Below are 67076 nucleotides of genomic sequence, written 5' to 3' on the forward strand. Positions count from 1 at the left end.
GATCAATATGGCTCATCATGATAAAAGGGCTGAGTTTAAGCGGGCTCTCATCTCGTGTCCCAGAGTGAAGAACAAAGGGTACCGGGATTGATGTCTGATCTGCAATGTATCGCATCACGGCAATTTCATTCTTCGTCTTTTCCTCGGGAAAAAGGATAGCCCCTGGTTGCGAAAAGCGTATATCGGTCGACTTATGCGTGTACTTCATCCGCAATATAATGTTGAACGAGCCCTTGCCGATAAGTCTCAATCTGGGGTCGTCGCCGGAATCATGTCTCAGAACGAAATACCCTACAGCTTTCTTCACCCCAATGTTATGAAATTGCTCCACCCAAGAATCCGAGATGTCATCCGACAGCTCCCATGCCACATCGTCATAGCACATTTCGGCCTGCATATCTGTGAAGGCAAGCGACGCAGTCGCTACTTGGGGACACTGTTGATATAGAAGTAGGGTATGAGTATGGGTCAGGAGTATTTGCTTATAGTACCATGTGTGGTGCAATAAATCGTGGGTGAACCTTATATACCATCTGCATAATTGAGGGTTAGAGCGACAAATCAAGGGAAATGCCGTCAAATAAGCCACAAGAGACAAAGCTGGCAGCGGGATCAGCCGTGGTCGATCTCTCATAATATGACAACTATGCAGTTTGGAGAATGTTGTTGAAACCATCAGTAAGTCTCGGACCATGGTATCATGCACAGTGTACGAGTAATAATGCCCAGCGTCGGCAGAAGTCCTCGGCTGACTATGCACTGAGCAAAGAGTATACCCCCGGTCAGCCTGTTGTAAAGAACAGTATCCTTGTACTCATTAATGTAGTTGTCTGTCGGCAAATTCCGGGTTGACATTTTCTGATAAGGATATATGCATTGGGTGATGTCTTGTGTATCCAGGAATCCCATGGGTTCCTTTGTCGAGAAGGACCACTGATAGCGGGTATGTCTCTATCATTCCAACTGCAGTTGGAGTTACATCTCGCCAAAATTCGCTAATACAAACAATGAAAGCTGTTTTCTTCCACCTTTGGGGCTAATAGAGTTTAAGTGGTCTACTTTTTACAGCAAAGTACCCAGGGCTAGGATGGGATACATTGTTAAATTTCACTGGAGATTGCTTCATCCCTCTAATTTCATTAACAACTTCCTTTAGCCGGAAAGAACAAGGCGATGAATATTATTAATGACAGCCCGTGACAATAAAGATGCGTCACATGGCCAGCGATCCAATAGCCCTTCTGAGGATCAAGAATGATGGTGTTGGTGACAGTTAAAGTCATCAGAAGCAAGGTCTTCACTTGTCAAGCTCACTCAGCATACATTGCTGATGGCTACTATCTCGGCTTAAGATTCCATTGAACAGACTGGTTTGAACTGTTGGCAGTATTTAGGCTTTTTTCCCGCCCTCTTTAGGCGCCTCAACATTGGGGGGAAGTTCTACTCCAGGTGTCTTTGCCCCGAAGTCGGACTTGCTTGTCAAAATAGGCTTTAACGGGTTTATCGCACTCAGTAAGATGGGTTTCTCGAGGCCCTGTGAAGACGGTGTTTGCGGGGTTTCTGGACAAATTAGCTAGGTCCTCTGCTGGGATCATAATGTCCTACTTGTAAAATTAAAGAGGCCCGGGGTTACAGCTCCGTCAAAAGGCTTCGTAGCCGGTGATTTATAAGTCTTCGCTTCAGGCAGACTTGAAAAGAAGGACGGCTGGGCCGTCGATTTTAACCCTGTGAGTGGCATAGGATTGTCCAGAATGCTGGTTGATGGTTTCTCCAGCTTTTCAATTGAGGGCGGCCCACTCATTGAAGGCTTTTGGATGTTGAATGTCTTGAGAGTGCGGAGACCAGCCTGCAGTTTTTCGACCTCACTGGCCAGACGGCCTCTCTCGTCGCTGATGAAGGAGGGCTCAGAGGCTAATTCTCGCACCTGATCATCATCCATATTGTTAATCACCTGGCTAGTCAGGATCCGCTGCAAAGGGTCAAGAAGACAGTTTTCAATGCCCAGGGTTGCAACGTTGTCGACGAAGGTCACGATGGCAGTCTGTGAACGGTCAATTAGAACACGTCGCTTTGCCCTTATGAGCTGGATATTAGGCTCTTTCGTTCTTACATCGTAATACGCTTGCATTTGGTCGATGATTTCGGCCGCCGCATATTCATCACGGGACAGTTCCAAGCTGGAAGTTGCCTCTTCGATTGCTTTCATCGAGAATAGGGCTTCCCCGTCAGGCTTGTGAAAATGGGTGGACTTGAGTTTTGTCTTCAACGAAGACACCTGACGTTCGCTTCGCGCCTTCTGTATCTGCGTGAGGAAGCTCTTGCCCACGGGCAATGGGTGGCCCCGTTTCGTGTATGCCGTCAGCTCATCGAGCTTGTCCAGCAAATTTTGCCTCAATCTGTCCAGCGCAGGCTCAATAATGGATCCAGCCAGCAAGGAGAAGGTATGATCATCGGTTGTGTGTTGCATAACAAGTAACGCAAAATACCGCACTGATTCCCAGGCCTTCATGAGATGCTCTCTTGCGAGGCCTTCCCATGGAAGGGACTGATCGCGAAACAGGCTACCCACGAGGAGCTGATTGGCGCTGCCTGGCAGCTCAATCCCTCTGTTCTTCCGAGCCTGTTCGGCGACCTCCTCTTCCAGGTTCTTCCGAAGTACATAATGTGGAAGCCTTCCTGGTAAGTAAGGGTTTTTCAAGTCATGTTGCATCGAATCCTGGACGAACCCCGGAAGGCGATCCACGATTATTCGACGAGACCCTCGAGCGGCCATGGCGTCGGCGAAATACTCATTCAATTGCCTGATGACGGCCCTGAGTCGCCGGAAATCGTGGTTATCACTTATAGTTTCGAACGCACCAAAGAACCCGTCCGCATATAGACCGTGCAACGCTTGCCCTGTGATGCGCTCAAAGCTGCTGCTGATGTTGAGCAGATATCCCCGTTGCTGTTGCCGGGTGGCACGTGGGGAACCCAACTTCGAGAGCTCCTTCTCCCGGTCGGAAGCCTTCCCTTTAATGTCGGCTATTAGCCCAGGGAGATTACGACGGATTTGAATAAATAAGATGTTGCTAAGGCGTCGTCGTAGGCTCTCGATTCCGACACTATCCCTGGACAAAGATGACCATCGGCCTTGACTGAAGAAGTCCTTCTCTCTCTCATCGCGGGCGTCGTCCGGTATATCCCGTGTCTCAAAGGAGCGATTGCGCAAGACGTGCCAGCCGAGCTGCAACCGAATCGTCTGGTTAGAGATAAACTGCAGGTACGTCCCCTCCTCCTCTGAATTTGGCTCCAGCGTATCCGGCTGAGTGATAATTCCAAGCGTACGCTCGCGTCTCGGATCAAAACGTTCGGCGATGTTGAGAACCTCCTGGAGGTGGTAGTCGGTTTTTGCGCTGATGACCGCAAGGATGATGCTTCTTGCATTCTTCATATACTTCTCTGTCAAGGTTCGGACAACCTTGATTCCTTGCAGGCCTTGATCCTGGCTCACGGAGTAGTAGAGGCCGGGCAGATCCACCAAGGTCAATTCTGGCTTATCGGGTCCTAGAATCTCGACCTTGAGAACATCATCGCTGAATCCAGGATGGGCTGTTTCATTCACCCCCATGTGGTCTTTTGCTTTATCAATGACAGCCGGCAGATCGTTATCGTGTGGGGACAGCTCCTGCGCAAATGCCTGAAGGATCGCTCGTTCTCTGGCGTCCTTACGCGACGGCCCCGGTTCGATGGAAATCTTGATCTTGGGTGTTGGACTCCGGCGCAGGATGACTTCGGTCGCGAATCTCGTACAGACGTTGCCCTTCGCTGGAAATCTCACTCGGGAGATAGCTTCAAGGACGGAACTCTTCCCACTTGACTGGGCACCGCAGACCACCAGCTGAGGAAGTTCCACGAGGCTGCCGACGCCAATCGTTCGTAACTCGTCGATGCCGTCCAGTAGCTTGGACTGTTCTCGTTGCAGCTGACGCAACGCCTCTTCCTCGGGAGTGGTAGACATGATGTAGTAGCTTTGATGAACTCCCGTAGTAGGGCGTCGAGGAATTCTGTAGAAAGCAAGGTCTTGTTTCTGTTGCGACAGGGAGATCTGAGTTAAGAATGGAGGCTGCCTTGAGCAACATCGTCCATGCAGCCTCAACGCCCACGTTCTTTGGTACCGAACACTAAGGTGGCACAGCGACCTTGCATTAGCTTCTGGGACTTCATGAACATCCTGGCAATCTGTCTGGTCGGCTAGTCGAACGTCTCGGCGCTAAGGAGGGTTCGGTGATTCAGGCGTGGCCGACTACCATTTTTTCAGAGCATAGCCGCTGTCTGCAAATATCTGAGGCAGAAAGAGCAATTGTTGCGGACTGGATGCCAATACATTATAAGCACTTAGGACTCTTTATTGATGTCTATTTCAATGTCACCCACACCAGCCCCGCAAAGATTATGACACTTGTTCCGTAGCTATATCATACCCCTGCATGAACAAAAGGGAGGCTGATCCCGAGTCAGGACCTCCATTAGCTTTCCCCACTTGGCGCCTTGATCGGCTGAACCGACCTATCACGGGTTCAACGCTGCCCGTTAAATCCCACGGAGGTTTTGCGGGAATCTTTATTGTTATCCCCAACGCGTTGTGCGATTAGCAAACTGGACTGTTTCTTGCTGGGGGATATCTATCCTTCTGCCTGTTCTCCAGTTAGGCGCAAATCAGCGTGATTGGTCTGCTGGTTGATGCGTTGACATCCCCTACTAGATATACTGTCCCAGAATATGGGTATCTGAGTCACGAATCAGCCAACTGCACTTTTTGGCAACTTAACCTATTTCCAGCTGCTACCGCGCAATATCAAGTCACAGATACATCGCGGTTAGGGACATCGATAATGCTATCGGCGGGTGGCGGCGGATGTCCGCTCCTCCTTCCCGGGCGCGCGGACCTCCGCATCGATCCGTTGCTGCCTGGGTGCATATTCTGGGGAGCGGTCATCCCCAGAGCACTGTAACTGCGTGAATGCTGTGATGAGAAGTCTGGGTTGGAGTTCTATATCTTACTTGCTCTAGCTGAAGCCTGCTGGTCTTTAGTCAGTCATTCTATCAGTAATTGACCTGAGTCGGGACGACCGGAGGGATAATGTAGAGGTGCTGCAAAACCTCGTTCCTGCTCAGGATTGATGGCTCGTTCCGGCTAATCCCAATTTTCCATTTACTTGGGAAAGTAATACTTAGCATCCAGAGAGGAACCGAATAATGTAGTGAATATTGGTCGTCATACTAATACATCCAAACTGAAGATGGAAGACAGGGATTCACTTGGCTGTTTATATATATTCTCACTCCGTCACACCTTGCCGAATCATGTGACCAACATACTAGTAGTACCCGATTGGGCCTCTGATAGTCATGTTTAAATTCACATAGTAGTACTAACAGTCTACATAAAAAACAAAATGCAATCACGGTGTCTACAACAATACACCTCGTTGCCACCTTTGTCCAGATACTCACTGTGGAATGCAGTGTTGGGGAAGCGGAAGATGACGGCGGAGTGGATCCGCGTCTGGTTGGGGAGACGCGACGATCATCAACACCCAGAAAGAATCCAAGAATGTTCGGTGGAGCCCACCAGCCGCAGTCGAAGGCAGCAGAAGTCGCAGATACTCTTGCATTGCTTGCGCGGCGAGGCAAGCGATGGGTCCGTCCGCCTTCATGACTATTATTGACACGACTAATGCATCCCTGCCGACCAGCGGCCCGCGTCGGAGCCTGCGCGATGAGGCAGAAGGTCTAGAGCATCCCTTCCAAGGCCTAGAATCGCTTCGTCTATGGCAACCTCGTGAAGGGGATAGATTGTAGTCATTACCAACCCATCAATTATACGTTATCGTGTTTTTAGGGTCTTGATGGGAGGTTGACTGAAGAATGACCGCCTCGCAGGGAGATCGATCGGACATACCGGAGTTACGCCGATTTCCCGGGTGAACTGGTGGACTGGTCTCTCTACGACTTCTTTGCCCTTCTTCATGATCGGGATGAAGAGCGGGTTCGTCGGCGCCGCAGATAGGATGCGATCGGATGACATCTACGGAGGATAACGCGGGTTAGTCGGCGACTTTTATACTCTAAAGCTGTCGGCCAGTCCGACGATGCCGGATCCTGCGAGGATATTGCCGAAGTTCTTTGCATGCGTCTCCGAACTTGTCGAGGTCATCTCTAAGTGTTAGCTTGCAGTAGGAAGTGTTTTCCGAATACCAAAGTCTTTGCGGCTGATCCAGTCTCCATTCACTTCCAATCTATAATGTCGGAATACATGGCTGGCGAGAGTTGTCTCTCTCGCCCTCTATTCCGCAGTTAAGCGCGGCGTACGGTCCATCGACCTCCTTGAGGATCCATGAAAGATGTGTGCACAATCCATTTCGATAAATGAAGCTGGCTGGGAGGCATTTTCATCCAAGTCATCACAAGGCGACATGGTTGTCCTGGCAGTGTGTGGCGATTGTGAACCGGCCACTGCCTTGGCGTTGTCGGTGTGACGCGGTTTGCTCCGTGTCCATCCATCCCCATCTTCTACCGATTACCTGCGATGTGACGTGATGTGATGGAATAAGATACAAGTTGTTGAGGTTGCACTGCTGACTGCTGGGCGTGATTGTTTCTGGGCTTGAGATGGTCCAACATGTCCACCTCATCACCCCAGTGATAATCTTCGCCTGCATCGTGCCCCTCAGCCCTGCCACTGTTCTATTCTTATCGATATCCTGCATTCCAGCTATTCTTAGCACAGTGCATTCCGCTGAGGTTGTTGACAGGTCGCTGAGTGCATCGGCAACGAGTGGTGACAGATGCTGATGCGGTGTTCAGCTGCACCAGCCAGCACATCCCGACTGATCGGTGCTCGGAATAGAAGCACTGTCGAACTGTCTTTTCAACACTTCACTCCGGTCGCATCTGAGAAATATTCACAACAACACAACAGCCTCCCTCGTGTTTCCAATAGAAAAGCTAGGAGGCTTTCATTGCTGATGAATTGCCTGTCCCTTGATTATCCGATTCGATCCGATGATCCGGCTCGTCCGCCTGCCGCGAAGGATGAACAGGATTCACAATGGCCACTCAATCCCACTGTGGCTCCATGATCGCCAACCCCACCCGCCTGGAAACCCCAAATGGTGGACGTGGCGCATCCGAGACATGCATGCAGTGAGCCGTCTTCCTGTCTTCCCAGCCTCCCTTCAGCCCCCCAAAACTCCCAGCCTCAAGCGTCCAGCCCCCGCCTTCGGTTGATTGTAACCTGGACCGGCAGTGGACTTTTGCTCAACGGCGAGAAACCGAGGCAGAAAGAGGAAGAGTGAGTGAATTCCATAGTAGAGATAATCATAGTGAATGGTCCTTGTAGATACTTTCCAAAAAAGAGCAAAAATAGAGAGCTTAGAAAGACGGTGAGAGGATTCGCCGCTCTTAAGGTTGCAATGGCATCATGGGAGGGTCCAACTCGGCTGACGGACGGCATCACTTTTCCTCCTTCACGGCAGGGATCGTCGAGGCAAGGCGCCGATCTTTGCCCCCGCGGATGCGCGAAATCCCCAATTGATCAAGTCCAGGCCAGAACCAACAGCCGGTTGTTGCGGGGAGACCGATGACTGCGCCAATTCACGCTGACTGACAGTCTGTGGTCTATAAAAGAGGACATGTACCTGCTACTTTTCACTCAGTAAATCAACAACCTCACTCTCCTAAATCTTATAATTCTTATAATCCTAGAAACCTTCCAACTCTTACCACCCTACCACCCACCGAAAAGAGATCTCTTCATCTCGAATCCCACCTCAACCGTCACCATGCAATCCACTCTGCTCCTCTCTGCCCTGATCGCAATGGTCATCTCGGTCGTGGCCCTTCCCACCGGTGATACTCGTCTCGCTCAACTCCGCCTGTTCGGCGAACCCGGCTGCTACAACGAGAACATGGGCGAACTGGGTATTTACCGATCGGCTCTCAACCAGTGCAAAACCTTCCCCGGAAACCAAACCATTGAGTCTGTTAGCTTTGAATACAATGTCGCCGGCTGTGGTGGTAAGCTTATCTCTTCTGCAAAAAGTATATTATCACGTGCCTTGCTAATTCTATAAATAGTGCAAATCTTCACCGAAGACAACTGCTCCGCTGGCCAGCACAACGTGACCCTGGGACAATGCCTCCAAGGCGATGCCGAATATGTCAGCTACAAGTTGGTGTGCAACTAGGGAAATTGACTTAATGACACTTCTACGATAATGGCGATGCGATTCAGATCGATGGTGGATAATGAACGACTTAATGTATAGAGAGGATGCATGGATGGCCATTGTCCCATGCAGTCTCGGGAAACTAATAATTTTGTGTGTATATGGCAGATGCTGATGATGGATGATGGGTTTCATGACATGTTACGGTCGCAAACGTGTACCTAATATCGAACTCTACGGATATAATAGAATTTTGCTCTAATTCAAGATTTCAATGCATACCATTAGCATTAGCATACATTAGGGGAGACCGAAACCTTCATCGCAATTCCTACAACTCCCCGAACCCGGCGTCCTGCACAGAACAAACAAAGCTACGTACAGCCGTTCCAAACGCATCAACACAATCTTAACGCAATAGATGGGAAGATAAGGGTGTTTCTGGGTACTGCGAGAATTTCTGCCCCGTTTTCAAAAGCCTCTCAGCCAATGCGGAGGCCTTTTCGTCGCTCATCACGTTGCTTGAAGTCAGCACCTGTACTTCCCAAGTTCCCTCACCCACGATCGAGCGAACAAGCAGCTGATCTGTCAGATCGATTCGAGAATCCATTGAAAAGTCCACCACTTCTGCGTCTTTCAATGAGAACGAAGGGGTACGATTCGGAGGGAAATGATTTATCAGGCAGCCAAAGTCACTGTCCCTTGGCCAGTCGGTGCAGTTGGCAACAATATCCGGCAATTCGACGTATCCGTGACGAGAAACCGCGGTGTAACTGTCATGTAAGTTGTGGCAGAGATCGCTGACTGTCCAAGCCTGCTGCGATTGCACTCGCACGGGACTGATGTTGATACACGGTCCAAGGATGGCTTCCACGCCGTTGATGGGTAGGTCACGAAGGTTCAGAACCAGCCCGAATGTGACATCTTGGCTGCACACCATCTCCGCCAGCGTGAAAGCGAATGCTGCATTGGCAAGAGTGGGGAACGTGATGCCAGGCAACGATGGGGGAAGTTCACCAGTCACGATCGCTTTGACATCTATAGACTTGTCATCTGCAGAAAGGGTTGGATCGGATAAGGTGGTCAGACGAGCCCCCCGCAAATAGTCATTCCAGAAGCTCAGCGAATCTGGTGATTGGTGGTATGCACATCCATATACGTAGTCCGAGAAGGGGACTGCTACTGGTGGCGAGAGCAGGTTACCATTGTAAGCTGCAACCAAATCGGAAAAGAGGAGCGGGAGTGAAAACCCGTCGTATTGTGCATGAGACAACCGAACAATGAACGAGTGACTTGTCGGAGACTGAGAAACTAGTTCAAATCTCGTATATAGCTTCGTGGAGACCGGAGAAAGCCCAGAATGAGCCTCATCGGAAACCGTATCACTGGTCAACTTGTGGGTAAATGGAACGTTGACTGCTCGCAGGATGACCTGGACGAATCTCCCTTCGAGTCTAGTAAACAAAGTGCGTAGAGTACTGTGCTTTTGTGCCACAGCGTGACAAGCCGTTCTCCACTGATTGATATCGATCCTGCCGTGGAGATTAAGGCGCATGGAGACTGGGGCCCATCGGGTAAGGAACCAGGCCTGTGTGTTTGTCACAGGAACGATATCAGCAACTTCAGTGGGACTCAGTCCAATTTTGGCGAGCTCGCCTGAAGTGGCAGGTGAGAGATTGCCCCCAACAAGGGAAAACGTTGAGGCGACAGGTCTCGTTATCGATCCCGGCCAGGATCGAATCCTTGCGGCGAGACCGGCAACAGTAGGACACTCGAAGATGTCACTCGCCCTGGCACGAGTATGGAGCTGTTCATTGATCCCATTGACCAGCTTTATCGCAGTCAGCGAGTGGCCCCCATGATCAAACAAGCTTTCGAGAACGCCGATATCTTGCCCGAGCGCCTTCGTAAACTGATGAAGCAACGCTCGTTCCAGATCATCACGCGGATCGACTCTAGCTGACACAGTGTTTTGGGATACAGTGCCAGCAACCATGCTTGCCAGAGCCTTGCGGTCGATCTTCCCATTGCTGTTGATAGGCATTCGCTCCAAAACCCTGACCAGTCTGGGGACCATATACGGTGGCAATGACTTTTGCAAGGCCTTCCGCACCCACTTCTCCATGTCTCGATTGGATGACAGTTGTAGTGGGTTGTTACTCAATTGACCAGGTGCTCGTCCCTGGTGGTCTGTTGGGAACCGAAATAGCACCCTTGCGCCCTTCTGGGCAGGCTCAATGCGGTGGAAGACGGCGTCCAGCCCACCACGTTGTGAGTGCTGGCGAGCCCAGCTGATCTCGACTTGAAAACCCGTCTTCTCCGCCAGGTCTATCAAATCAATGGCTGCAAGAGATGGGAACTTCTTGGCGGTTTCACGGAGTGGCGCGAGCCAGCCAGGTCCTCCAACCCTATCAACCAAGCGGTCCTTCAACTGGTCTACTATAAGCCGTTCCAGGTTAATCTTGCTGTAGGGGATATTGCTGATTGCCACCACTGATGAATCGGGGACCCGTTGCTGCAAATTTTGCAACAGAGACTCGCGATTCATCTTCCTTGCGGAAAAATCAACCCATTGGCTCTCTTCAACGTCGTGGATGCGCAGCCCCAAGTTCGGCTGCTGCTTGGCGTACAGAACAGCGGCATAGCGGTAACAGCTGAGCTCGTTGGTTGCTACCATACGCTTGGGCAGAATTTCCACATGCTCGACAAGATGCGGAAAACGGCTTGGTAGGGAAGTGAAAAAGGCCGGGTCTACCAGTAGCTCCTCTTCCATGTGAACCGTTTCCGCCATCTGTGATCGAATATCGGCCACAGTGGGTAGTCCCTGGGTACGACTGTATAGTGCCCGGCTCACTTGAAATTCCTCGTAGAGTGCATATGACCGTATATCACCAAGGAAAATTCGCTTGGCACCTTGCAGACACATTAGATCCTCAACAACCTTGAGCAGATAGTCAGGAGTTGGGAAGTACTGCGCTACCGAGTTGATGACGGCGACATCCACAGGGTTGAATCTGTCAAGTCGATTCATATCGTCTGCTGTCCCTGTCAGCAACCGCACCTTCCCTTTTAATCCGGGAATATTGGGAACAGCTGCCTGGACAAAGTCAAGTGCCGTAGTCGAGGGCTCAAGCCCGACGTAGCTCTGCAGCCCTTTGACGAGATTAAACAGCATCATGCCAGTGCCAGTTCCGACTTCAAACACATGACCGGGCGAGCTTCCATTAAGGAGTGCGCTAATGGTGTCGCCTAGCCATTCGTTCATCTCTTTTCTCTCAATCGGTGCGCCAGTATACATTGACTTCCAACCAGTGAAGTCTCTCCCAAGCTCGCCAGGACGTAAATCAGAGGGATTATAAACATTTGTTTCGAACAGTTCTTTCCAGTCTTCGACTTGCCCAGTCGTGTCCTGCCTGACTCCTCCCATGATTGCGTGCGAATCCTGACCGTTATCGGCTGTAACGAAGCTAACCAAATCAGGTCCCCGGGCTTCCTCTTTACGGCAGATTGATACAGCCTCCTTGATGAAGCTGAAAGCGAGCAAAGATTGGTCGATCTCAGTAAGTTCCACCCGATGGCCACGGATTTTCACCTGTTGATCGATGCGCCCAAAGTACTCCAACTGGCGGTCACCAGGCCGATATCGAACAATATCGCCGGTGCGATACCCTCGCACTGTTTTCGGGCCGACCGGCAGAGTTATAAATCTCCCCTGGTCCAATTTTGGCTGTGTATAGCCTCGGGCCAGACCGTCTCCCGTAACAATGAGCTCGCCAATTGTACCAACAGGCACAACCCGGAGGTCGCGATCCACTACACAGGCTCCAGAGTTGAAGATTGGTTGACCAATTGGAACCCCGTTAACACATGCATCATCCCCGGTGGTATGCAATACATTGTGCTGAATACCGTGTTTTCGGTTGGCCCATATCCATTAATAACACGAGGCTGCTTCGGTAGTCGCTTCACCTTGACCACATCGTCTGGATCAAGTACGTCGCCTCCTGTGACCAGGGTGTCTAGCATACTCACCGTCGCAGGAGACACAGTTAGGCATTGCTTGAGTAGTGCCGGTGTAAAGAATGCCATGCGGACACTCTCATGCTGAAACACTTCACCAAGCGCAGAATAATCTGCCACTGTCATCGGATCGATGCACACCACGGTGCCGCCATTCAGCAGCGCAATATATATTTCCCATGTGGAGGCATCGAAGGCCAGATTCGACATGTGAGCGACAGAGCAGGCCTCGCTCGCCACGTCGCTACCCTTCACCAATCGGATAATCCCACGATGTTCCACCATGACACCCTTTGGCTGTCCCGTCGATCCGGAAGTAAACATGATGTACGCAAGGCTGGTGGCCGACGGTCGGGAAAGAAGGTGGTTAAATTCCATGCTAGCCTCGGTGATCGGCTTTGCTGTGATCCCTTCCAGTTTGGCTACAGGATTCCGAAGACCAGATCCTAGCAGAAGCAGTTTGCAGTTGGGTACGAGTGAGAGAACAGTTTCGATGCGGCCTGCGGGGGCTCGAACATCTAGTGGAAGATATGCCAAGGTTGCTTTGAGGATCCCAAGAAGAGCAACAGTAGCTTCACATGATCGATGTGCGAGCACCGCCACCGGCATTTCCACGGGAAGCGAGAGCGCCGACAGCCAGGATGCAACCCGGTCTGACCGGCTATCCAGCTCGGAATACGTCAGTCGCGCTGACTGATCTGTGACTGCTATGCGACTTGGGAAACTCGCCACCTGCCGCTGAAAAGCTTCAATGACGTTCATATCTCGTGGATAGTCTGTGCAATGACCGTAGACCTGTTTCATAGTATCTGCGTCCGGGCTGGTGTAGTCGTCCACCAGCGGAAATGCGTCAGGCGTGGTAGAGGGTAGCAGGAGACCGTGCTGGAGGACCTTATCAAATGTTCGCTGTATAATCTCAATCGTTTCTGCGTTGAATAACGATTCGGCGTAGAGGATGTAGCCTTCAAGCGCATTGTGTCTTTGGTACAGGTGGAACTCCATATCAAACCGCGAAGTCGGTACGAGATCGACCGGCTTAGTTTCAATCCCCTCGAGACGGAATGCAGCCATGTTTACTTCAGAGTGAAGAACAAAAACTACCTGAACTAAGGGATTCCGGGAAAGATCACGGTCAGTTTGCATAGTACTTACAATGTGCTCGAACGGCACATCTTGATTGGCAGATGCTGCAGACGTAGTTGAACGGACTTGTTGGACTAGCTCAAGAAACGACATCTCCTCGACTGGAATTCGAATACATTGGAGGTTAACGAAAAACCCAACCAGGTCTTCGAGTTCTTCACGATTTCGATTGGCAACAGGTGTACCAATTGTTGCATCCGTTGATCCTGTCAGCCTGTAGTGCGTGATGCGAAATGTCGTTAACAAGACAACAAAGGGGGTAACCTGATTTGTCTGGCAGAACTGCTGCAATTGCGTATATGTCGTGTCTTTAACTTGGATTAGGCGAACACCAGCAGCTCCCGCGAAGGACGCTGGTCGTGGTTTGTCGCAAAGAAACTCGGCAGGATGGCTCCCCTCCAGCTGGGTTACCCAATAATCCAGCTGTCGTCGATGCTCATGACCCTGACTGACCTCATGTTGCCAGGCCGCAAAGTCGCGGTACTGGATCGGAAGCGGAGCAAGACATGACGAGGGCACCTCGCCCCGAACAGCCGAAGCATAAAATATAGCTAGTTCCTTCTGAATGATGCCAACTGACCAACCATCGCAAAGGATATGGTGTATGACCACGGAAAGCACGTGGGTCTCTGGTCCCAAGCGAATAATCGCCACTCGCCATGCTGGCTCTGTAGAGAGGTCGAATGTAGTCGTCTGTTCGTGGTGAAGGATAGTCATGAAGTCCATATTCAGGCTGGTGGTTGCATCAATAACCTTCAAGGGCCGAGGCTTGGACGGATGGGGATGGACAACTTGTATTGGAAGTGCCCCCTGGTTTTCAAACGTCGTTCGAAGACTTTCATGACGCTCCGCAAGGGTGAAAAAAGCCTTCTCTAAGGCTTCAAGCTGTAGAGAGCCGTGCAGCCGCACCGCAAATGGAACATGGTACCAGGATTGGCCAGGATTCATTTGCTCCAGCATCCAAAGGCGGCCTTGCGCAAAGGACAACTTCATGACCGCTCCCCTCTGTTCCCCGGGTTCCCCTGGTTCCCCTTTCCCTACGGGTCCCTTGTGCTCGACGGGCGATATCTGAACATACTTGCTCGGTTCACATTGCCGAATCCTCTTTGCAAGGCTGGCAGCAGTAGGAAAGTCAAATATATCCCTCACCGTGATTTTGACATCCAGCCGTTTCATGATCCTAGAGGCCATTCTGGTGGCCAGTAGTGAGTGGCCACCAGCCTTGAAAAAGTTGTCTGTGATTCCCATCTTCAACCTGAGCACTGCTGTAAATTCTTCCAGCACCGCGCGTTCCACATCATCTGGCGGTGGTAATGTGACTGTTATAGGCTGGCGAGAAGTATGAGTATCCGTCATTCCTGCCAGCTTCTGACGGTCAACCTTCCCATTACTATTGATTGGCATCCGTTCCAGCACTCGAATGGCGCGAGGAATCATGTAAGACGGTAATCTATCTTCAACCCACTCCTGGAGATCCTGTTGCGTGGCCTCAATCTGGCCTGGATCCAATGGGACGGTGACAAAGCTCATAATGTCCGGAACCTGGCCTTCTCTTTGCTGGATGACCGTTACCGCATCTCTCACTTTGCAGTTCTGAAGGAGCACATATTCAATCTCCTCAAGTTCGATACGGAAACCTCCAATCTTGACCTGCTGATCCATGCGGCCAAAGTATTCAAGCTGGCCATCAGTCGGCCGGTATCGCACAAAGTCTCCGGTCCGGTATGCTCGTGTCGGTGATTGCCCAGGAATATTGACCGTCACGAACCGGCCAGCATCGAGCCGTGAGTCAACGTACCCTTTGGCCAGTCCGTCTCCCACGGCGATAAGCTCACCGATGACTCCAATTGGGACTAACCGGTAGCTTGGATCTACCACGTACGCACCAGAGTTACTGATAGATCTACCAATAGGGATGCCATTCGGATAGACCCCATCCTGTCGGATCCTGTAAATGGTGCTCAATACCCCATTCTCAGTTGGCCCATAGGCATTTATCAGCTCGTTTCGGACCAGTGTTCGGGCTTTGATGGCGTCAGATGGATCCAGACGGTCTCCTGCGACAAACAGAATATCTAAGCAACTGATGGTCGATGGGACTTCGATAAGGCACTGCTTTAGCATAGCTGGAGTTATCATGGCAACTCGGATACTCTCCCGCACCAAGACCTGAGCGAGCAACCTGTAGTCTAATACAGTCATATGGTCGATGCAGATCAATGTTCCTCCATTGAGAAGTGCTGTGTATATCTCCCAAACTGACATATCAAAAGCAAGATTACTCATATGTGCTATATTCCCAGCAGCCTCATCATGACTGATAATGTTGGTGCACTGTGTCAACCTGATGATCGCCTTGTGTTGAATTATGACTCCCTTGGGCGTTCCTGTGGAACCAGATGTATACACAATATATGCGACGTCGTCGGGGCCGGGCATCCTAGGCCTCACCGTGTGCTGAAAGTCAAGTTCATTTCGAGTCGACCCATTGAGAAGGTCTGAAAGACGAAGAAACTGATGATCAGCCGAAGTGAGACTAGGACACTCGATACAACTACCAACAAGAACAGGCTTGCACGCTTTGGCAGATGACAAGATTTTTTCCAGGCGGCTGACCGGGGATCTGACATCGAGCGGTAGATAGGCAAGACTCGCCTTTAGAATGCCCAGGAATGCAATTATCGCTTCGCAGCTTCGTTCTGCAAAGACACCAATGACACTTCCTGGCTCCAGGGACTGGGTATTTAGAAACTCAGCGACTATATCAGATTTGGAGTTTAGTTCCTCGTAGGTAAGCTGCATAAAAGAGTCTTTGACAGCCACTTTGTCGGGACAACACTTGCTTTGTCGTTGAAACAGATCGACTACACTCGATTCGAGAGGGCAGTCGGTGTTGGGGGTGTGGAGTAGGCCATTCTTTCGCATGGTGGCGGCGGCATCTCTGAGAGGCATCAAATCGATAGGTGTAGTAGGCTGACTTATTCCGTGTTCAAGAATATCAACAAAGGTGGACTGGACTAAGTTGATTGTCTCCGGATGAAACAGGTCTAGAGAATACAAAATTTCCCCTTGAAAACAATCTCCACCCTCGTAGAAGTGAAATTCGAGGTCAAACCTGGAGGCTGAAGACAGTGTAAGCCGTTCAGCCTCCACACCTTCGATACTCAAGGTTCCCAAGTCTGTTTGGGAGTGGACAGCGAAAACCAATTGCACAAGGGGGTTACGGGAGGGGTCGCGCTCGTCAGCTAGCTCCGACACAATCCTCTCGAAAGGGATATCCTGGTGAGCGAACGCCATGTGCATTTTCGCTCTAATCTGCTGAACGAGGTGATAAAACGTCGTATGCGCATGCTCGACCTCCGTCCGAATACACTGCAGATTGACGAAGAATCCGATGAGTGGTTCTAGCTCGTGGTGATAGCGACCTGCAAATGGTGTGCCGATCACTGCGTCTTTAGTACCTGTGAGGCGATATTGTGCTGCCCTGAATGTAGCAAGCAAGACCGTATGAGCGGTGACCCGGTGGGCCCTGCAAAATCGCTGCAGGTTCTGGTAGAGCACACCACTGATATCAACCGTCTGACGACCCGCATCACCGGAGAGTATAGCAGGACGCGGCTTGTCACAGAGGAGTTGAGCCGGCTTGCTTCCATCAAGTTCCTGAAGCCAAACCTTTACTCGCGACTGGCTCTTATCTTCATGCTGCCGTTGCCAAGCCGAGAAGTCACGGTAATGCGTTGGGAGCGGATCAACTTGTGATAGGGGGGCACGTGAGCGAATTGCTGCGGAGTAGAAGATATTGAGTTCGTTTCGAAGGATATCGACCGACCATCCATCGGAAATAATATGGTGCATGACAATTGACAAGATATGATCATCAGGCCCCAGACGGAACACCAATGGCCTCCACCCTGGTTCGTCCTCCAAATTGAACGTGGTGCGTTGTTCGCTCTGCAAGGCATCCCAGATGTCCTGGTCTTTCTTGGGCGCCATATCAATTATCTCAAGCGGCTTTGGCCTAAAAGGATGGACTACTTGCACTTCAATGCCACCTTGATTGTTAAACGTGGTGCGGAGAGGCTCATGGCGTTCTACTACTGCATTGAGGGCTATCTCCAACGCAGAAAGGTTGAGATGACCGCGCAGTCGTGTGGCAAGGGGCAGGAGATACCATGTTGAATCGGGATGCAATTGGTCTAGAAACCATAGGCGGCGCTGTGCAAATGACTGCACTACTGGCTCGGTAGATGGTGTGTTGGGTATAGGCACATGCTCATTCACCTGGGACTCAGGCCGTCTCACGAGAGCAGCTATTATTGGGAGAATCTCGTTGCCAGTGATCTTAGTGCCGAATTGTCCATTGATTCGGTCAACTAACTGTGTGGCCGTCGCGGACTCAACGCCACGATCAGTTAAAGGATCAGTAGCACTGATGCTGGCTTCCAGCACTTTGACAAATTCGTCCTGGATGCCAGATTCGCTCCCTGGTTGGAAAGACCGTTCAGGGGCCCGGTGTTCAATGGCAGGTGTAGAGGATGGCGCGTTATCCTTGCTGTACAGATCAAGCTGCGAGGCAAGGTTGGCCACCGTTTGGTGTTGAAGAATATCTTGCATCGTCAATCTGTACTGCATTTGACTACAACGATTGGCTAAACGCATGGCTGTCACCGAGTCGCCGCCAAGACGGATAAAGCTATGATTGACGCCAAAGGAGGTTGGCTCGACACGCAGAGCTTCAGCAAATAGTTGATGAAGTTTCATCTCCAGCTCGGTCGCTGGTGACACGATAGGAGATGTCGGTGTCAGATCTTTCTCCAGATCCTGGCGAGTAGAAGCGCAAATAATGTGACGGAGCTTCTTTCGATCGGTTTTGGCAGTGGTGGTCAACGGAACAGATTCGAGGGGGAGGTAAATGCTCGGCCACATGTGGTCGGGCAGTGCCTGCTCCAAGCCCTTTTTGATCGAATCGACATGTGCTTGGAAGTGTAGCAGCAGAGCCTCCTGGTCGGAAGAGTACAAGAAGGCGACAACAATTGGGGTCTCACTGCCTTTCGGGGCGGCGGCTTCGGCTATAACCTTCTCTATCGCGGGGCTAATCTGACGGATATGATACTCAATTTCCCCCAATTCGAGTCTTTTCCCGCGGATCTTCACCTGAGTATTCTTGCGGCCGATGTACCTGATCTTGCCATCGGCGTAATACTGCACCAAGTCACCCGTTTTGTAAAGTGTCACCCCGGTATCATTGACCGGCCCCATCATGCGATACCAGGCAGGGGCATTGATGAAGGCCGATGCTGTTTGTGAGGCATTGTTGAGATAGCCATCTGCCAGCGCAGGGCTCTCCACCAGCAGTTCAGCAACGGCACCAAGTGGAGCAAGGCGATTGTGGTCCGTGGGATCCCCCAACCAAAGGCGCCCTGTCGGCGAGGTGCCAATACATCTGATATCTGCCTCAGAACGGATGGGCGGTGAAACAGATGCACCCGCCCATTCAGTACACCCCAATACCAAATGTAGATCTAGTTGGTTTACCCACATTTGAAAGAGGTCGATGCGCATGGGCTCGCCAGCTAGGACCAGAGTCTTCAGAAATGCCAACGGGCTGACCAGGGACTGTGCTGCTGAGGGGGTGAGTATCGCCCAGCTGACCAGCATCGATTCCATCGCCCTTTGGAGGTTGTTGATACAATCTTCCTTCGAGGGGATACATACTGTCGCGCCTACTGTCAGGGAGCAGAATATCTCAGCCAAGGACATTACAAAGCCGTACGAGGCAGACTGCAATACTCGGCTTTCGGCTGTGATTTTCAGACTCGGTGCCAGGTTCACCAGGTTTGCTAGCGCGCGGTGTTTCGCAACACAACCCTTGGGTTGTCCGGTACTTCCAGATGTGAATAGCACATAAGCCGTGGTTTCAAGGGTGATTTCTCGCGCTGGTACATCTGACATGGTGGTCGGTAAATTCGAGGTTGTTTCCGAAGATATGGTGACAATCGTGCCGAGGAGGCTTGATAATATCGGTACCAGGTCGGTGGATGTAATCGCAACTGTAGCGTTCACTTGGGTTACTATGTTCCTCAGTCGGTCAGGCGGCTGCTTTGGATCAATGGGCACAAAAGCGCCACCGACCTTCAAGATGGCGAGTTCTGCCACAACCATCCACTGTGATTTGTCCATCATCACAGGGACCATGTGTTCTGGCCCAATACCCAAGCGCTGCAGGTGACTAGCCCACTGCGTTGCCAGAGAGTCAAGCTGTGAATACGATAGGGTCCCATCCCACGCACATACGGCTGGGTGGTGTGGACGCTCGCATACACGCTGTTGGATAACCTTAATCAGGGATGTTGCTGGGCTCTGCTGTTTACCACCGTTCCACCGCAGAACATTGTCTTGGTTCAGTGGGCTGAATAGAGTCAGGTCCTTGATACGCCGATTAGAATCGGCCAAAATCTCTTGGATGACCTGTAAGACTGTGGACGAGAGGTTTTCCGCGAGGCATGGTGAGAGGGTTGAAGTTTTGTGGACCAACGATAGTCTCAACAAAGCCGACAGTTCATTCATCTCACCCACCAGCACAACGCCATAGTCCCATTGCTTGGCCTATACCGTCCCGTCAGCACTCCAACTCGCTTAATATGTCGCACTTAAGCGGTGTTTAAATTCTCACCTCCTCCAAGAGATACGATCGGTCGGAGCCCGCAATTTCCTTGATCAGGACCACGGCAGTATTATGGGCTGGGGGTTGCTCATCAGATGGATTCCCTGGCTCTGCACAAAAGCCTGCCTTGAGCATCTCTGCCACTGAGGCATCGGGGAACGAGTCCGACTCGATGACCTTCGCCGGACCTGAGGTCGGGTCTGGAGGTCTATCGCGATGGTCCCGGTAACCAAAGCAAACGCGGTCCGTATCCAGAAATGGTCCAAGGACGATTAACCAGACAGTCTCAATGAAGTGCAGGGTTGTAATTTCATGCACTCGGCAGAACTCCTCAATATCCTGCGCGGGCGAAGGGAGAACGTCTTGAAGCCTGACTGAGGACTCCATTCCGACACCATCATTAAGAGATGGGAAGATCCCGCTGCCTTTTTCTTTGTGCTCCATGTTGACCTCGGTGGATTGTTGAAGTTGGTTGTCGTACAAGTGTATGAAGCAATAACAGATACGTAGCTTGTGCAATCTGGCTGAGATTCTGTGTTATACTAGGCTATATCTAGAAGTTATACTATCGAGTTAGAAAGCGTCGGGGCTAGGGCTGGAAGACATTTATTAATCCCAACCAAGTCATGACAGTTGCCCAGTGACTTGTCATGTATCCAGGCAATGGGCATATTCACGCATCCGGCATGCTGGTCCACGGATCCATCAGAGCAGGTCTTTTACCGCTGTGTCTAGATGGCAGATAGTGATAGGCGACGTTTGGCCGACTCGAATCGATGGACACCTTGAAACGTGCCTCCGCGGACAATTCTGCAAAACCATGCAACGCCTAACCAAACCTAATCAACCATTTCGATACGAGTCAGTAGAATCCGACCCAGTATGGTCGTACCAATCTTGATCTCATATAGTATTAGTACATTATGTACTTAATATCAGTAGTATGGAAGATAGACACACAACGATAATACTAGTATTATTGTTGTTATTGTTCAAATAAATATCTTGTAACACCAAGGATTACTACTCTACTGAGAAAAGACCTTCGGTCTAGAGCCAGGATATCATATAACATTGTCATATGAAAAGAACGATGCATGGTTCTAAGATTATGCTTATTTTTGTGGTGGAATATATGACTCGGAGGCGTTTGTTCGATGGACGGAACCACGGTAACCTTTGGGGAGTGGTGAGGTCACCGACGAATAAACTCATGTCTAGGGTAGTACAAGAACTGTTCGGTAAACTTTATTTAATTGCAAACCCTTTGGCTCATCTCCCTTCAACAGGCTATTTCTCCTGACATGTACTTGGTCCGCTCACAGCTTTTGCCATATACTCCTTGTATCCTATCTTCTCTTAAGGTGAGGGGAGGGCGGGAAGCAGAATATAATTGGTTGCACACCGAAAGTTCTAGCTAGTTCTTCAAAATGTATAGTATTCTCCTTTGACAGTAAATCCACATCCTAAAAAGATCTTATGCAGTATCCTTTGATCTCTACTAATTATTAGATCAGCAATGGCATCTGTAATGGTGGTGGTAGGAGTACCATGATTCATGGCACTGAATTTCAGCTGTGGCAGAAGTAACGTTGCCTTTCTGACAGCCACAACCGCTATGCACCAGGGATCCGCACTCTGCTGGTCCAACAAGGCTTCACTTCGAATGGCTGGCCTCTGTTGACTGTGGGAGCTACCAGAGCGTGCAGGATTGTTCCAGTGCTACTAATGATTTATCTTGCTTCTCTACGAAAAGCTCTTAAGATATTCTGTCGCAGTGTGACTGATGTACGTACGCCGTACCCTCCAGCCAATCCTCGTAAGAACACAACACATGAATCAGATAACCTGATGATTCTATGTATGTTGTAGATGCCAGTGACGAGAAAGTGGAAGGTGACACCTGTCTATCATGCGAAAACCCGTGTCGATTGAATTTAGAGTTAGGTGGGGAAATGTGTCAACCAAAATTGATCAAATGGTCCGCGGCTATTTATTGAGGATCTGGCTGGTAGCAACCATTGCCTTGGGATTCCTCGTATTAGCTGCTTCTCATGTCTCCGACTAGAACGCGTGAATACTTTTCCCGGGTGTTCCTCTAGGCAGCCCTTATTACTAAATTAAAAATTATGATGATTTGATTATTAAGTGTACATATTCAGTCCGACTTGGTCTTTCGGGCTAGTTCAGCTGGCGACAGAGACTGCTGCCCTCGTGATTATGTTCTCTGGCGCATATGTGTCCAATAGCGGTTCCTGTTCTCTCAATCCCACTGTTAGCTCCAACCCCCCTCTTGAACGTTGTTTCGCAAGTTCAAGGTCATATGCCTGAGCATCTAATCCGATCGTCTCTTGCAAGTCACCGAATATTCGGTCGCCATCATGATCGCCGGCTCAGCGCTGCCATTGTCATGCTTAGGCTCCTCATGCAGACTCTCAACATCGTGCGCAGTCTCGCCCGCGTGGGTTCCCTTAACTGTGCTGAGGTAGTCCCAGTTGCGGATCACCTTCTTGCGAGCTGCACCAAATGTGTCCTTGCCGTCGGCACGGCGGATAGGGTTGACTCCACTGCTGGCGTGGCTGCCAAAAACAGCGGGGAAGAACCGGATGAGCAGAGGCCGCATCACCGGCAGGCACGAACAGATGATACCCACGTTGATCTCCACCATGCTGTGTGTATGTGTCAGTCGATAGCTGTCAGAAGATCGGAGAAACAGGAACACATACGCCCACTTGGCTAAGGTCACTTTGTACCAAGTCAGGTCCATACTGGAGACAAATGGCATCATGGTGACAATGCGGATGATCGCAATGACACACGCGCTGTGTAACAAAGCACGAGATTAGCTTAGCCAGGGACAGTGATTCTCAAACGTGAGACACTTACAAAGAACCCATCATCAGCACTATCATTAAGAGTACCCGCTGCTTGAGAGTAGTCTGAAGGGACCAGCAGAGTCGAATAGGCAACGCCAGAGTGATCAGGTCGGAAAACAGATTGAATGCCGCATTAGCGTAGACGAAGGAGAGTTGGTCAACGCATTTGGCAGTCGGCATCAAAGTCACGTCCCAACTGGCCTGCACCGGTATACAGCCGAGGGTAAAGACCAGCAGACTGATGATATTGTACAAGGCAACGAAGACCATGATCCCGTATGTCATTTGGCGGAACCGCTTTTCGGGGCTCAAGCGCAGGTAGAACAACAAGATGGACGTTTTGACCAGCCAGATTCCGACAACGAAAATGTCCTCAGCCGCAAGATCATACTGCAATAATTAGTGGTTGCCCGCTATGTGCAACTTGCCACGGGTGTGAAACGTACCTGCTTGAAGGGCTTGATCTTGCTGAGGTATAAGTCCCAAATGTGGACCCCATAGCCGTTCCGGATATCTATAGTCATCATTAGTTCCGGAATTCCACGGGTTTCAATTCTGTTGTTACATACTGAGCATGCACAAAATGGCAAATAGCCACGCGCAGACTTGCGCCCAGATACAGAACCCTGCGAGGCAATTAATAAGGTCCCTTATAGTGGACGACTAGCCTGGGCACTCACAATCATCGACCCCAATGGTCTTCTGGAGTTTACCACGCGTGTACAAGCGAAGGATCAAGACCGCTGTACCTGTAAGGCAGAGGGCAATATTGATGGAGTAGATCTGATAATTCTGGTTCGGTGGGTTCACGAAGTTGGGCGTCACGCCGTCGGGCGGCGCGGAGGCAGGGATCTGGTTGAGGTCTACCGACGGCATGATGGGAGAAGCTTGTCTTTGCGCGTCCGTGAGAGAGCTGGTCCTGATCCGAAGCAAAATTTGCAAAGGACGCTGGTCGGAGCCTCGCTACTTATCCTTCGTGTCCATGGCGCCGTCCGGCTTGCTCTGGCTCGAGCGCGGAAGTATGGACTCGTTCGTATGCAGGCCGGAGCGACTACCGAGAGACCATTCTCACCTGCATTGTATAGTTTGCCAACTCCGGGGAACAGAATACCGCCGTCACTATCCCATTGAGGAGACGCCACTGGCTATCGAACTTCCTTGTCTGGCTGAAGGAAATGATCAAAAGCTTCCTCTGTGCCTAGATCGTGTGACGACTAGGTTAGTCTGGGATACAGTCGTCTGGGTGCCCCTGTCAGGGGCATTGTCAAAGATCACGGATGCGCATCAGTTGCATCTGTCAGATGCAGGGGTTGATGGAAATCTGGGCGGAACATGACAGGTTCGAAGACCCTGCGGCACCCCCGGAACCTGCGGGGAGATATCACAAAGCCCGGCTGACTGGTCCGACGGTCCTACATAATCTGGTGGAGCCGGACGAGAGGGGAATTGAGCTGATGATGGAATGTGAGGGGGGGAACGGATGATCGGCAGAGGGAGGAGTGGGCTTTGGGATATAGTCGAGCTGCTATCCGGGATGACGGGAAGAACAGTGGGTGAAAGAACGGGATGTGAGGCGAGCACAGGCCCTGGCCTGGTCCATCCACAGCAAAGTACGGGGGCCCGTCCACCGACCATAATCCTTCGCCTCTACCTTGAATCCGGATTTTGTCGTGCCTATAGGTTGGTCACCTCGTATTCCTGTCGGCTGTTTCCCCCGGCTTGGCTGAAGAAACTGGACGTATCGGCTGGTGGCGCACCGGCGCTGCCTGGACGCCGTCTGGCGCTATAGCTGCAGGTCGCGTTGCCTATCCACTCTCTTCCCGCCAATCATCCTGGCAAGATCCCAGTGTCCCCCCTGATGCCGGGGCCAAGTGTGACAAGTATATTAGGTAGGTCGCCCTGGTCATCCCAACGGAATGGTTCCAGACTACCAGGACCCCCCGGTCGCATACTATCCTTGTCCAAGTATACCATGGCCCAATTTGACCCCAACCTTGAGCAGATTCAGCAGTGCCTGGCCGAGGTCACGGCCGCTGTCGACCAGTATCGCAATCAAGCGACCACCCAGAACAGTCAGGATGCTCGCTACCAGTTGATGACCCAGGCTACCCGCTTGGTGCGTGCTATTCGGGGCCCGGCCGACCTCGTCTTTGCCAACTTTGAAGATGTACGTTCTCGCTTCACCAGAGAGCTGATCGGTGAATCTGGCCTAGACCATGGAAGCTAACAATACGCTATGGTGCGCTATGCTAGATGGTTCGGATAGGCGCAATTCGGACCCTGTTGGAAGCCGGGGTGTTGGATGCCATCCCGACCGGGGGACAGAGCATCTCGGCCTCGGAGATCGCGGCCAAAACCGGTGTCGATAAAGAACTCATCGGTAGGCTATCCCCGCTTCCATGGGGGCCCCGGTCTGCGCTACGAGGGGGTCTCCCTGTCCGTGCTTGACTGAACTGACCCGTTCCAGTGCGCCATATGCGCGCCCTGACGCCCACGGGACCCTTTCGCGAGACAGGAGAGGAATTGTATGCGCACACCGCCGAGTCGGAAATCCTGCTGGCCCCCCAGATGCGGGCGGTGTTCAGTCTAATGTAAGTGCTGCTGGCCCCCTCTTTGGATCACCAGGCATGTCCGATGGCTAACCAGAGCCACCTGCTGGCCAGGGTCGATGAGTATTCGCCCGCCATGCTACGGGCCCATGAATATTTCTCGCAGCAGGGCTGGCAGCATCGCATCGAACTGCGCCGCAATCCCTTCACTTTCGTGCATGGCTGCGACGGACAGACCATGTTCGAGCACATATCTCAGAGCCCCGCCCGCGCAACCCGGCTGAATGATGCCATGGTGGCGGAGGATTCTCTCCTTGCGGAGATTGGCCTATATCCCTTCGGGTCCACACTGAGTCCACTTGCGCAGCCAGACATCGCCACGATCGTGGACGTCGGCGGGGGTCGCGGGCATATTCTGCGTCAGCTCAAGGAGAGCTTGGCAGGTATCCCTGGGCGGTATATCTTGCAGGATCGCGAGAGTGTCATTGCTGATAATGGCCCCGAGATGGAGTCGCACGGGATCGAGCCGATGGCGCATGATTTCTTTAACCCCCAACCTGTGTCGGGTAAACAGCCCCCCACCATTCCCACAGCCCCATCTATCGGTCGAACTAACACATTAATTGGTTATATAACAGGCGCCCTCGTGTATTTTATTCGTCGCGTGCTGCATGACTGGCCCGATGAGGAGGTTCGTCAGATCCTCGCACACCAGGCGGATGCGATGGATCGAGAGCGGTCGCGAATTCTCATCACCGAGACGATCATCCCCGAAATTGGCGCGACCGCAACCAACGCGTATATGGATCTGACTATGATGACGTTTGGTGGGCGCGAGCGGACGGTGAAGGACTTTGCGCACCTCTTCGAATTGGCAGGGCTGCGACTGGCGAATGTGTACAAGGCCCCGGGTGTGCCCATGGTGGTGCTGGAAGCTCGGTTGAAGTAAACTGTAGTTACAGCATATGAGCTGATTGTAGGTTTCAATAACTTCTTTCGACAGGATGTGCTTTCGTGTTGTGTCTTTGACGAGAAGATTGCGGTCTCATTAGTCTCTATTCATGACTGGTAGCTAAGCTGCAATTAGTCCGTCCTTATCCAATCCAATGTAGGTTAGCTTGCAATGTGCATTACTACGTGATTGAGCGATATGAGGAAGAAACCGTTGATTGAATTGTGTGTTTCAGACGAATAGCTGGCGAGAGGAGAATGGACGAGAGACGCCACTATACCACGACTACTTCATTACTCCTATCAGTACCGGAAAGACAAGACAGTCAGGTGCCCATCGAGTGCAAACAATGCCAAACCGGCCAGCCTTCCAGCCTTCAGCCTCCAGCTTTCTCTTTCTCTCTCTCTCTCTTCTCTCTCTCTTCTCTCCTCTCTCCTCTCTTCGCTTGACTACAGCTCAGATGTTGATTACAAACAATATGGTTTTCATTCTCATTATATACTCTATGACTTAACAGCTTCTCCGCGCTCAGTAGCCAACTTGTTCTTCAGTAACATGAAACGACTTTTTAATGCGAACGGACCGGCCCTTTTTTAACTCGGCCGCAAAGGTTGGCGTGATGGGACTATTTAAACTCCCTCGGAAAGTCGAAATCACCGTGGTGGTTATGTTCCGCGTCGCATCAGGCTGCGGCCGCCACACTGCGGCATCTTCAGGATCAAGCCGGTTCCGCGTGTATTCCGTGAAGCTGGACAGTGGCATGCTTCCGCGGCTTTTCTTCCCCTTGCGATCGGGTGGATCACCAAGAACTGCACGGAAGAGAGGACGGAGGGTGGCCAGACTACCCGCCGTGATTCCTAAGCCAACCTCGATAAAGGACCAGATGTCGATGGAAAAGGTCGAATCTGTCACACACACACATAGATCGGGAAAGTGTTAGCTGTCTTGGCCATGGCTGAGTTGAGTGGAGCAATAACAATCGGACTATCGCTGCCCATGCAGAGAATAAAGGGGGGGGGGTGGGGGGGGAGGTCACAATGTGTGGCACTTACACAAGAAATCAATGTCCTTGTAGTAATGCAGGCAGGGAATCCGAAGGATAACAGCTGCACTCGCCCTGGAGACGCCAAATATCAGCCACTGTACCAACAGCATCGCACAGTTTACATACACACAACCTAAACTCAGGGTCGCGCCCAGCGCCATCTTTGTCTTTGGATTGATTTGCAGCTGGCGAACGAGATCAATGGGCAGCAGCCCCAGTGCAAAGTCACAGATGGCGCAGATCCCACTGTATACGTACGCCACATTAATCAATATATCAGTGTTCAAGCACTTGCCCGTCCCTGTCCGCTCCCAAAACTCCGAAACGGGATGACATTGTAAAAGCATGAGGAACCAGAATATCAAGCTGATACAAATCGACGCTCCCATAACGGTCCACAGGATCATGCGCTGGTACTTCTGGACCGACAGTCGGAGAAGCGCGAGCGCAATGGATACTTTGGCGATCCCGGACGCGCAGATATAGAGGCACTGACCCAGCCACCACCACTAGACAGGCCGTTCAGTATCTCATGTGGGCTGAAGACGACGTCATTTTACGTACCAGCATGGCGTGGTGTAAGTCTTCGGAGCTGTGGAAATCGACGAAATGCCGGCCAACGCCTTCCTTTGCACCAGCGATTGCGCATGCGGTAAGCACGATATCAAGAGCCTGGAAACATGTTAGTGATTCATGATGTAGTGAGCTTAGGCCTGAATACCAGCCCAGTCCGATTGGACCGCGGAGAAGGGAAAATCCAGGGGGTTTATTACCATCGCAAGAACCATCAGTGTATCGTCCCACCCAAATGCTTTGAGTATGCGCCATCGCACAAAGCATCGAAAGGATACTGTCACAAGCGATATAACCATGACCACTACAGACACAGCCACAAGGGCCTCGCTACGGCCTTCCAGTGGCATCCTTGCTAGGTGGTGGCCCTCGCGAAAGTCCAAGGGTTAGAAGACAAGGAAACTAATTGTCGGCTACTATCCAAGTATCTAGCTCCTGCCACCATCTTATAGTAGCGCCCAAGATGTTCGGCCGCTTCTGTTCTAAGGCAAGGCTATGGTGGGCACAGGGTCCAATCGTAGCAGCGCAGATCAGAGTTTATCACTTGGGCCACTACGATGGTATTTAGTCGTGACACCGTGACGAGAGCGAATCAGAGCAAATCAATCTCTCAGACCCTGGCCCATGATAGCTTGAGGTGGTTCCGCGCTGAAACAGCGGCGGTAGAGAACCACACGATGCGATCGGGGGGTCCACCAGTTCGAAACCAAATCTAAGCAATGAAGGTGCAAGGAAAGAAAGGCTCCGTGTTTCGCGCCTTCACCTGGATTTGACTAACACATCACCAAACCAAACCTACAAGTGCTTTTCTCTCTCCTAGTAAGCTACTGCAACATCTGCATTGCTTCTTTATGGAAGTCCTACTGCCAATCCATCCATACCTGAAATTTCGATGAGCAAGATCCAGGCGCGCCGGTCGTATCTCCTGGCAAGTTACAGGATTGTCCTACAGATTCTTCTTCATGCCTTATGTGACGGGGAAGGTTGTCACAGCTTCGCAGTGGAATCATTCCCTTTTACATATACGAAGTCATGCCCAGGAAGAGAGTCGTGTAATGATTCTTAGCCGCAGCACCTTAACGAGATGCGCACTCCGCGCGCCAAGCTGAAGACTTCGGGCTGTTTCTCGTAAGCATCCCGTGAGACAGAAATAGAATTGATAGGCGCCGACGGAGCAATAAAGCAAGGTTTAGGGTCATGCAGGGCAGCCATGCCTTGAAAGGTTCAGGTCGAGTTATATTTGTGGTGACAGCTGGATAAGGGATCCGGAGCCCACACAGGAACCGTTGGAGACAATTGAACGACCTCATTGGAGTTGGAGCAGCCCAATAAGGTTCACGGCCCACCCATCCCGAACAACAACGGGACTCAGAAAAGCCAAATGGTCTAGAACGGATTTCGGCCGCCGACAGGGACACCCAAACCGTACAGGAAATTGCTAAAGCAGAATGTCAAGAGACCGCAAAATCCATCGTGGCTGATTGTTCTGCGCCCTCGTTGTCAGGAAATTTGTCGTGAGATAAGTTATCAGTTCTCCAGCATGGTGACTCACCGATGTTTACCCCGAATATCGTCACATCATGTCCATCTGGGTGGGCAGGCACAATCCCGCCATGTTTTTCTCTCTGGGCGGAATCCCAAGGACTATCGTTGAACTTAACCGTAGCTGGGCCAATCCCATAATGCCTGGAGCGCAGAAGAGGAACACACCTCCGTGTTCTTCTCACAATGTCCCATCCTGAGACGATTTTCGCGGTCGTTGCACTCGATACGGCCTGGACTGGTGTCCCGTTCCTAAACTTAGTACTAATAGGGGTATGATGCGCCGGCCCACACGAGGCTACTAGCCAGTGGGATGGGGTTTTCCCATCACCTCCCCGGTACTAACAGACCAGCTTCGCCTGCCGAAGCCTCTCAAGGCTTCGGGGGCTTCGATGCTTGGCGTGGACTGAAACCCCGCTGGGGGGCTACGGCAAGGAACATAGCCGAAAGGTAGATCGACATTATACAAGCATTTGACAAGAACCCAGAAAGGAAGCATGGGCGGAGGAACCTGAGACAAAAGGAAGCAGTTCTTTTTCTTACCGCCTACCGCAAGTGCTATTCTCATCCCAGTCACCGCCTTTCTATTTCGCGGTGCGTGCCATCGCTCAGTTTAAGTTGTGATCTTCAGGGCATTAATCACCTTCCATATCTGACCTGACCTATGTCAACATGACTGACGAAGAATTTTACTATCCATACAACAGTACTACTCTTAGCTTCCACTCTCCTCCAATCATCAGTAGTATCAGTTCCTCCTGCTACTAGTATATTCATCTCCTGTCTCTGTCTGATTCGGTTCCAGTGCACCAGCATTACTACTAGATACCACGTATTTTGATATTAAAGTCAATGCCAGTTCAATCATGCTTGTGCACGACACTGCCAGTGGCTTGCCGCTGGTAACCCGATCTCAGCATGTTATATGGCTATGGATTATTGGAAAGGCTTACTCTTACCATCTGCCATTAGACCCCCTTTGTATGCACCAAGTCATGATCAAGAACATGTGAACCTGGGCAACACAGCCCTCGCCCAAAGCGAAACTTCCATTACCTTCTGGATTTTCGTGATCGCTGTGCTACGGCAATCATTGTCAGATCACGCTTGGCCGCCAGATGTTTGGCTCTCTAACCGACCTTTTCGCAATGGTAATTCTAGAATTTAGGTGGCTTTTTCCAAGAGCGGCAGTCAGGGATTGTGCAGTATGGCACGGAAAATATGCAAATACTGCTTTCGACTCCCGCACAGTGCAGTATGCGCGTTAGTCCCAGCTCAGTTGCATAGCCAGCTGATAGCCACATGGTGGATTGATGAATCTCGTGTCATCATACACCTGCTCCATTTCGTGACTATCATGCCCGTAGAAGGTGTCTGGATTTCTAGACCAGCCATGAAGTTATGTCCAATGGTCCCTGCAAATATCTAGGGCCTTGGGTGACTAGAGGCGGGGCTCAACGGCAGGATGCCGGCTTGATACAGGCAATGTCTCGTCCCCCAAAGAGAATGGTCCTCTTGGTTGGCTCGTAGAATTGTTTCGCAACAAGATAACTAAGGACTTACCGCAGCAGAAAGCACCCACTAAGGCTACAGATGATCGACCCACTCGGGATTGTCAGGTTCAAGCGGAAAAGGGTGGGCGTCCCGAAATACCGAAAGGCAACGCTCTGAAACTCTGCGTCTGCCGTCAAGCCGCGATCAGCATAGTCTAAACTTTCAGGCCCTCTCCTGCATCATTGCACCCGTTTTGATCCTCTGATAATTTATCCAGTTTCTGAAGTCATGGCCTGGGCAATGTTTGGGCCGAAGCTGAAAACTTGTCCAGCAGATTACCGCCCTTGGATGATCGCAATATCTATAATGAAAGTGACTGTGTTATGATTCTGCGAGACGCCAAGCTGGCCACCGTACGTAGCACCATCGATGCGATCGACATTTCTCCTAAGCAAAAGTGCGCGGCACAGAGGACTTACCAGAAGATCAACGTCTACGCACACAATTTCCACGCTATTAGAAGAGTTACGATTCCGAACCACGCCTTACGAATGTCTCATTATCACCTGCACCAAGCTCACTCGCTGGATGTTGATTGGCTTGCGGATCTTGAAATAATGAGCTCATTCTATCGTTTCCTCGCTGATTTCGGTCCACAGGTCCGATTCCTAGGCGTGAACCAAACTACGATAAGCCTTGTTCCCGGGCGAGAAGTGGTTTATAGATGCCTTCCTCGATAACTATTCCATGCTGTATGACAAATATATGATCTGCTTGATGAACTGATAACTGACCATGGGTAATCAGGGTTGGCTGATACATAATTCAATGCTGCTTGAGCCAGCTTGTTGCCAAGGATATTAATCAAGCTCATGGCCTCATGCACCTATCACAATTGGTCTTTTTTCACAAATCTGCGCGCAATAGTGGGACATAACGTTGATCTCCACTGAGATCGAGTCCACTAAGAATGAAGTATCTTGACAACAGAGAATGTCTGTTAGGCGATTCTGGGAACTAAAATTGTCCACAAGAACTAAACTAAACAAGAGAAGATCCTTGATAGAATTATCTCAAAAGGATTTCTGCAGGCGGGAATCAATATCTCCATCGTCATAATATCTTGCTGGCTCTTGTCGCTTCCAAAAGGTCCGAATGCTCCAATGTTGCTACACATATCCGACTTGGGCCTGCCACCACCTCGCGTTCAAACTATTATGTTATAATCATCAACCATGATTTGTCTAGGCCCGCCCTCAGCGTAGATGTTCATGGGTTCTGTCAGATTTTACCACCAGTCCCAGAGCGCAGCTACAGCGCTCTTTCCAGGTCCTGGAGCTCCAACAACAACATTGATCATCCGTCCTCGAGGTCGGGCAATAATTCTCTGCAGAATATCGATCCTGGTGCGCATCAGACAGGCTAAGGTAACATTACACAATGTAATATCACATCAGCACAATGCATGGATATTGTTGTGCAGGCCGCTGTGGGCGATGCAACCTGAGACAATCATCCCAATTATTCAGCGGAAGCGCTCACAGCTTCAATCATGGTCATAAGCGGTTTTGCACTCCTCTCCAGGATATGGACTCTCATTCAATACCAAAAGTGGAAAAATGAAAGAAAAAGAAAGAAAAGAAAAGAAAAAGAAAAAAAATTGAAAATATGAATGCGAGAATCTGCCTACAGTCCGCATAGCTTTTTCCCATCAAATCCAGGGAGAGCGTTCCATTCCACGTAATGACCGTGTTGGTATTGGAGATGTGTCCACCGCGACCACAGCACGCTGGCTCATGCTTCTCTGGGTTTGAACAAGATGGGAACTGCGAGGCTGTGTCCTATACCACAGCATAATGCTACACTAGCTGCCAGCGTGAGGGCCCACAAGCATCGGAGGGCGATCGCGTAGGCAGCAATCAGATGTGCGACAGGGAGACACTAAGTTGAGTGGCGTTGCACAGCCCTGTGATGGCATCTGTAATGAGGTCGATTATCATCTCATCCACTTGTTGATTAGCTGGGCAGATAAGGCCTTCGCATATTCTCACCTCAATGGGTTTCGATGCATCAAGACTGACGAGCTGGAAACGTATCTACTAGCGGGCGGTGGACGCTGGAGTATCTCCGTGATCCATGCAGCAGAACAGAACAAGGAGATACGGTTAAGGGCACATCTGCCAATTTCCAGTCCAGTGTCATGCATCTCAATGGTCCCAAAGCAATGTTCAACTACGAAGCACAGGGAAGTTCATCAATATGCTCAGGCAGTCGCAGCATGATGGGAGAACAAGATCTGTCTCAACAGCGCCCCATGACTTATTCATATCAAACACGAACAAAGAATGTAAGGCTCACCCGCGATTGAATCTTCCATCCCTACTTCAGATGTAAAGTAAGATGGACCTGGATAGCTGAAGTATTTACTATGAGTGTAGCCTTTAGACGCAATTCAAGGGTGCTTATTAATGGATGCATAAACCTCTCGTTATGATTTATGAACTACTAGGCCGAAAAGGGAAGTGCATGCTAATCGGAGACTATCCGGGATGCCGAATCAAGGAATGCCGATCACGAGTCCGGGACGGATAGAACCGTATGAGTAAGCGACCCTTGAATTGGACCCTGAAGGAACATTTGCAGCCGTAACTTGAGCAATTGTAGCATGATACATTTCGGTAGAATTGAATGTGAAATAATTGAAGCAATGTAGTCATAGTAGCTTGACAGTTGTGCCAGTTACAACATGTAACTCTAACAGGTTAGATACTCTCTATGTTGCCGTATATTGAGTTTCCAGAACTGAGCCCAAATATATATTTTGTTGGATGGACAAGTTTAATGGTACCAGTTTAGTAGTACTACTAGTGCTCTTACACCAGCAAAAACGTCATCATGTTGCAGTCTGCTAATAATACTGCATCGTAGGGATCTATCATTTTGATCGATGAAATTAGTCAAACAGAATTGACCGTCCAAGTTCATATCATAGAAATATATTAGTAGGTGGTCTATCTACATGAACGAAATAGTTTATAAACTAGGCACTACTAGTTGTAGCTTATTCTTCCGTCGCAGAATACTGTAGACCTTCTAGGGGCTTGGCGAACGACGGTGGCCGTTACCAATATCACTAGTGTTTATATATAAGACATTGTTAGGCTAAGGTCCTGGTCCCACTGTGATCGGCATCTCTAGTTTCAGATATGCAAATATTATACTATCAGATTTCCTCGTAAAGAATGATATATGGATATATAAAATTACTATTTTGAAGCCCCTATCAAATTAAGCTCTAGAAAGGAGCAGATGCTGACACTTCCGGCTCAATATCTACCGCATGCTTTGCCGTTCCATAGCGCCCTCGTGTACGAAATACTCCCGTGTCACTGAAATGCCCGCGGTAGGATCCTCGGCCGACATGTTCTCCTTGACCAGCTCGTCTTCCGAGTCATGTCGCGACAGCTCGTCCGGCCCCCCGCGTGATACTGACACCGTGGTATGCTGCTTACTGGCCAATCCCGCAGCCCCAGAGTTGGACAGCTCATATCCCCGGCGACCGCTGTACGTGCCGGTGCGTGAGTGGGAGCCAAAGACAAGAGTGCGGAGGACAGGAAGGCACGATGCAATGATGGCAATGGCCGTTTCGATCATGGAGACCGTGCAAGTAATCATCTGCTCGCCCAAATGCGAGTAGATAGCACGGATAACTGGTGCCGTTAGCCTGGCTGCGACTTCATGTGATGTAGGGCAAGAGGGCAAAACTAACTGCTAGTGATGACGACGATGACACCCAGCAGGAATACGGAGATGACACCGAGCTTCTGCTTTCTTGGCATCTTGAGGCGTGCTACCTGGGAGATGGGAAGACAGATGACTGTGACGTTAGTTCACCATGTAATTAGTTTGTTGCTGGGCCTTGTCTTACTGAAAACATCACTAAAGATGTTGACTAGGGGCATGGTTAGCTGTGATTCCCATAAAGTACAAGATACGAAAGGGTCCATACATAGGATCGTCAGCCAGTAATTGATCGTCGACTGCTTCTCGGAGCATGTCACTAGCAGCCAGTTAGTCAACATCTGCTAAAAGCATCCGATAACCCTCCCCACTCACAGTCCGGGTTCTCAAAACTCTTCCATTGGCGATCCGGGGGATAGCACTTGAAGACGATGTCGAAGAACAGCACCAGCCAGGCAGCGGCCAGGACACCCAGGGTGATATTGTAGATGGTCTGATACTTGGTGCGATCGGCCAGGCGCTTGTAGAACAGCACCATGCTGGCCTTGATGAGCCAGAGCGAGGTAACATACAAGGTGGACCCAGGAATGATCAACTGTGGGAGGAGGAGAACAGAGTCAGCAACGGGCGGAGGTGTGGATGCTTGGGAGTGCAGATCCCTATGCTCCTACTGACTTTCTGCATGTTGATCTTTTCGGCCGTGGTTGTCTTGGCTATCTCTGACATGCCTGTGGGTGGGGAGAAAACGGGAGGTCAGACGTCGCACGGATCACTAGTAGGCAAGAGAAACGACGAACCCTGAGTGAACATGTAGTGTTGAATGCCCAAATCACCGATGAGACACAGCGCGGCGGCAACCACGAAGAAGTCATCGAGGTAGAGCTTCTTGAGGAGTCGCCATCGGATGATCAGCCGAAATACGAGGAAGATGCATGCGGCGACCGTGCAGATATACCATGCCACCTAATGAACCACCACCAGAAGTTAGCGAACAGCACAAAAGATCGACCTTTTTTGACGGGTTACGCTGCGGCTGCTCATACCACTTGGCCAACGTCCGGACGAGCCATGGCGATGGACGTGCGATACCTCGGACAGTCACAACGACAGCAGAGACGTGCAAGGACGAGGAGGCATATTGTGGTTCTTATCCGGGGGCATTCCTGCCAACCCAGGATTAATAACTATCGGACCAGGGGCAAGAGGTCGCTCTGACAAGGTAAAATCCTGCGGCCACTCGGTGGTGATTGCTGCTTTGTTGCTGAGTATTAGGTTTAGTTCGACCCGAACCAGGGCCTTGAAAACCCAAACTGTAAGGGTAGAACCATGTCGTTCTGTCTTGCATCTGGCGGGCCAGTCATCCGAAGCGATGTGTCTGGGCCCAAGTAAGACATTCCATTTAATTTCCTTGGGTCCCAAGATAATTAACTTCGATAGTGGTTCCGCTCTGATCCACCGAATCGATGCTGATTGCGGCAATGGGTGAACTTCGGCGGATGAAGTCCCCGCAATTTAGGGTTGCCCTCGGCCATCTTCCGCATCGCACCACGTAGCGCAGTGGTGGGTGGTGTGTTCCTGCAGGCCTGCAGGAGATCGTCGAGCGCGAGTCACGATCCGTTCAGGGCCAGGGACGTGGAGGGACACTATCGATCCAGTCCCAAGTGCCAACAAGCACGTTCCAAGTTTTCGGAATGACCGCAGTAGCAGTGAGAGGAATCGGATTCCGCCGGCAGCCAGCTGGTACACTCACATTGAAGCCTGGCAGCTGATGGCGCAAGCCTGGAGCCAGCCAAGATCGGAGCCAATCTCAAACGAGCTAGGTTCGCTTTTACATTAGGTCATGCAATGAGGACCAAGAGTCATAACACACACAGACGGAAATAAAATCCTTAAATGAAATTATGTCTGATAAAATTAAATAGATTTACAACAATGTGCACACCCCACGGCGGCGTAGCTCGTCACATCCTCGTACAGTCTTCATCTTTTACGAATCCAGCAGCACGGGGTTCTGCACCACCGGATACTTGGGAAAGTTGGGCTTGTATACGGCCTGGCAGCGTCCATTGTACGCACCGGTCGTGCTCATCTCGATTGCCAGCTCGTTGCCCGGAACTCCCAGGCGAGCCAGAGGACCGTTGACGGGTTGAGCTTTGTCCCATCCGGGGCCGGCACTGGGCGCCTTGATCCAGGCCACAAACCAGTCGTTCATGTAGTCCGCTAGCTCCTGTTCCGCCGTGGTGACGTCGCTTAACTTGGAGAAGCACTCGTTGCCACCGTGGAAGAAGGGTACCTCACTGCCGTGGGAAGGGCCAATGTCGGCGATGCCCAACACGTTTGAGTAGTTACCAAACCAGCGGTAGATCCAAGTGGGCTGTTCGCTCGAGCGCACGTCGACAAGGTAGTCGGTCGCGCAGAGGAAACGGGCATCGCCGTAGCAGGCGCCACTCTCAAAGGAGACAGACGAGTAATCAGCGCTGTTGTACGCAGCCAAGAGCTCCGCGGACGGCACCCAGGCGACATCCGCGTCGAAGGTGTGGATCCACTTGTTGAATTTGGTATTTTCAGAGGCATAGGCATAGGCAAACAGACGGCCCTCCTGGTCAGAGTTACCAACCATCAGAGGTAGGGACTTGGGGTAGTAGCCCTGGGCAAAACGGTCGGTGTAGTTGGAGAAGCGAGTGATGTTGTCGACAATGGGGGAGAACCAGGTGTTGGAGGTGGAATTAAAGTAGCTGGTCTGGAAGGCATATGTATCAGCCTCGCGCAAGCAGTCCAACGTGTAGTTGCTGGCATCGCAGCCGAGTGTCACGCCGGCAGCCAACATGTCCTCGACGACCTGAGCCAAGGCCACGCCGGTAGGGGCATAGGCCGGACCGGACTCGGCATTGGCCGACATCTCGACGGCGCCGGCAAGGAAGGTCTCGGGGTGGTTCCAGAGGTAGTGGTCGACGTGCACACCGCCAGAGGAGTGACCACCCAGCACAATGTTCGATTTGTTTCCTCCGAAAGCTGCGACGTTTGTTAGTGATTAAGTGAGCCAATAGCAGCGGAAATAGAAAGCATACCTTCGATGTTGTCATAGACCCATTGCACGGCCAAATCCACATCCATGATGCCAAAGTTCTGCGACTGGCCTTCCAGTTCCGGGGCATTAGGCGAAGCGTAGATGCTCTCGCGGTAGTTGAAGTTGACATAGATGACATCCTTGCGGGCAAAGTTGTAGCCCTGCCATTGAGCATTGCTGCTGCCACCAGTAACCATGGCTCCACCGTAGACATACACGAAGACGGGCAGGTCACTGCCGCTCAGTGGAGTCCAGATGTTCATGCTGAGGCAGTCTTCGCTCTGGGCCGTGATGGCGGTGCCAGACATGGCCTGGGCGCACGAGGGGCCATAGGTGGTGGCATTGAACTCGCCTCCGGCAAAGGACGACAGAGCCTTGGGGGCCTTCCAGCGGTTCTCACCAGCGGTCGTCTCGGCAAACGGAATACCCAGGAAGACATTCGTATCGTTGTGCTCAAAGCCGCGGATGAGACCCTGGGAGACGGTGACGGACGGGGAGGTGGCCTGGGCGGCACTGACCAGAGCCAGGGCGGTGGCGGTCAGGCCCAAGGCCTGGTCAGCAGTCTTGCGCATCACGCCCATAATGGAGAAGGGCAGTATAGGGACAGAAGACGAGGCGTGCAAGAACAAGAGCCAGCATGGTGATGGCCACGCAGCAGGGGGTCGCTATTTAAACGGGACGCGGGTGAGGAAGGGAAAAGCCGCGCCCGGAAGGCGTGGAATTTGCTCCGAAGGAGAGATTCCACGGTTCTCCACCCGCGCCGCCGTTCCGCTAACTGCCACCACTCCACCGGTACGAGACCAGGTCTAGCTTGATTGGTACGGCGAGTCGATTGATGCGAGACGAGGCCAGTTAGAACCAGCCGATTCAGTGGAGTTTAGTCCATGGTGCCATTCCAGAATGCTGTGTATTTCTGTCGTCGGGGGTCTCTCCCACGTGGTGGACAGAGCTTGGCGTGGGAGGCGCAAAACTATCGATTCTCGAGTCAGTCAGAGACTTCATATGAGGCCACGCTGCTGCCTAGATCCAATGGAGTGATAACAGGGCAGGAAGACAGTGACTAATAGATATTGTTGGGAATGGGCCGTGCAGAGATATGCAGCATGTTCTCCTGCAGGGTTCAGAAGCTCCTAGAAGCGATACCAGAGGGGCGGAAAACCAGGAAGTGTCATTGGTGGTACTCGAGTCAAGAATGGCCAAGTAGAATCCGTTGAGAGGGAGAGTTGGAGTTGATGAAGAAGCAGCTGAAGTGGAATGTGACGTTGGAAGATAGAAAGTGGAAGGTGGAAGTTGGTACCAGTTGGAACGGCCACACACGTGATGGAATCATTAACTCGGCCACGTGCTGCTTTCTATCTCTCTCCGTCTCTCTTTTCACTCCATTTACTAGAAAATCCCATACTATGGAGCGCGACAGCTCTTGTTGTGCTTCCTCCTTTCATGCAGAGCGTTATCTGGGAGATCTGCCGGCATACACCAATCAGTCATAGTGAACCCAGTCTTCGGAGTTCTCCACTTCCCAAAGAACCGGCTGTTTGTCCCATTGCCATGTGGTTCGGTTATCGACACACGACATCCACAACAATATCCCTATCCCCCAATAAGCTTTTCGGAAAAATCAAGATGTTGACAAATACTTCCACAGGGTTATCGAACGATACTTTCATCGACCGGCCTACTTGCTATGGCTAGAAGGTAGACAGAGTAAAAGGGGAGAGGGTCCGCGCTACTCGTGGAGTCTACCCAATCCGGTATCCTCCGAAAACAATGCAACGAGACGAGGGCAGCCACTGATTTATACTTTGGAGGCAAATCCGCGAGGGGTGGAAAACGCAGCCATCACAACACGATGAATTGGGGATGAGAAGTCTACATGATTCTACTAGATCAGAATTAGATGTCACACCGGCCCTAGTGGGATTCGAAACCATATCTCGCGACTGGCACAAGGGAGAATCTACTCATTCCGCCCCATTGACCTGGCTCTGGAATCAAAGAAGGCTCCAGCACGATTCAGTCCCTCTACAAATCCTGAAATATCAACCGAAGGAGTCACCAAAGCTTGCGGAAAGCAATTCCCACGTAACCCACGTGGCTCACCGGGACGTTACCCCCCGCGATAGCCACAAAAATAGAATCACGATTAATCCCTCCACCCCGATAAAGAAAATCTTTGTCCAGCATATGAGATCTATAGGGGTTATCATCGGATTACTGCTGGACGTGATTACCGGTCCTACAGACCGAACATCTGGCCACTGTAACAAATTCTTCGATTTGGTCTGTCCTCTGTTCAACACGGCGTCTCTCAGGATTAGGTGAGACTCAACAAAAGGAACTACCACTCCTGGAAGGAGCCCTCCCAGGAAATATAGTTACGGCGGCATGTAAGGTGGCAATGAAAATAGTAGGGCGCCTATCTCTCCCCTTCCCTGGGCACTGAGATATCTCCTAGTATGCCTCAGGCAGCACACATTCGTATCGCTGCTAAAACTAGCCCTTCAGTCTCCATTCTTGATTTCAATCAATTATCTTTGAATCACCCACTGTTACGGACAGCCTTTCACCAAAACTAGAAACCTTCAAACTGCACTTCCATTGAAAACAATCAAGAAATACCTTTACAGTGAAGATAACCCCTCGCTTTTTCCTCCCCCGTAAATCTTGCCGGAAGGTATCATTAGTGTACGGAGAAGGAGTGTCGCACCCAAGTGAGTATTCAAATACTCGAACTTCTTCAACGGCTTTTGGGTTATTGTGCTTTCTTTGGCTGACTGGAATGTAAAAGATGGTCCGTGGTAGCATCAAAGGGACTTGCACGGTCAAAAGAATAAAATTAGACTTTCGAACATTTACTTCGCTTCCTCGTCGTGACTGATCCCACGGCAGGCAATATTAACCACTTAGACGGACACAAGAAAGGGGAGTAAAAGTTCAAGTAAGCTCATTATACTCAAGCATGCGTTTCTAAGTCCATCCCGGGACATGTGAAACAATATGAAGTAGTAGAATGACACAGCATGAGAGAGAAAAACTGATATTGAACAGCTTGCTTGGTGAACTCGAAATATATCCTGCTCCACTCAATCCGGACATGCTTGTCAATGTACGAACATGTAAAACTTGGAGCATAACATCGTTCATAAACTCGTATGCCAAGTCCGGAGCGTCGTTAGGAGTGACCATAATCCACATGATTACCATGGCCACTCTAGCTTATCTTGCTTTAGCTGATTAGAAAAGTGATGCCAGAGAAGGGAAGCCACCAGATGTGGACGAGCCCAAGCCAGTAAGTCCACTCAGTCCACCCAGTCCTGCTGCGGATGAGGACTCCGAAGAGGAATCACCGGTCGAGGTGCTCGAAGAGGTATCAGATGAAGAGGAACCAGTCAGCGAAGAAGTGGTGGTGTCGCTGAGCTTGGATTCCAGCCACTGAGAAGCTTCACCTGTGTTCATGACGTAGGTGAAATGTGCGGCGGTGACGATGAGGGTACCATCACAGACAAGATCGCCCATGGCACAGTAGATCTTGACTTTGTCCTTGGGGAAGTTGCCAATTTGACCTCCCTCCTGGGCATTGCGGGTGTATCCAAACAGCACAACGCCTTTGATCTTGTCCTTGACGTCGTCAGGAAGTTGCTTGATAGAATCATCCATCACGGCTGTTCCTTGACTGTATGGACGTCAGCAGGTGCGTAACGAGAGAATCGATGTTATTAAAGAGCAACTAACCTATACCCACCAGCCAGGATCTGGCTGTTAGGACACTTCGAAGCGGCCAGCTTGAAGAGGCTCTCCGACTCGCTGATGGCAGCTGGGGAGGTATTGTCAGGGAGTGCATTCGACATGAGATCTGCCGTATATGCAGGCCCCACGCCCTGGCAGAGAACCTGGCCGGCTTTGGCCATCTTGAGGTCGTTGCACACAGCAGGACCAGTGGAGATACCCTTAAATTCTCGTGAGTATTTCGAGTGTTTGATCGGGTGCGAAAGACAATGTTACTTACGAGCAGGCCAGGCTCAGTAGATGCTCGGGCAAAGATGAAAATAATAGGCTTACAAGAGCCATCGCGCAGTTCATTGCCATCGGAAACTAAACGATTAGCCGTGACCGCTAAGATAAAAGGACCATCTCTCCTTACGTTGACGTTCAGCAAGTCCCATGGGGCTCGCAGCAGCGAGACCTGCCAGCCCGAGCAGAAAGTAAGGAAGCTTCATTGTGGTAATTTCACCTGACGTTATGGGAAGAAAAACCCTCACTCATCAATGCGGCCGCCTGGGCAGCCATGCTGGAATTTATCCTTCCAGTCTAACCCACGTGTTCAGAAAATCACATGGCGAACCCATTTGTGCGCCGATGCCCAGAGAACTAGGCTGGTTTCATTGTTTCAGGCAGAAGTGTCGATATAGAGCAGAGGCTCGGGGCGAAGGGACCATTTTGGGCCTACCACGGGCCAAGGAAAGGGAACGAACTGTGGGCTAAGGATTGGCATTGTGGCATGCCGAGGACCCTGAATCAGGGGTCCTGTGCCAGCGCACCAACGGCGTGTTTCACATCCCGACCATGTTTTTGGGTCGCCTACTTAAAATGCTCTGATCCCGAGGTTAAATTCGCCGTGTTGTCTTCGAGAAAACTCGACAAGTACGATTGCCAAGCAATAAATGCAGTCTTTTCTCGACGATGAGTGGTTTCATGTAAACAATGTCCCTCAGACCCAAAAATCAGCCACCGTCCATCAACCGGCCGATCCGAACACGCCCTCGTCTCGGTGGACGAGTCAGGGTCGCAGAACATGGGAGAACTGTGAGCCTAATGCTATTAACGTTTCCTTCGCATAATGAACCTGGGGATTCAGGGACGGGTAAATATCGTTTTAGCGAACTTATACGCTGATGTCATTTCCAAGGGTCGTTCCATGGTCGGCGACGGTTGATTTCTCTTCATAGACGCTGAAAAGTCCAGTTATCACGATAATCACCCTAGCGCTCTTGTTTGATCTAGTCTCCCCCTGTCGGATTTTGCCGCCTTGAAGATTCTTGGGAATTAATATCAAACCTATCTTGATCCCATGATGATGGTTCGCGTCAGTTCGCGCGTATTCATGTAGCGGACAGAAACACCGTTTATCCGAGGTCCCGCCGAGCCCAAATAAAACCAGTCTCCAGACGGAGGTAATCGTAATGATGGCAATGGAACACTAGATGCACCTTCGTGATGCGGTCAACAGACATGGAAATGTATCAGTAACTAGAAATAGGACTTTATGGCTTTAAAGCAATGCTAATGCAGTGCTTGGGAACTTGCAAAGGAGTTAATATATAATTTGCGGGCCGCGGAATGCTGGATCGTAAGCAAGATACTGAAATGGGTCTGAACTGATCACTGAATGGCCTCATATATAGTCTGACACATACGCTCATCGGCACTTAGAATACAATCACAGTGAGTCAAGTCCATCACCCCCGCTCTATACCTCCTCTACCTCAGTAGCATGTGCTTCCTTTTTCTCGTCGATGACAGAACCACCTGGCATTTCGGGGATCTCATAAGCTGCAGGAAGACGAATTAGTCAATGTGTTGCCTAATACCAAGAAAGGGGGTGGGGTGTTTGTCATACATTTGAAATTCCAGGCGGATACGCCATTCTTGAAGAGGATCTGGATCTCCTCCAACGTGCGTCCGGAGGTCTCCGGAAGTAGGAAGTAAATCCAAACGGCAGCCGCAACCATCAAGCTACCGTAGATGAAGCCGACTCGGGCACTGAGATTGGCGGCATCACTATCGAAGAGATAGGGGAAGGTAAAGGTCACCATCCAGCTGCAGAACCAATTGACGCCGGTCGACGTAGCCATCAACTTGCTGCGGTTTGGACCGGCAGAGATTTCCGAGGTTACCACCCAAACAGCTGGTCCCAAGGAGAGATTATACACGATCATGTAGATGTATACCATGGCGACGATCAATCGGTCGAGAGTCGTAGTTTTATGGGATGCTGTTCCGGCCCCGCCGACAATCAAAAGGACCATGGCGACGAGGACGCACGAGAGCAGCAGCATGGGACGACGACCAAAGCGCTCGACACAATATTGATTCAGCCATACCGCGGGCATGGGGACCAGATATAGGCCCATTTGGATCAGGAATGAATTGGTCATCCCAATGGCAGAGAAAAACACGATTCCGTAGCTGGTTATAAAATTTATTCCAGACGCTTGTTGCCATGCTGATGGGAAGAAGACACTTAGTATTGGAGGACGATGGAGGGCGAAGGGGCTTTTCATCTTACCTTGGAGTGCCATCCCCAGGTATGCTTTGCGACCGTCCTGATGCCAGTGGAGTAGCTCCCGCCATGAACCTTCCGCGCGGCGTTCCTCTTCAATAGTCCCGGATATGTACAGAACCTCGCTCTCAATCACGTCCGGTCGATTTCCGTGCAAGCGACGGAGGGCTGCACGGGCCTGCTCCGTCTTCCCCTTCTTCAAGAGCCACCGAGGTGATTCAGGGGCGAACAAGATAAGCCCCGGAACCAGTATGACTGGGAAGACCAGCTGCACCGCCATGGGGATCCGATAAGCGCCGCTATCGTTCCGATTCTTGGTCGCATTATCGACGATCACACCCAGTAGCAGTCCAAGGCCAACATCGAATTGGTAGAGAGAAACCAGAGCTCCACGGAACCTGGCCGGGGCACAGTCGGCTACATACAGCGGAACTAGACATGATATCAGGCCCACGGCATATCCTGCGCATCAGTTAGTAACGGTTACAACCGATTAGTGACTATGATAGCTGTGGTACGGGCGTCTTCCGATGAGTACTAACCAAGGAGTAGCCGTCCAACAATCAACAGAGCAAGCTTGTCGGCAGAAACTTGGAAGATCACCCCTAAGACGACAAATGTGCTTGACACAAACAGACCACCACGGCGACCAATTCTGTCATCGACAAGGTATGATGATACGGCCCCGACGAGCTCACCGACATTGATGATACTGGTCGTGAGAGACTGAATGCTAGAGCTGAGAACATAGCCCCCCGTTGCATTGTCATAGTGTCCGTAGGCTTTGATGAAGGGCTCCATCACCAGTATACCTGAGGGAATGTGAGTTAACATACTGCAATCAGAACATGTCCAAGCGTTGGGTATTCGCAAACTCAAGCTGGTCGCTCTTTGGGGAAAGGGGTATGGCTCTGAACCCACCAGAGTAATAGGATGAGTCAAAACCAAACTGGAAGGCTGCAATGGTGATGAACAGGCAGATTGCAATGGCACGCCAGTCAGCTCGGGCGGCAGCTGTGGCCGACATTGGAGCCGTCATAGTGTAGAGAGGGTTGAGAAAGCCAGACAGGTAGCAAAATTGAGAGCACAAGCAGAGAGCCAGACATTGTGCAGTGAGCGCTGTCAGGATGGGCTTTTTATATAGAGACAACTTGGGGATGAGTTTATCCTTTGCTCCCCAGATTTTTTTTGGGTCCCCAAAGCCGGGGTTGCGGAGAAGCTCTGTCAGCCGACCAAATAGATGAGATCCCAGCCGCAAAGAAGGAAATTGGCCGAATGCTGGCAGCGTAATTCACCGACTAAAGTTCACCGGCGCGGTCCGGACGCCGATGCTGATTGGGTCTGGAACAGATTAGCTTGGGATGCGGACAGCCGCGAACAGCAAATGGAATCAAGGGGGATCCACCGCCGGGATGCAACTCCACGATGGTCGACCCCGACAGGTATAAATCATTAGCCGCGCCGACCATGACTTTCGGAATTGCCAACGTCTTTTCATTCCTGTTTCCTGCTTCAAACCGACAGTATGGCTGCTGCAGTGCGTCAGCTTCGGGTGCCCGAGGATACTGACCAGGCTCCCGTCCCGTCCCGCCTCATGTCCGACCAGGTAGTCGTCATTGTCCCAACGCAGACGTCACCCTCACATCCCCAGCGGGTGATCGGGAGGAAATCCCCCATCTCGGGAATCGAAGAGTTTCGGGGGATCCCGTACGGGACTGTACCGGCGAGATGGCAGCATGCAGTGCTCCGTGATCGCTTACCCCAGGATGAATTTGATGCAACTCGGAACGGGTAGGTTGACATGTCTTGCTTCTGAGTGTGGAGGACTACAGCCCGCTAACACCCAGGCCTGTGTGTCAGTCCTCGCTGCCCTCAACCACAGGAACCAAACAACACCGACGAGTACCAATCGCATCTTGAGTTCCCAGCCGACGTGACGGAGTCTGAGTTCGACTGTCTCAATTTGTTCATCACAAGACCCAGTGCTGCGGCCCTTGCTGCAGCTGGTTTCGACGTGCAGGAAGTGAAATTGCCGGTCTATGTGTATATTCATGGTGGAGCATATAGCTTCGGTGCGGGAACAGATCCGATCTGGGGTGAGTGCTTCGCTTGAGAAAACTGGCGTAGCCGGTCACAGTACCACTGATCAACATCGACCCCAATAGATCCGGCTCGCCTCGTCAAGAAATCAGTTGAGCTAGGCACTCCCATGATCGTGGCCACCATCAACTACCGCCTCAACATGTTTGGATTCGCGGCTTCGTCCGAGATCATTCAAGCTCAACCGGAAGGTCAGAGAAAAGGGTGCAATTTCGGACTAAGCGATCAGCGAACCGCCATTCGTTGGGTACGTCAGAACATTGGGGCATTCGGCGGTGATGCCACCCAGATCACCGTTGGAGGTCAGTCAGCTGGCGGAAGCTCGTCGCATGCTCACGTCCTGGAGGCTGTTCTTGGCAAAGGCGAGCCTTTGGTCCAGCGAGGAATCATTCAATCGGGAACCCTAGGTGTGCTCGGTCCTATTTCGATGGACGTATCCAACGCGCGCTGGAACGCTTTCTGTCAGCATGCAGGAGCTCCCGCAGGCGATGCTATCTCCCGCATGGCTTTCATGGTTAAGCTTCCGCCAGCGGAGATCCTTCAAGCGGCTGGGAAGTTGGGTTCCATTGTCTGTCCCCTAGTGGAAGATGGCCTAACCATCTCAAAAAGACCAAATGGTCGCTGGAACGTTCACCTCGATGGCCTGCAGAGTGAACCTATTGCGGAAACATCGGCCTCTGGTGCCGGAGTCATTCCGGTTTTGATTGGTGACACAGATGTCGAGGTCAGCCAGTCTAACATGCCTAACTATAATCATATGCTGATAATGAACAGGGTCTTCTACACTTAAACGTGGTAAATGGGATCAGAAATTATGAGCATCTGAGCGAACAACTATCTGCTGGGGTGGAGTCAAAGGAGTTCTTGGAAGATCTATACCAGGCGTATGGTTTTGAGCCAGACACTCCCCCAGCCGAGCTCAGAAAACGGGTGCTTCAACTGTTGACGGATATACAGTTCGGGTATCCTGTGCAATGTGCAAGACAAGAACTGAGGGATTGGGAAGTGCCCAGGGATAAGCTTACAGAAAGCCCTACTATAACACGTTCTACTGCGGTGCACTCGTATCGCATGAGCGTGGGCAACCCATTTCCGGGGCCTCGGCAAGGGATTGCCCAGCACTGTGTCGATTTGATATATATCTATGATTGCTTCGCAGATGCATTACGTGTTGCAGACGAGGCCCTGCCAGCCAAAGCACCGACAAACGCTGCCTTAGTCGACCGTGTTCAGGAAAATTGGATCCGGTTTATCACAGCCCCATCTCTCGATAGCCAGGCCGGCAACGCAACTGTCTATGGCAGTGACAGGACCACCTCGACGATCCACATGGACTCGGACCGGACTTGGACGGACAGGATGCATAGATTCCATATCCTGGGCAGACACTGGCGTTCTGCCCAGCAGGCCATGCAAGCGATAACGGGTCCGAGCCATATTCTATAGAGCTCTAATAGCCCTAATGGTAATGATTAGACCGCTCGTAACTATCCAGGTAGGCCGAATAGCCGCGGAGCCAGCAATGGAGTAATGAACGGACGATGCCATGTTTGATCTGTTCTCAGCCCATTGGACCAACCCACAATCCAGTATATCCAGGGGCCCAGCGGTAACGAAGCATTTCTGGATCCAAGGGTGATTGAGGTACGCCCGTGAGTTCCGGCGTCGGCTGATCTTGTCCGGGTACACTATCCCCAGTAGATTCAGCCATATTGACTGACAGCGCCCGGCGCAAGAGCTTGGCAAACGTGCGTTGGTAGTCCATATTCGTCGCTGCCACAAACATGTCCAACACCTGTAGGTTAATCGAACAATTGCGTAGAATCAGGTCGTCGGATCGCTTCCCCAGCTTTTGTGCCAGAATGAGGAAGATGAAAGACGATTGTAAAAAGTAGGTTCCGAAAAACCTATACATTAGAGACAGTTGTGGATCGATTCGCAATATGTGTCGCGCAATCTTTATCCGCTTATGTCAGCAAGGGTGTATTTGGAACGATAGAAACTTTCTGTTTATCAAAATATTACAATGCGATTTGGGGTGACTCACATTCGCACAAGCCACAGCATGCTCGCCAGCCGTCAGAAAGTCGGAAGATGACTGCCATGTAAGGTCTTGATACATTCGCACCACGTCCATAGGACCGTGTAGTAATACAAACATGCAGTGGTACATGTGAAATCCATAGTAGGCCACTGTCGGGATGTCTGCTGCCGGAAATGAATCGCAATCTGGCTCAGCAATTGCGCAGAACACCGAGCCCACAAGAGCCTCAAATGAATGATACCATATCTCGAGATTCTGTAGGATATTCTTTTGCACTGTGTTCAAAAGGCCATGACATGTGTTAAATGTTGAATGATCGCTAAGGAAGCGATATTCCAAGATCTCGCCCAGTATCCTGCACTAGCTTCAGATACCACGGCTTGAGCTCAGGGAATCTCAGGAGACCTACCTTGACAGAGGCAGAAAGAGACCTAGCATGTCCAGGTTCCCTACATGATAGCTGAGCACTGTTTCATGTGCGCTTCGCCCTTGAGACCCGGGAAGTAACGGGCCGGGCTGATTCCATATTGGATCGGGGCGCGGAGTCGGGAGAGATAGACATTCATTGTCGGTTATCCGCGGTCGTCCATTGAATGACAAGGCCGCATGTCGATCAATAATATAAGTTGCCCACCATAGCCTGTCACGGACTCAATATAAACGACGTTAGGTCTAGTGTTTGTGATAGGAATTGAGACAAACCTTCTCCTTTCCTCTTTGTCGTCTTCACTGAGATCAGGTACATCTTTGTGTAGCTCCAACTTCTGAACAACGAATTTGAGGAATATAAGCCAGTATTGCAAGCTTGACTCGACCGATCTTTCGCTCGGGGCGATACTTGTCATGATGAATGCCGTTAAGGCATCATCGAGCACGTGGTTAGTATCGGGTAGTGTCCTGGGGTGAAAATGCTGAATTAGCCTGTCGAGGAGATAGCGTCCTTGGGCCATGCGCTCATTGACGCTTCGTTCGGATGCATAAAGTGACTGCTCCGCTGGTGGCATGAAACAAGCGACGCCTTAATCATGTAAGATGGCTGGAGGATTATTGCTCGGGAGAAGTCTGTAGGCGTACATAGGATTGAAAGCAGCAGGGTTGGCAATATGGGCCTAGGAGCACGCTGATCTAAGAGTCTGCCTTTTCGGATGAGTAAGGCATGGAATTCTCTGTTGGGTGAAGCATAGAAGTGCTCTAACAGACGACAGGCCTCAAAACGCGAGAGTTGAAGCGGGGAAGCGCTATTGCACATGGTGAGTGTGACAGGCTTAGAAATCGATGGAAGTTAGAGATTTACCTGGGCGTGACCTGTTCGGATGTCAAAACCTGCAGATCGCAAAGGCAGTCCAGTACAGGATAATCAGGTGCATACTGCAATGGGTTCAGCACATCCACGCACAAGCCGGGGTGGGTGTCACGGGCCGCACCGACAAGTGATGTTCTGATAGTGGAAGAGATATCTGTGGGAGAGATTGCCTAGTCGGTCGCCTTCCCCGTTTCTTGATCGGGCGGCTGGATGTGCACTGTATCCCTAGTCCTGGGGGTTGTTCAGAAATGGCCGGCTGAGGCAGCGGGAAGTGGAGGCGTACGGTGACAGCGGGCGCATCCTTGGGATCGCGGCGAGCATTTGAGCTTATGGCGGTGGCACTGGTCACAAGCTACGACGGTCTTGTTATTGTTCCCCATATGATGCGATCGTAAACGAGGACTCCCACTGGAGCGCTGCCCGGAATCTGCAGCCATGGAATGGACGGATGAACAAATAATGAGGTACGGCTAGAGGCAGAGGGTGGAGGAGTGGAGAGAGATTTGAGGCAGCGCCGGGGAGGCAGATTCAGATCGTCATCTCACCGCCTCCAGAGGGTCTCGAAGAGGCGGCCTTCTTACTAGCGAGGTCTAGTTGCATCTTTCCTAGTATTCATTCTTTCCGACTTATTTTGATCTTTACTATCTTTGTACACTTCGGTGCTCTTGTCAGATCACGTTGATGCCAACAAGTATGATGTTCACGATTGATGAAACAGTGCTTTTGCTAGTATGTGGGCCCAAACAATATACTACGAGTATCACTGCCAGGCTCCTTCAAGCAGACGGGGTGACATATCTTCAACGAAAGCCGGCAAGACAGGGGCATTGTACAGCTATCACTAGCCCCCCGTTTCTTCTGATTACTATACGGCATGATGCCAGCTGCCAGGTTTCTCTGCTGCCTCGTGCTTAAGACGAAACTTCAATACTTTCCCACGCGGATTGTGGGATGGCTGATCCCAAGACCTTGCTGCGATTCGTTACTGTAATTCTAGGTAGTGCTGTGCTCTGAAGTGCTGCGAAACATTTCGACAAGTTGTGTCTCAATACTTGGATGCTTGCTGTTATTGCAATTTTTTAAACATGGGTCAAGTTGATGATACCTCTTCTTAAAGTGTCCACAAAATGTGTGCTTCAAGACGGACTCAAGCAGGAATTACGCGGTAAGAATACTAACACCAGGCGCCTTTGCCAACCCCTCCTTAACTGCTTGTTGGACCAGCACGGCAACATCACGGGGCATGCTTAAGAAGGGCGAATGAGAAGAGTCCAGGGTCAGGTTCGTAACGGACCCCATAGTGGCGATCATTTTCTCCTGCATCTCCAGTGGCAGAGCTTGGTCCTGCTTCGCTTGGATATAAGTACATGGGATATAATTCCACGGCTCATAAGTGTTGGGAACTTGGGAACACGCTGCTGCCATGGGAAGAAGTTGAGAGATCCAGTAATCTTGTACGTCGCTGGGGAGGTCATTGTAGAAGAGGTTGGCCGGATCGCTGATGGCGGGATTGTTGGCATAGATAAGGTCACCCTGGTCCACCCATCCATTCAGTATCGTTCGCGCATCATGGCTAAATTGAATTGACAGAACCAACCTTGAATTCCCAGAAGGAAGGGGCGACTCCACCAAAATACCCGAGAAGGGTTTGGCCCTTGGGGACGACAAAGGCTACAAGGTATACGATCATAACAATCCCACCTGCCTTTCCGGCCGCACGTCGCTCGGCGACGCCCAACCCTTCAGCTGCGCCCGACGCAACTGCACCGCCATATGAATGAGCTACCACAGTCACGTAGTGGCCCTTATCCGCGAGTTCCTCGATGACGGCGTGCAGGCTCGCCCTGTCATCCACCATGGTCTTCAGTGGCGGAGAGGTGTTGCCAATGGACGGGTGAGCAACTGTTGTGGCGTTTATCCCCCGGCTGGTCAGTTCGTCCTGCAGCTGGCGCATGCAGGACGGCTGATGCCAGGCACCGGGGACAAGGACAACAGTGGAAGAGGCCATAATGGAGACTGGACTGGTTGAAATGGAGGGGGGAGCGAAGAAATAAAGTCTGGGAACAGACAGGCATAGCGGGGTAGTCAAGACCACAGCCATTTTAAACCAAATTACGAGGTTTCGAATGGCTGGGTCATCCCGACTCGTCTCTCCACCTCATGCCACTAGCATCGCGGTCGTTATTGGGGGCTATCCACGCACTAGTCCCACGATTCCCACAGAGGATGAAACTAACTTGTTGGACTGATCCTGATGATAGGAAGCTTAGTCAGACCATGCGAGAATGGAATATGATGCCTAGAATCTAGCAAGAATTAGCGAATTGGGGATGATGGATGTAGGATAGTGGTGAGAGGAGCGGGAAGATACATATTGGGCCCTTCGCGAGGCCCGCAGGAAACCATGGATGCCTGCATGCCTGGCACTTGCAGCGCGCTTTTCCCTTTTGAGTCCACGGGGGCCGATCGCAAGATCTCGGGTTGATTCCCGATTGATCTGAATCTTCAACCTTGGTCAATAACGCCAGGCCATTATAGCCTATTCTTTTCAGAACCTGGCAGAAACCTAGTTCGTCGCCAAGCTAGACTCTACTTCATGCCGAGGAACTCACTAGTCTGAGTGTCATGTTGCTGGCAACCAATGACAGCAACGACGGCCACGACAGAGTCATCGTGTCGCTCATCTAGTCGCCCTGCTTTGTATGAGTAGCGTAGCTCCATGCCTGCCATGTGCTCAGCCTTGGTGCTAGAATATGTGGATGCACAAATGCTCACAACACTTATCCGACCATGCAGCATGTCTGGACAACCTAATATTCGTGATCATCTCGAGAGGCTAATGCCAACCCTTACCCTCGCGTTTACCCGGCGCGCATCTGTAAAACGCCCCACGTTAATTCTTATGTAGTAAAGTGTAATACCAAGCTCTTGATGGGTAAGATACCCTCTGAGGCTATATAGCTGATCATTTTCGAGGCAGCAGACGCCATCTTTCGCAGAGACTGATAGCCTGTCTACTTCGGCACCTTTCCCAGGAAACAAAACAGTGACTGCTAGCCGGTGAATACTACGGCTCACATTTGAATGACCTGTATTTGTTGTGTTGATGTGACAGACTATATATCTCGTTACGCAGGCAACACCTAACCAACATACTGCTCTCCGATCAGCCCACCTCTAGCAAAAGCTTCTTCTCCTTTAGTATATCTCAGCCAGATCGCAGAAAGCCCCCAAACTGTCCCAAGCTTTACCGGTGCTACGGCAACGAATAAAGTATCTCGTTACCTATAACATCTGACGCTCTTCATCTCAAGATCATCTCTTCCATCACTTCTGACTAAACTGGCATCAACCATGCGCTGGACACCGGAAAACGAAGATCTGGTAACTATACCCTTGCATAGAAACCCAACTTATCAACTATCTAACGTAATACACTTCAGCTGTGGCGGACCATTTTCGAGACCCAGACACTGAATCTGGATCTGGATAAGATTGCCGAAGGCTGGCGTGAGTTCATCATTTCTAGGCCGTTATACGAACATAAGTCGAAAAACAACAAACTCTAACCTCGATAGCCGGCGATGACAAGCCCACCGCAAAGGCTCTCAAGGAGCATCTCGGAAAATATCGCAAGGGGATCAAGTCTGGCATAACATTCAGTATGAACGTGAAGCGCCCTGCGGATGACAGTTCTGCCACACCGAGCCCCAAGAAGAGACGCGCTGCGACGAAGCAGAAGGCCAAGGGCGAGGAGGTGTCAGACAATGGGTCTGCTACACTGAGCCCAAGGAAGAAGCGCTCCACTATGAAGAAGGTCAAATATGAGGAGGTGTCGGAGGAGTCTGATATTGACGTTAGCATCCCGGCTGGTGGGAAGGATAAGGAATAGGGTGTCGTGGCCCTGGGTCATTCCAATCTTGGCTATGTGATGGTCGTCTAAGAGAGGTTTCGTTTATTGCGGGTTGCCTTTATTGTATCTACATGGCGACGGGTGCTACTTACTTGGGGGATCATTGAATCATATGACATAGTGTTTATTCCCTTCTAGCTACTATTCAGTCCATCCATCAATTGAGGTCTGCCTCACCAGCATTCTACTGTTTGTGTGTGCAGGGCAAATTAAAACGCTGTCGCCCTGAAAACCATAGGGAAACGTAGATAAAAACACAGCCCCGGCTCAGCACTATTGCACAGGGTCATCCTTAATCTCAGACTTGACCTTCATTTCGGCCTTTCCATTTGCCTCGACAAGAGCTGTATCTGCCCCCTTCTTCTCAGATCCGGCAGAAGCGACACCCCCTGTCTTGGCCTTCTTCGCAGGAGCGGTTGCCAGACTATCTCCCTTGCGCTTCCGTGGAGTAGTATTAGGGGTTGTGTTGGTACTACTTCCGCCACCGGTCGCACTGGGTGATGCCATGGACGCGGCAGTTGCCATCCTCCTGAGCCTTACCATACGCTGCTCAACAGCGCAGGAGGTGCAGTCTAGCTGTGTCAGTATGCATATTTCACTGTGGATAGTATGGGAGGGCAGAGAGTACCTCCGCCCATGTGCATTGCAAGTTCCTGATAGTCGAGCTTCAATTTTCCGCGCAACTGATTCAAGACACCCACGAAGAGCTTGAAAAGTCAGCTTTATGCATAACCGTGGCATTCATGTGAGAGTAACTGGCTTACCTTGGCGTCTGCTTCCGAGGACCAGATCATTTTCGTATTGCAGCAGTTGTAAGTTGTGAGAGAATGGTCTGGAAGTATTTGGTGGAAGGTAAAGTGGCGAGGAGTAAAGTCGAGAGCTTGAGACTGTAGGCGAGGATGGACTGATTAAAGAAGAGGAGTATCTGAGTGGTAGGATATGAGACTTTCGGTAATTAGTGTTGTGTTACGGGATAGACTTGGATATGAATCGTACTGCTACCAGAGCGACCGCTAGAATCAGTGACTGCTCAGGCCACAGAAGAGGACTGAATTGTGAAGAGCGAGAAGCAGACAATAGGCCTGGTTATGAAAATGTGTTACTGGCTGTATCCGCTTGGTCGGCCTCAGTCCACATTCACTTCAGATATTTCTTTACCGGGCAAACAGCAAATGTGGGGTACGCATCTTTATCTGACTGTATGCTAATATATAGTTATAGAGAGCTAAAGCAACACAAGTGTAGCTTTGTCATGAGAAATACCTAAAGAGCAGCCTTTCCGGACTGGCGTGACTTGTTGATCTTCTGCTTTGGCAACGTTGAAACTCGGCAAGGAAGAGAAAGCACGGCGCTGGGGCACGCTAAAATCTTCTCGAAGTGGTGGATAAGAGGGAGCGTGATCGCAAGCGCCAGACAATCTCCGCTGCTTTTGCCATCAAGCACCTTGAGCGATGGGAGTTCAAGATGGCTCGGACTGCGCAGAGACCTTTCAAGACAATAGTCGCACACTACACCTCGCCAGATCTCTCGCAGCAAGCCAACCCAAAATCAGTCGACATCACTTTGGTTTCAGCAAATGGGTCTATCTGTTTCCTATTGAGGCTATCAACAATATTGCGCTATCCTCTTTCCTGGGACTACTAGAGAAGGAGACAGATATCGTGACTGCACAACAGCCAGATGGCACGCTCTACCCGGCATGATACTGTGAGGCACAGAGCCACACAGCGATCTGTCAAGCGGTGTTCATAAATAGCGAGACATGTAGCACAAGGCCGAGTCATAGCATAATATCGTGTACCATCAGACAGCCACGCGACTGCAACGGTATGAGTTTGCAATTGCAATAGAATCTCTTCTGCTTTGTATTGTACGTATTCTTGATTCATCCGAATCTATTTACTTTCATAGTGCGCCGATAGGGCAGCAGAGTAGGTGTGTAACAGTTGCACCTCATGGCATATACCGCCACTCGGGAGCAGGTAATAAACCTTCTTCTTCCCATCATCTCCCATGTGGAGTAGATAATCTACAACTCATACAGACTGCATATCACGACTATCCACCCAATTCCCATGCAGACCAGGCCGAGGCCGAACCGGCAGATGAATAACGGCCCTGGCCTTGCTGAAATCGGTCAAATCCAAAAGATGAAGCTCGCTTGTCATCGACTCGTAATGATTCACCAGAGCCATGAGATATCCGTCTCCTTCGATAGTAGACCCTGCTTTTGGAATGAAAAGTGGTTCTTGCACTAGATGGGTTCGACCAGGGAAGTAGACCTCTGACGTCCCGCTCTGTAGGTCCACGTGAGCGAGAGCATTGTAGAGAGGGTACCCGCCGCCGAGACGAGGGCCTATGATTTCAAAGTTAGTGCCCAGAGAAGGGTTCATGAGATCAAAAAAAAAAAAAAATAAATAAATAAATAAAAATAAAAATAAAAATAAAAAAAACAATGCCGGTGCTTTTGGGTGGCGAAGCGATCGTCTATTCTGTAGAACTCGCTGTTACCTGTGTGTAGGACCTCGGGGTCGGGCAATGTTTCACTTGTCGTGTTCGGGTCGCTTGTGAACCGCATTAACTGAGACATGATTGAGCTGGGCTCTGGTGCTGAACCCTGGTTGTCTGGCCACCAGAAGAATACATTCTGCTTACTGATGCCGAGGTCGAATATAATGTGTCCGTGGCTGTCTTCAGCTGCTTTAATTAACAAATTGCAGTGTTTCTGTTTATAGAGATACTGCTCATTCCATAAGTGAGCCCAATATACCGGGCCCGCCCACTCATCGACCAGGAAGCGAGCATATGTGGATTACTTTGTCGAAGCGGACTCTGGCGTCGAGATGATATATGGCAAACTGGGGATATGCAGAGTCGGGACCAGGCAGCCGAGAGATCGAAGTACTGATGACTCTAAGCTCGGACCCAGATAACTCATTAGAGGCGACCTTGGGGAACATTAATACCATTCACGCAAGGTGGTGACTCAGATGGCCTGGAAAAGATGATAGGCTAGTTGGGAAGAGATGATGGCATCCATCATCATGCCAAGTCGGGCTCATTACAGTGCAAACCGCGCTGTTGATTCGCCGATACGATGTTTGGCAGCCTTACCTCGCGAGGACGTATTCCTGCATTTGGCGACAGCGAACGAGGCAAGATGGCCCGTCGCAGTCAGTTTGCCAATTATGAAGTACTGCCAATGCAAACCTCCACCGAGCTCAAATGAATGATCCTCCGGATCGACACCCCAGGTGCGGGGCGGCGTCTGAATTGCCGATCGAGAACGTGGTTCACGACGATTAAGTATGCCCATAATTGCTTCCTGAACCGGTTACGTATATAAACTATGAGAAGGCACCCTTCTGCTATGCAGCACGCATCTATTCCACCTTGCCAGTAGAGGCGCCTTCAATAGCACACAAAACCTGCAATGGCGAAGAGAGAACAACCCGAAGATCTCGTTAAGAGTTCGGCAGTCCATGATGAACTTTCCGATACCGATGCGCTTGCTCTTCTAACCTTGGAAGTGAAATATGACGCCGGGGAGTTCAAAAACCTCTTCCATGATCCCTACGCATTCGGTGCAGCTTTACTGGCGTCATTCGGCGGTTTTCCTTTTGGCTATGGTCGGTTCTCTGTCCTACTCGGCTGCCACCACTCAGACAGCCGCCCAAAGTTATGCTACAATCGTGGCAAGCCGATCTATCGGAGGGATCGGTGTCGGCACCTTGGCAATGGGTGCCCCATTGTATATATCCGAGATCTCCCCGCCCGCATGGCGTGGATCATTCTGGGTTCTGGAGGCAATCAGCATCGTCACCGGAGCAATTGGAATGGAAAGGTATCGATCCCAGCAGGCGCTCCTCAAAAGGGAGTATCCTGACTACGCTCGCCATCCGCTCCTGGTCGGCATTAAACAGTGGGTCGATCTCTCTCAACCTAAATACCTCAGGAGGACACTTCTTGCTTGTCCATTCCGTTCTTTCAGCAGGTATGTGGCCTGCTGACTGCAGCAAAAATCCTTCCCCATCCCTTCAGCTCCTAACCGAGATAGCTTTCGGGGATCAACGCTTTCGTGTATTATGTGCCCACATTCTTCGAAGCCCTGGGACAGAGCGACAATAATTCACTAATCCTGTCAGGGATGGTCAATGTCTGTCAGGTGGTTGGAGGAATTCCAGTTATGTTGTATCTCGATCGGGTTGACGGCGTACACTGACCATCTACGGCGGGAAAGTCATGGCAATCCCGCATCTGGTGATGGTGGGGACAACAAACTGGTTCAGTCGCGAGTGGGCTACCCATCAGGCAGTTGGGTGGTTCTGTGTGGCACTGAATTGTAAGCTCTCACACTCGAACGTTTCTTCGCAGATACCACTGACATGGGTGACAGACCTGAATGTCCTCTCCTACAGCGTCTCGTATGGGCCATTGGCCTGGGTCCTTCCCGCAGAGGTATTTCCCCGTTCCAAACGTGCCAAGGGGGTTGGCGCAGCTACGGGAAGGATTTGGTTGGCTAACCTCATTATCAGCGTTTGTCGTGCCGGAGGTGCTCCTTAAACTCGGATTGGGGACGTATCTCCTCCGCAGACTTTTCTGCGTGGCAGCCACGGTGTTTTCCTTCCTCTTCGTTCCAGAGACAACAAACAAGTCATTAGAGCAAGTTGCTGCGGTGTTCGGTGATGGATTCGTTGACGAGGAGCGGAACCTGCAAAGCCGCATTGCCCGCGAGGTGTGGCATGGCAGCAGTCATGCGCGAAGGAAGCGCGGGTATGAGCGGGGTTACCGCGCTGGCTGGTGGTCGGGGCCAATTTTTGAGAGAGCGATTCATCCCAGCGAACGGGGCACCACGTTTACGATCCGCGGGATATTGTTCAATTTAATCCCTGCGACGTAGTATTCCCACCTTCTGCGCATAAGAGCACAATATGATCGTTGAGAGGTGAATAAGAACTAAAAAGGGGTGGAAAGCACCGCGGGCATCCGACCAGGTTTTCCCATCCCTGCAATTTTTGGAGGGGGACAAGGAGAAAAAACATGGGGACCCACTGATTATGCATGCATGAGTAACATCATCCCGTCCCCCGCATCCCCGCCATATGTTTCCCCCCCAGCACACTGCAGGGCATGGTCAATCTTCTACTCCGAGCATGTTTGTAGTAGATTGGGCAGCGCTGGTGGGTCCGGGGCATACCCGGACTTCGATGACGGCAGGAGGGATGCCGAAGTCGTCCCACATGGTTATCAGGAAATCTGGGGGTACCAGACTTGGGGACATGCTTGGTAGCATTTCTAAGCAAGTCAAGGTGGAAATAGAAAGAAGGACAGAGAGAGGGAGAGAGAAGAGAAAGTGGAAGAGGCCGAACAAGAAAGTGTGGTGTTTTTTTGTTTGGCCGTGACTGCCACTATTCCATTTTGGGACTCGCACGGGCTGGAACAGCCTCACTGGCATTCATTCCCTCTGCCTCATCTCTCTCCTCCGGTACTCTACGCATATCCTTCTCGCCATCCTGTAACTTCGTGTCAGATGGACTGCAGAAGTGTTCTGATTGCGTTGTCGCTTCTTCCGATGAGCTCTTCATGGTGACCCCGCTCGGTCAACTTCCAACCCGGCCCAGGCGGGTGATGCCTTGAACGGACTTGATTCCATCACACACCATCCGATGCCACGCCCTCGTCTCGGGGTGCTTCATCCACTCAGCGCTACTTTCTGTCTACACAAGTGCCGATTTTCTGGTCCGATGAGGGAGTGGGAGCGGTTTCCAACTTTTCGCGCGGTACGAGCCGTCATCTCTAGGCCAGCGACCCGATGGATAGGGCTCGTCTACTATCTTCCGAGGCCCGATGCCATATAATAAGCGTTGAACTTAAATGGTGTTATCCAGCAGCTGATTGGTTCCTGGTGGGAACAACAGGAGACCAAGCACACCCTCGGACCTACAAGGCCTCATGGGTGACGCCATGCCATATTCCTGCGGTCAGACGACCGGAGAGTATAATAGCCTAAGTGCCTAAGCCAAGCCGGATGTTGTATGGAGGAAGACAAATCTTGATTCGCCTCTCTCCCACGCGCAGCTCTGCATGGTACATCCTATCTCTCGCCCCGTACCCCAGTCGAGTCATGTTTTGGCCTATATGACGACTTAAACCCTGCATTTCCCCGGATTTTCTCCACTGCAGGTGGAGACTCGATAGGGAATGTGGGATTTCCACTGCGGCATTTCTATCCCTCCACGCTGCCGACAGTGGAGGAGAAGCGACGGCTCGCCTAATGTTACCCCGACAAGGCCTCTATAGTCCTGCTCTGCTCCATTGCACCTCGCCTGACAGGGTCTAATCACCCACCATTTCTGTCCGTTGCCCGATGTTTATCCGCTAGTCAGGAAATTCCGCAAACACGGGCACCGCAACTATACCTTCGCAACAACACATTCACTGTAATCCGTGCAGATGTGAGGGGGAAAGTGACATTTAAATACCACCATGGGGCCAGTGTTCACCATGACCTGGCAGCATTCAAGACAGCATCGGCAAAATGCACAGCATTAGTGCGCTTCTCAGCTTGCTTGGTGGCCTCGCGCTCTCCAGCGCTGCTCCGACACAGAACATCACTAGTGATGCTTACTTCTATGGACAGTCTCCCGCAGTCTATCCGTCTCGTACGTGGTGTGCCCCCTTTCTAGGCACCGCCTTCACTAACGCCTGACCATAGCCGAGGGAACGGGTACTGGGTCATGGGCTTCCGCATATGAGAAGGCTAAGGCCTTTGTCGCCCAGTTGACGGACGACGAAAAGGTCAATCTCACGGCAGGAGTGAGCTCGAAGACTGGCTGCTCCGGCTTCATTGCCGAGATCCCGCGCCTCAACTTTACCGGTCTTTGTGTCAGTGATGCAAGCAATGGACTGGTCCGTATGGCCCTCCTGAATGACTGGATGTGTCTAATGTCCGCAGAGGGGAACAGACTATGTCAACGGTTGGTCTAGCGGTATTCACGTCGGTGCCAGGTAACGAACTATGTCAATGAACGTCTTTAATGTTCCTAGAGCTAACATGAAAATACAGTTGGAATCGGACCCTTGCCCGAGATAGGGCCAAGTACATGGGGCAGGAATTTCACCGGAAAGGGGTGAACCTTCTTCTCGGTCCTGTTGTCGGCCCTCTGGGGCGGGTGGCAGAGGGTGGCCGCAACTGGGAAGGGTTCTCGAATGACCCCTACCTCACTGGAGCACTTGTATACGAAACAGTGCAGGGGGTACAGTCCTCCGGTGTTGGTGTCTCGACCAAGGTGAGTATTAGTCATTCAGGCAAGGCGAAGCATGGCTTATGGTTCAATAGCACTACATCGGCAATGAGCAAGAGACAAACCGAAATCCGGAAACGGTTAACGGTGTTGACGTTGCTTCCGTTTCGTCCAACATCGATGACAAGACGATCCACGAGCTTTACTTGTGGCCTTTCCAGGATGCAGTCCTGGCGGGAAGTGTTGCCATCATGTGCTCATATGAGCGGATCAACAACTCGTATGCTTGCCAGAATAGCAAGACCCTCAACGGTCTCTTGAAGACCGAGCTGGGATTCCAAGGTAAGACTTGTTGACTTGGTGGACCTGTAATCTTTGCTGAATATGCTAGGCTACGTGATTACCGACTGGGGAGCGCAGCATGGTGGAATCGCCTCGGCCAATGCTGGCTTGGACATGGTGATGCCTGAAACGACGCTCTGGGGCTCCAACCTCACCACCGCCATTGCTAATGGCACAATGGAGGCATCAAGATTGGACGATATGGCGACTAGGTGAGCTTCGTGGCTAATGTTCCCGGTACAACCAAGCTAATCGGATCAGAATCATTGCAACGTGGTACCAGTTGAACCAGGATACGGACTTTCCCACCCCTGGCGTTGGTATGCCAGCAAGCGCCCAGTCGGAGCACCAGGTTGTTGTTGGAACCGCGCCCGACGAGAAGAGCACGCTTCTGGAGAGCGCAATTGAGGGCCACGTCTTGGTGAAGAACACCAATAATGCGCTTCCTCTTCAAACACCCCAGCTAGTGTCTGTCTTTGGATATGATGCCAAGGTCACTGATTCTTTTGATCTTGCTTCTACTGTTTTGGGCACCAGTCCCCTCTTTCAGAACTACACTCTCTGGGTGGGCGGTGGCTCGGGATCGAACTCACCGGCATATGTCATCGCGCCTCTCAATGCGATTCAACAGCAGGCCTACGAGGACGGTACATCCGTGCTGTGGGACGTCAGTGCTCAAGACCCGGAGGTGGACCCCACGTCCGAGGCGTGCCTCGTTTTCATCAACAGCTTTGCCACGGAAGGCTATGACCGCTCCGCATTGACTGACGACTACAGTGACACCCTGGTCACAAATGTGGCAAGCAAGTGTAACAACACCATTGTCGTCGTCCACAATGCTGGCATCCGGTTGGTGTACAACTGGATTGACCATGAGAATGTCACTGCCGTCGTCCTGGCACACCTGCCAGGTCAGGACACCGGGCATGCCTTGGTAGACATTCTCTACGGGCGGGCCAATCCCTCGGGCAAGCTTCCCTACACGATCGCTAAGCAGGCCTCGGATTATGGCTCCTTGTTGCATCCGTCGGAGCCACAGACCCCGTATGGCCTATTTCCCCAGTCGGACTTTTCCGAGGGAGTCTATATCGACTACCGCGCATTTGACAAGGATAACATCACCCCGCAATTTGAGTTCGGGTTTGGCCTTTCATACACCACCTTTGCCTACTCGGGGCTGAGCATCGAAAAGACCAACGAGACAACGTCCGAATATCCTCCGTCAGCTGCGATCCAAGAAGGAGGAAACCCTCGGCTGTGGGATGATCTGGTGACAGTGACGGCCGAGGTGCAGAACAGTGGATCGGTTGACGGGGCGGAGGTGGCCCAGCTGTATGTGGGGATCCCCAACGGGCCTGTCCGTCAGCTGCGTGGTTTCGACAAGGTGCTTCTCTCCGCGGGTGAGACAGCCCAGGTGAGTTTCTCGCTGAATCGGCGCGACCTGAGTACTTGGAATGTGGAAGCGCAGCAGTGGCAACTGCAATCGGGGACGTACCAAGTCTATGTGGGACGGTCGAGTCGGGACTTACCCTTGACGGGGGAATTTTCTATCTAAGATAAGCCAGGGTCATGATGGATTATAGCATAATTCTGTGACGTCCAATCGGGCAATTCAATATACTGCTGCTTATGTGTCCTTCATCTCGGGCGAAGCTCACCTTAAATCGATCAAGCGTAGGTCCTGGGTCATTTATCCATTGCACATTATCTCAGCGTACCACGAACACTTGTAAGCCAAGGGATGTCGTCCAACTGCCCTCTTATTGCCCTGATAACCGCCACAAATACCCCCCTGCCGCAGATGTAACGTGACGCGCATCTCGGAGCGGGGTTATCACCAGTAAAAAGTGCAGCGACTAGCCAGGGTCAGCCACGGCCTGGATACGAATGGTTGAGAGTCTTCACGCCCACTGCTGCGGGGTTTCAGCCCGGAGGTTCATGGTTGCCCTGCTGACTCTATTTATAAATACCCTTTCCCCTCTTTCTTGGAGGCCACGCTGAGATATCTCTGCGATGTATCCCAACAATGGCTTCTGACGCCCCTCAAGAACCAACCACCACCGGCACCGAAGCCCCCAATGGCAACGACCTGTAATTAGATGTCCTCATTGTAGGAGCTGGATTCAGCGGAATCTACTGTCTGCATGAATTGAGAAAGCTAGGTCTTAAAGCAGTCATCTTCGACGCTGCTTCGGACTTGGGAGGAACATGGCAATGGAATCGCTACCCCGGGGCTCGGGTGGACTCCGAAATGCCTGAGTACCAATACTCCCTCCCAGAAACATGGGCCAACTGGAATTGGTCCACCAACTATCCAGCCTACGACGAGATTCGGCGATACTTCGAGCATGTCGAGAGTGTCCTCGACGTCAAAAAGGATTGCTTCTTTAATACGGTTGTAGTATCAGCCGAATACGATCCTACTGCTGGACGATGGCAAATCCGCACAGCCAATGGTCGTCACGCATCCGCGAAATACTTCATCGTCTCGACCGGATTCGCCGCCAAGCGACACGTCCCTGAATGGCCAGGCATGAACACCTTCCGTGGAGAAATCCACCACTCTGCCTCCTGGCCCGAAGACGGCGTCGACGTGCAAGGCAAACGCTGCGCCGTGATCGGCACCGGCGCGTCCGGCGTCCAACTCACTCAAGCCCTGGGACCTGTTGCAAGCTCTCTCAAGGTCTTCCAGCGTACACCCAACCTGGCCATTCCGATGCGCAAGCGACCTCTCACAGTTGAAGAGCAAGAGCGCCTCAAACCATTGTACCCGGAGTTATTCCGACTGCGAGAAACATCCTTCGGAGGGTTCACCTACGACTTTATCGAGCGAGGGGTATTCGACGAGGACGAGAAGGAGCGCGAAGCGTTCCTCGAGCAGCTCTGGGACAAAGGCGGGTTCAGATACTGGGTCGGCTCGTACAGTGACTATCTTTTTGAGGCCAAAGCCAACAGGGTGATTTACAATTTCTGGGCACGCAAGGTGCGCGCTCGTATCGATGACCCTGTCAAACGCGACCTGTTGGCCCCGTTAGAGCCACCACATCCATGGGGAGTCAAGCGGCCAAGTTTAGAACTCAGCTACTTCGACCAATTCAATCGTCCGAATGTGGACATCGTTGACGTGCGCAACAACCCCATCGACTCGTTCACCGAAAAGGGCATCCGTATGGCCGACGGAACGGAACATGAGTTTGACGTGATCTGCGTAGCAACCGGGTTCGACGTGTCCACGGGTGGACTCACCAATTTGGGCCTGCGCAGTACAGAGGGCACCTATCTGAAGGATGAATGGGCCGCGACAGTACACACGTACCTAGGACTTACTATTCACGGCTACCCCAACCTCTTCTTCACATATGGACCACAGGCACCGACCGCGCTGTCTAATGGACCGACTACGATTGAGGTTCAAGGACGATGGATCGTCGATGCGATTCGAGCGATGGAGCGGAGGGGGATTAAATCTGTTGAGCCGACCTTGTCGGCTATGCATGGTTGGAAGCATCGGATTGAGGAGCTGTCGAACCTGACGTTGTTGCCCACGACGCGGTCAACGTATATGGGGGGTACGTTCCCGGGGAAGCCGTTTGAGCAGTTGAATTATACGGGTGGGATTCCGGGGTACAAAGGGGAGATAAGGAGGGTGTTGCCGACTTTTGAGGGGTTTAAGGTTGTGATGCAGTAGAACGGCAGTTTTTGTGTTGGTGTTGTAGAGCTGGAGATGAATGGGGATTAGTAGTGAGTGGAGGGGTGGTTGTTTTGTTAAATAGCATTATGGGCTTTGCGACCTCCTTGGGGAGATAGTATCATTTTGTGGGTATGACCATTCCCAACTTAGTATCAAACCTTCCATCTCGCCAGTTGTCTTTTTTTTGATGCACCTTATCTTGACTGCCATCGGTTGGTATATAAAATACCATTATCAACCAAGATCTCTGCTTTTTCCATATTCCACGGCCCCCAATACCCCATCAGTCAGGACAGATTAAAGCGCTTCGTATATACTCTCAGAAATCTGCCAACTATTTCAGAAACATATATCGCTGCTACTCAAAGAAGAGGAGGCAGTACACGGTGGACATACTTTTTTTAATGTTCCTCTTTCCAAGCTTGATAGGTTGTGTAGGTGTGTCATTGCATACACGAGTAGTAGGGTACAGTCCTTCAATTCTTGCCTTTAGGTATGAACAGACACCGCATAGAATTTCCAGTTGACTCGCGTTCTTAGCCTGAGGCACAAGGGATGTTGCCTGGATGCAATGTAGCGAATCACAGCACGGGCGCTATCAGATGGCGCGATCAGATTAGATAGGACCCATCCCGATGATCACGAGGTTCCTGGCTTCAATTGTGCTGTATGTCCGAATGTCTCATTCGGGAGTATTCCTCCGAGTTCAATTCTAGTTTTAGTGTAAAGATACTTATTGTCACGATTAAACATTGAGATTATGCTACGCTAGTCAGAGCACCCGGCCTGCACCTGTACCATACATTCCAACTCTCAGGACCACGTGGGCCTCAGACTTCGCCCCCGGCCGGACTCGGTCGGAGGGTGCGGGCGACTCGGTCACGCCCCACTCGCACTCTGCCATCTCCGAGCGTCGTGACTCTGCCTTCTTTCCCCTCTTCAATCATCACTCACTCCCTCTGTATCCTCGATGCCATGCTGTCCACCAGCTGGCTTTTCCTCCTGGTATACTTGGGGCTGGCCTTTGCCGGCCGGCCGCCAACCGACGAGGGATGCGTGACGGCGGTGTACACCGCCCTGGGTTATCTCTCTTTTTCCGGCGACCCGGCCCAAGGAGCCTGGGAGGCGCGCTGTCAGAACCGGCTGAAGGTGACCTCGACGTATGCCTCGGCGGATGTTTATTGTACGGAGGAGGAGCACATCGCGGGATTTGCTCAGTTGCAAGGCTACTGCCTTGAATACGGCAGGGTCGACTTGATCCCCCGCGAGCAGTTGGCCGAGAATCTCACCCACGATGCGCTCAGTCGCATGCCGGTCGTCGAATATGGGCAGATACCAAAGTCTCAGCGCATCCCCACTGCGGTTCTAATCTCTCCGACATTTTATCGTCGGACATTCGACACAATTGTATGCTCCCACAGTCGTCCATCACTGCGACTACCCATCTAATCATCTCGCTCCGCAGGATACTTGGCAGTTCGAGGTCTGGTCACACAATGCATTCGGGTAAGACAGAAAAGCTCTATATTTTGCAACAGTGATACTGACCGGAATAGCTTATTAGGATATGCATTCTGGGCCCTCGTTATCGCTGTTGGCATCTCCCACCGCCTCGTGCGACACATTTTCCACGCGCTAGACATTCGAGCAGGACAATGGGCGCGTTCACGCCTACGGTGGCTGTGGATACCGTTGGATGGGATATATCACTGGTTGCAGACTCATCTGGTGGTACCGGCTCCGTTGTCATCGCCACGGCGGAAGCTGCTTTGGTGGACGTTTCCCACACGCGTTGAAGCGGCGACCGTTCTGTTGTTCTGGGTGTTGAGCGTTGTCTTTTGCACGTTGGAGTACCGGCCAGTCGAGGGGAATCTCTAGTACGTTCCTCAGTCTATAGGCACGATGCAACACAACTGATGAAAATACAGCTGGCCTTCTATTCCGGACCAAATCATGCGCTACGCCGCTGACCGAACCGGTGTCTTATCTTTCGCCAATCTCCCGCTGGTATGGCTTTTTGCCGGGCGCAATAATATCTTCATCTGGGCAACAGGATGGAGTTTTGGGACATTTAACTTGTTCCATCGACATATTGCCTGGATCGCTACTTTCCAGGCTGTCGCACATACCCTCATTTACCTTGTCATCATGTACCAAAGTATGCTTCTCGCATCGACATTCCCATAAGCATATTACTGACAACCTTACAGAAGGCAATGTCATCAGAAAGCTTCACAAGCCGTATCTGATCTGGGGAACACTGGTATGCTGTGGCCTACC

General features: G+C 51.2%; 22 protein-coding genes across 22 annotated transcripts in view; 9 read left to right on the forward strand and 13 right to left on the reverse strand.

Annotated features, from left to right (window-relative positions):
- Positions 1-1591: 1591 nt before the first annotated feature.
- On the reverse strand, positions 1592-4000 carry An11g00010 (uncharacterized protein; the record flags this gene model as incomplete). Its single annotated transcript, XM_059749982.1, has 1 exon — positions 1592-4000. The coding sequence occupies one exon, from the start codon at positions 3998-4000 to the stop codon at positions 1592-1594; it is 2409 nt and encodes an 802-aa protein (XP_059605415.1).
- Positions 4001-5401: 1401 nt separating this feature from the next.
- An11g00020 (hypothetical protein) lies at positions 5402-6013 on the reverse strand (the record flags this gene model as incomplete). Its single annotated transcript, XM_059749983.1, has 3 exons — positions 5402-5422; positions 5497-5754; positions 5945-6013. 3 exons carry the CDS (start codon positions 6011-6013, stop codon positions 5402-5404), a joined length of 348 nt encoding a protein of 115 aa, XP_059605416.1.
- A 1080-nt stretch (positions 6014-7093) lies between these two features.
- An11g00030 (hypothetical protein) lies at positions 7094-7628 on the forward strand (the record flags this gene model as incomplete). Its single annotated transcript, XM_059749984.1, has 3 exons — positions 7094-7188; positions 7292-7336; positions 7385-7628. 3 exons carry the CDS (start codon positions 7094-7096, stop codon positions 7626-7628), a joined length of 384 nt encoding a protein of 127 aa, XP_059605417.1.
- Positions 7629-7826: 198 nt separating this feature from the next.
- On the forward strand, positions 7827-8231 carry An11g00040 (uncharacterized protein; the record flags this gene model as incomplete). The annotated part of the gene is made up of 2 exons (XM_001393971.3): positions 7827-8061; positions 8122-8231. The coding sequence occupies 2 exons, from the start codon at positions 7827-7829 to the stop codon at positions 8229-8231; spliced, it is 345 nt and encodes a 114-aa protein (XP_001394008.1).
- A 391-nt stretch (positions 8232-8622) lies between these two features.
- Positions 8623-20484, reverse strand: An11g00050 (uncharacterized protein; the record flags this gene model as incomplete). Its single annotated transcript, XM_059749985.1, has 3 exons — positions 8623-12114; positions 12246-19982; positions 20050-20484. The coding sequence occupies 3 exons, from the start codon at positions 20482-20484 to the stop codon at positions 8623-8625; spliced, it is 11664 nt and encodes a 3887-aa protein (XP_059605418.1).
- A 1891-nt stretch (positions 20485-22375) lies between these two features.
- On the reverse strand, positions 22376-23792 carry An11g00060 (uncharacterized protein; the record flags this gene model as incomplete). Its single annotated transcript, XM_001393973.3, has 6 exons — positions 22376-22709; positions 22767-22862; positions 22927-23306; positions 23363-23430; positions 23486-23542; positions 23597-23792. 6 exons carry the CDS (start codon positions 23790-23792, stop codon positions 22376-22378), a joined length of 1131 nt encoding a protein of 376 aa, XP_001394010.1.
- Positions 23793-24888: 1096 nt separating this feature from the next.
- On the forward strand, positions 24889-26414 carry An11g00070 (uncharacterized protein; the record flags this gene model as incomplete). The annotated part of the gene is made up of 4 exons (XM_059749986.1): positions 24889-25083; positions 25301-25507; positions 25542-26031; positions 26104-26414. The coding sequence occupies 4 exons, from the start codon at positions 24889-24891 to the stop codon at positions 26412-26414; spliced, it is 1203 nt and encodes a 400-aa protein (XP_059605419.1).
- A 531-nt stretch (positions 26415-26945) lies between these two features.
- An11g00080 (uncharacterized protein) lies at positions 26946-28290 on the reverse strand (the record flags this gene model as incomplete). The annotated part of the gene is made up of 4 exons (XM_059749987.1): positions 26946-27322; positions 27470-27534; positions 27589-27971; positions 28027-28290. The coding sequence occupies 4 exons, from the start codon at positions 28288-28290 to the stop codon at positions 26946-26948; spliced, it is 1089 nt and encodes a 362-aa protein (XP_059605420.1).
- A 6114-nt stretch (positions 28291-34404) lies between these two features.
- On the reverse strand, positions 34405-35882 carry An11g00090 (uncharacterized protein; the record flags this gene model as incomplete). Its single annotated transcript, XM_059749988.1, has 6 exons — positions 34405-34781; positions 34841-34948; positions 35000-35131; positions 35188-35454; positions 35610-35775; positions 35856-35882. The coding sequence occupies 6 exons, from the start codon at positions 35880-35882 to the stop codon at positions 34405-34407; spliced, it is 1077 nt and encodes a 358-aa protein (XP_059605421.1).
- A 442-nt stretch (positions 35883-36324) lies between these two features.
- An11g00100 (uncharacterized protein) lies at positions 36325-38460 on the reverse strand (the record flags this gene model as incomplete). Its single annotated transcript, XM_001393977.3, has 5 exons — positions 36325-36455; positions 36563-36628; positions 36685-36717; positions 36889-37824; positions 37881-38460. 5 exons carry the CDS (start codon positions 38458-38460, stop codon positions 36325-36327), a joined length of 1746 nt encoding a protein of 581 aa, XP_001394014.3.
- A 2653-nt stretch (positions 38461-41113) lies between these two features.
- On the reverse strand, positions 41114-42096 carry An11g00110 (uncharacterized protein; the record flags this gene model as incomplete). The annotated part of the gene is made up of 4 exons (XM_001393978.1): positions 41114-41552; positions 41612-41826; positions 41886-41971; positions 42021-42096. The coding sequence occupies 4 exons, from the start codon at positions 42094-42096 to the stop codon at positions 41114-41116; spliced, it is 816 nt and encodes a 271-aa protein (XP_001394015.1).
- A 1250-nt stretch (positions 42097-43346) lies between these two features.
- Positions 43347-45198, reverse strand: An11g00120 (uncharacterized protein; the record flags this gene model as incomplete). Its single annotated transcript, XM_001393979.1, has 5 exons — positions 43347-43429; positions 43497-44102; positions 44166-44621; positions 44702-44971; positions 45081-45198. The coding sequence occupies 5 exons, from the start codon at positions 45196-45198 to the stop codon at positions 43347-43349; spliced, it is 1533 nt and encodes a 510-aa protein (XP_001394016.1).
- Positions 45199-45753: 555 nt separating this feature from the next.
- On the forward strand, positions 45754-47705 carry An11g00130 (uncharacterized protein; the record flags this gene model as incomplete). The annotated part of the gene is made up of 5 exons (XM_059749989.1): positions 45754-45950; positions 45992-46010; positions 46042-46255; positions 46325-46983; positions 47034-47705. The coding sequence occupies 5 exons, from the start codon at positions 45754-45756 to the stop codon at positions 47703-47705; spliced, it is 1761 nt and encodes a 586-aa protein (XP_059605422.1).
- A 115-nt stretch (positions 47706-47820) lies between these two features.
- An11g00140 (uncharacterized protein) lies at positions 47821-49148 on the reverse strand (the record flags this gene model as incomplete). Its single annotated transcript, XM_059749990.1, has 4 exons — positions 47821-48216; positions 48307-48658; positions 48713-48943; positions 49006-49148. The coding sequence occupies 4 exons, from the start codon at positions 49146-49148 to the stop codon at positions 47821-47823; spliced, it is 1122 nt and encodes a 373-aa protein (XP_059605423.1).
- Positions 49149-50764: 1616 nt separating this feature from the next.
- An11g00150 (uncharacterized protein) lies at positions 50765-51614 on the reverse strand (the record flags this gene model as incomplete). Its single annotated transcript, XM_001393982.1, has 2 exons — positions 50765-51139; positions 51204-51614. 2 exons carry the CDS (start codon positions 51612-51614, stop codon positions 50765-50767), a joined length of 786 nt encoding a protein of 261 aa, XP_001394019.1.
- A 298-nt stretch (positions 51615-51912) lies between these two features.
- On the reverse strand, positions 51913-52405 carry An11g00160 (hypothetical protein; the record flags this gene model as incomplete). The annotated part of the gene is made up of 2 exons (XM_059749991.1): positions 51913-52172; positions 52219-52405. 2 exons carry the CDS (start codon positions 52403-52405, stop codon positions 51913-51915), a joined length of 447 nt encoding a protein of 148 aa, XP_059605424.1.
- A 555-nt stretch (positions 52406-52960) lies between these two features.
- Positions 52961-53498, forward strand: An11g00170 (uncharacterized protein; the record flags this gene model as incomplete). Its single annotated transcript, XM_001393984.1, has 3 exons — positions 52961-52990; positions 53050-53116; positions 53185-53498. 3 exons carry the CDS (start codon positions 52961-52963, stop codon positions 53496-53498), a joined length of 411 nt encoding a protein of 136 aa, XP_001394021.1.
- A 294-nt stretch (positions 53499-53792) lies between these two features.
- On the reverse strand, positions 53793-56109 carry An11g00180 (uncharacterized protein; the record flags this gene model as incomplete). The annotated part of the gene is made up of 7 exons (XM_059749992.1): positions 53793-54091; positions 54284-54423; positions 54678-54723; positions 54783-54942; positions 55214-55414; positions 55562-55875; positions 56031-56109. The coding sequence occupies 7 exons, from the start codon at positions 56107-56109 to the stop codon at positions 53793-53795; spliced, it is 1239 nt and encodes a 412-aa protein (XP_059605425.1).
- A 946-nt stretch (positions 56110-57055) lies between these two features.
- An11g00190 (uncharacterized protein) lies at positions 57056-58082 on the forward strand (the record flags this gene model as incomplete). Its single annotated transcript, XM_059749993.1, has 3 exons — positions 57056-57513; positions 57809-57861; positions 57916-58082. 3 exons carry the CDS (start codon positions 57056-57058, stop codon positions 58080-58082), a joined length of 678 nt encoding a protein of 225 aa, XP_059605426.1.
- A 1975-nt stretch (positions 58083-60057) lies between these two features.
- An11g00200 (uncharacterized protein) lies at positions 60058-62660 on the forward strand (the record flags this gene model as incomplete). The annotated part of the gene is made up of 7 exons (XM_001393987.1): positions 60058-60181; positions 60235-60428; positions 60475-60527; positions 60586-60808; positions 60859-61105; positions 61155-61317; positions 61367-62660. The coding sequence occupies 7 exons, from the start codon at positions 60058-60060 to the stop codon at positions 62658-62660; spliced, it is 2298 nt and encodes a 765-aa protein (XP_001394024.1).
- Positions 62661-63131: 471 nt separating this feature from the next.
- Positions 63132-64793, forward strand: An11g00210 (uncharacterized protein; the record flags this gene model as incomplete). Its single annotated transcript, XM_059749994.1, is given in 1 exon segment — positions 63132-64793. A coding segment is annotated over 1 exon segment (1662 nt).
- Positions 64794-65771: 978 nt separating this feature from the next.
- Positions 65772-67076, forward strand: part of An11g00220 (uncharacterized protein) — a gene marked incomplete at both ends in the record, with an annotated part of 3086 nt that continues 1781 nt past the window's right edge. Inside the window, 5 exons of the mRNA XM_059749995.1 lie at positions 65772-66203; positions 66262-66302; positions 66353-66673; positions 66725-66954; positions 67007-67059. Coding sequence (XP_059605428.1) covers positions 65772-66203; positions 66262-66302; positions 66353-66673; positions 66725-66954; positions 67007-67059 — 1077 coding nt within the window. The remainder of the gene's footprint in view (positions 66204-66261; positions 66303-66352; positions 66674-66724; positions 66955-67006; positions 67060-67076) is intronic.

The sequence above is a fragment of the Aspergillus niger genome, assembly GCF_000002855.4.
Source record: "Aspergillus niger supercontig An11".
Classification (NCBI taxonomy): domain Eukaryota; kingdom Fungi; phylum Ascomycota; class Eurotiomycetes; order Eurotiales; family Aspergillaceae; genus Aspergillus; species Aspergillus niger.